Below are 72,089 nucleotides of genomic sequence, written 5' to 3' on the forward strand. Positions count from 1 at the left end.
GAGGGTTGTAAATAATTTATCATTATTGTTGTAGTGTCATGTATTTTTGAAATATATCGTGATATTGTGAGTTAAAATTGTAAATTGTATTGATTAAAAGAGTTTACAAAATGATTGTATTATTTAAAAGAACCATAACACTATTTTAAAATATCATTTAATTAACACTTCCTTTATAAATTTAAAACCTTAACATTAAAATACAAATAATTATAAAATTGATTTTCAAGAAAACACATAATACAACAAACAAATAAACACACAATAAGTAAACACATATGTAACACAAAAATAGAGATCTAAACTTATATCATCATAAAACATCTAATAAATTAACTTTGTAAATTTATATTTAGTTAATTTATTTAAGAATAAATTTTAAAATATTATTTTCAATTAAATATATTTCTTTGATTTAAAAAGGAATATTTGTGATGAGTTTTGAAAATGTAGAGTGTTTGATAAGGGTTCTAAAGAATTCATAATTATTGTCATGTATTTTTTAGATGTATTGGGATATTATGAGCCATTTAAATTTTTGAAAATTGTAAATTGTATTGAATGAAAGAGTTTATAAAATAATCATATTATTTAAAAGAATTATAACATTATCTTAAATATCAATTAATTAGCACATATATTATAAATTTAAAACCATATTGTTAAAATACAAGTAATTATAAAATTGATTTTCAAGACAAGATAAAAATATATAATAAATTTACAATTAAATTTTAAAATAATATAATTGAAATTTCAACCAAATTTTATCAACATATTTAAACAAGATATTATTATTGTTTTCCATTATTACTACAACCATTATAGAAATAAAAATTAAATAAAAATAATAAAAATCTAAACACACACACAAAACATTCCTCACCAATAAAGACATGCCTCACCAATAGCCATGGCCATGGTTTTGATGAGGGCTTTAGGGAAGGGGAAACCCCCTCCCTCAAAAATAAATACTAATTTTATTAAGGTAGATTTTTGAGTTTTTCCTCAACATAATTTACAAGTAAATAAGTAAAATTATATATCATGTGATTGCATATCCATCTATCTACTACTAATTTAATATCACATTCTTTCTCCTTGTATTATGATCTCGGGTCATCATTTATTTTCTTGCATAGAACACAAAAAATGAAAATCATATTAACAATAAGGAATTTTAATAAACATATTATCTAAATTGTTAAAATTTGAAAAATCACCTATCCATCTTTCTACTACTAATTTAATATCACATTCCATCTCCTTGTATTACCAGTAAGTCCAGATCATCCTTTATTCTCTTACATAAAACCCAAAAAAAAGGAAAACATATTAATAATAAGGAATTTTAATAAATTTATTATCTACATTTTTAGATGGTTGAAATTTGCAAAATCCCGAATTGAAAATAAAAAATAATAAACAAATAAAAACATATATAGATTTCACCATACCATTAAACACATTAATTTAAATTTTAGCAATTTAAACCAAAAATGCTAATGCCTATTCATATCTTTATTTTACTTAAATACAGATAATCTAAACTGACAGTAACACCGGTGGTAAATTGCTCAACAACACCCATCTAGCTACATTAGGTAAAACCTATTGAATTTTTTACCAAAGAGAGAAATTCAGCGTCCCGTGGATCAAACCGAAATGTCCAGAGAGATGAGCTTTCAAAACAGTTTTACATCCTTGACTTTCAAAACAGTTTTACAACCTTGACCTTCACATATGAACTGTCTATCTGCTATGTTAAGAAACTTATGGAAAATGACAGAATTTTAAATACCTCTAACCGAGGCTATCTGAGAAAAAAACATGAAAGAGCAATAATCTGAAACAGAAAGCTGATGGTCGACTTTTGTACACTCCAGAGCGTAAATCAAAATCCCGCTGAATCAACTGTAGAAGGTAAGACCTATTGATTTTATATGCAGTTTTTGTTTAAGACCTATTGATTTTATATGAGCTTTATTTAGCGAATTACTCTTTAAAAAAACTACTATATTATGAAATAAATTACTCTTTTAAAAAAAGATAATATGTTATGATTTCACTAGCAAATCTCTATTAAGAAGCCCTAAAAACTATAAAATACTATATCAGGATTTCATTCGAAAATCTCTTCATTTCATCTAAAGTGCAGGAATCGTGTTGAAGGCAACCAGATGAACACAACAAGCTGAAGAAAAAAAAAATTGGAACCAGATCTGTTGCCTCAGTGGGCAGCCGGACAAGAAGTTCATGCAATTAACCAACAAGAAAGAACAAGAAACTAGAACCAGAGCTTGTTGTATATTCTGTTGCTTCAGTGGTTTACCCTGCAGTAGGACAAGTATTTCACGCAATTCAAGTGACAACAAGTCAAAAAAACAGAAAGAATAAGAAACTGGAACCCTGCAGCAGGACAAGTAGTTCCAAAATCTAGTGGTGAAGATTATGAGCTCCTTGATCTTTGCCCTGCAGCGGGACAAGTAGTTGATGCAATTAATCCAAACAAAAACATACAGAGAGACGCAATCCCAAAAACTGGCGATGAAGATTAGGATTCAGATGTTTGTGACTGGGATAGAGATTGAGAAGAATATCATGTCCCATAACCAGTTCTTTATTTCTTGGATGCCCTTCGACCTGGCAGTAAGTAAGAACAAGGAAGTTCGATATTGATGCAACTTCTTGAGATTCGATATTGGTGATGCAACTTCTTATGGTTCGTATCTGTCTCATCCAAAGTCTAGGAATAGTGTTGAAGTGCAACCTCTCACCGGCCAAAGGTAATGACGGTTGTACAACAATAGCTCTCATCACAGAGATTCTCACAACCAATCATTTGTTTATGGTTATATAGATAAAAAACTACGAGGGAAACTGAGACGTACAAAAGTTTGTGGATGCTATGCATTGCTTCAGCAAAAGAATTTCTCCATGCGACACACTATGGATCTCGGTGATAAACCCTGACCCAATACACTTGCGAGCTCCGTGACCTTCTGATGATACAAAACCCGTTAAGGTAGCAATAGAGAAATTATGCTCAAATGCAATTGGGTAGCAATAGAGAAAGCAGAATAACCAGGGTTGGGAATATAATAATTTCCTAAATACTTAAGAAAAACTAAGAAAGTAAAAAATAAAGGTATACCCATGGATATACCTTTAAAATTGGTATACCCATGGATATTAATCTTTATCAGCACTCTATAAATGTAAACTTGAGATCAAATACTAACTTCCATCTAGTATACCGTGTTTACCTGCAACAGCGAAATTCTGTTTCCGCCGTTAAGATCAAGGCTAGGGTCACTCACAGAAAAATTTCCTCCGCCCCAAAAACCCCGCCTCCGTGTTTTTTCCTCTGGCCCAAAAACTCTGCCTCTGATTCTCCTCCAGCCCCGGAACTCTGCCCCTGGAATAAAATACCTTACACAATTTAAACATAGATCAGGCCCGAAACTCTGCGGCTGGAATAAAATATCGTACACAATTATTACTAATAAAAGAGTGAATACCTCATCTTTCAATCTGCTAATTTCATCATACTTCTTATCATAGCTTCATATCCTCCCGTCACATATCCAAACCCAAGAAAATATAAAATAACCCTGACTCTAAAAACCAAAAGAACCTTCATACTAGCCAACAAAATTAAGAATCAAATGAAAAATAACACACAACAGTGAAAAAAATCAGAACACAGCAATTAGAAACAAACAATTCAGAACAAAACAACAGCCATGGCCATGCCTAACACAACACACTAAAGGAAAACAAGTTCACCAAAAATATCTCCACTGCCCAATGCTGCTCCCTCGTCGTTTAACAAAGGCCGCTTCTCTAATATACATTTGAATTCAATGGCAGATATTATATGCAGTTTTCCTAAAACTTTTAAATCCGTCGGTGACAGGCTGACAGGCTGGCGTAAGAGCCGTTAACCAAAGGAGCCAGGGTGAGGGTGATGATTGTAGTTTTGAATTTTTTTGAAATGGATACTTATTCATTGTGTAACTAGTTAATTTTATAAAATAATAAAAAAAATTATTATGTAATTTTTAATATTTAAATTTTATCAAGTTTTTACATAATTTATTACTTTAAAATTAGTTTTAATAATTTATAAAATTAATTTTATAATTTTTTTCAACAAATATAATAAAAATAGATATATTTTATTTTATAATAAAGATCATCTATCTTATTCAAATTCAAAATAAGCATTATTAACATAATAAAATATATATAATTAAAATAAAACAAAATTGAAATGTAATAACATATATACTTTAAAATTGAAAATTTTCATATCAATATTAATATGAAAGTGACATTAACAAAATCTACATTCTTTTCTTAAAATACAAATATTATATAATAGAATAATACAAATACATATAAAATTTAACATAATAAAATATATATATAATTAAAATAAAACAAAATTGAAATGTAATAACATATATACATTAAAATTGAAAATTTTCACATTAATATCAATATGAAAATGACATTAACAAAACATACATTTTTTTCTTAAAATACAAATATCATATAATAAAATAATACAAATACATATAATTTTTTTTTTTTAGTAGGTAGGCACCCACGGGGGATGTGGTTAGTGTTTGGATGGTTTGGTGGCCTCGTCATTGCTCCATTCCTCTAAAGCTAGTACAAATAGTGATGGGTTTGCAACCACGATAATGTAGGTGGAGAGAGGCATGGCAAGAAATAATTGTTGGGAGATGGGAGAAAGGAATATTCTGCAATTTGGAATGATTACTCCCCTTGTATCTAGCTCTTAAGGCCAAACCAACTTGTTGTTTGCGTTGAGGGAATGTTTGAGGTGATTTATTTGATTGTTGCAAATTTAGGCTAAGAAATTGGCTTAGGAGGAAGTCTAGGATTAAGATAAGTAGCGTGGATTTTTGGATACAATTCTCTACTTCATTTCATCAAAGAGTTATTCATCTTTAATCAACATATCTCAAGGCATGGTGACAAACATTTCTTCAGGGGATTGGTTTCGATGTCTTCTTCTCCCTAGCTTTATTTATTTTAATTTTCTTCTTTGGAGCTCTAGCTCTAGTCCTTGTCTTGTTGTTCTATCTGTTTTTACAGTTATTATATTTGGGTCACCTCTAGGTGCATTGTTCTGCTTAAGTTTAGGTCCCTTACACTTCATTTAAAATGCAAGCCTTTCAATCTCGCTTCCTCTATTTTTCCTTGAGGTTGGTTGATGGTTTCCATTACTTATGTTTTCATCGAGGTGGTAAACTTAAAGACCCTTTAGGAAACTCCTTGGTGGTTCATTGTTTTCTTTGAGTATCCTAGTCCCGTTAGTCATGGTAGGTAGGTTTTGCTTGCCTTATTCACTTTTAACCCTTGTTCCCTCTTTCTTTATCCCTTGTCCTATCTTAGTATTCCTTGAGTTCACCATCCTTCCATATGCAAGGGGTTCATTCCTCCCCTTGCTCGAGAGTGCAATATGAAACCTATTAGAAACCACTCTCATTCGATCTGTGTTGCCAACGTCCCCTTGGAAATTCACGGGGAGATACACCAAGAAGAGTGAGAGTGTAGGATGGAGAGAATGTATATCTCATGATACAATGAAATTTAGGAACAACTATGAAATCAAATCCCCAACACTAGAAACACTTGTATAGGAGAGATTCATTACATGAAAACCATTGGCCTATACTCTCAAGTCAAGACCATCATGGTGAAATTACTCGTGGAAAGGTCAAAAAACATAGCAAGAAGTTCTCTTATGCATTGATGAAGTTCATTATAGGAAACTCTACAAACTTGAAGACAAGGTATCTATGTCAATAAACAAGGATGTGGATTTGGATTTTCCAATTTAGAGGATGACGTGGAAGCACCTACCACCATTTAGGTAGACACCATATAACAAGTTGTGTCCTCTCATCCTATTTTGAATCTTCGCACATCTATCATGGATATTGTCACACTCATCCCTCCACGATGTTTTTCGCATGCCGAACCTCTCGACATCATGAGGGAGTTTTCTGATCTCTTGTCCAAATTCACATATGATGGTGAAGGCGAAGTGGCCTAGACTGCATACTTACAAGACTTATTTACAATTATTGAGAATGTAGATGAATGCTCTGATGAAGAGACCAACATGTTGCTTGCATACACACTTCACAAATCCCCACAACGGTGGTGTTGGAGTCTGCCACCCGATAGCGTGCACTCACTTGAGTAGTTCTATGATCTCATTGAATCTACTTTCCATCATTTTGATCCAGAACCTCTTGATAAAAAATTGTCAAAATAATGGAAGACCCTGCAACAATTGCCTATGAATTTTTGAGACCGCTTCAGTGTGTTGCAGTTTCAAGATCCGAAAAGTTAGATGGACTTCTAGTATCTCATGGACAGATTTGAAAATTTCCTTACCAAATATATTAATCCTAAAAAGAATTTCAAGCTGAAGCCCCGCTCAACATACTTTGGTGATGGAGCTACGCAATCACAGACGGACACAGTCGTTGGCAAAAGTGATTGTCCATCGTCCCCTCATCAAACAGCTCTACCACTGCAGACTAATATGGGAGAACATGCACACACATCTATTCAATTGTCACATCCTTTCAACATCACTTCTCTCAATTTTCGCGCAGATTTGGTTTCCAAGCCCATCGATTGTCATATGCATGTCTTACCTCAACCTCTGTCTTCGTGTTCTACTGATCCTCCAAATTGCATTGTCTTGTGTTCTTCCATTCCGGACTCTACACTTGTTGTGAACGAGGATCAAGTTATTGACATAGTTGGTGTTGCACAACCAACCTGCACTGTGATTCATGGAGAGTATGACTGGGAGCCAGAGCATCAACCTGCGACGAAGGATGATTCCCTTTTGTCCATGTCTCCTGCATTTTTCCCTGACACCTTTGGTGATTCTACCATCCCTGATTTCGCATGTGTATCTCCATCTATGAATGCACCCATTGTTGATCATTCCCAGAACACACCGGATGCTAGTCCATCATCCGACAATGGAGAGGAAAAATCATTCTTTGAAAATCCACTAGATTTTTCATCTACCTTTTTCGGAAACATCGAGGGTGAATTTTTTCGCTTCTCATCTACCCCTCTGTTTGATTCATCAGAGCATGAGGATGCTAATGAAATAATTGATTTCTCTAATTGTATATTTCATGATCTATTTACCCCTGTATTCGATCACAACGATGGTTTTATTGTTATTGAATATTCAAAGCCACATGTTTATGATGATCTATCTGTCGATGAAGTTGAAACCCCTCAGGCTATCGAGGCACTTCAGCCTGAGCTGATGGTTATGTCAGGCCCTCGTTGTCGTGAGGTTGGTTTCACTTTCAATCAGGAAATTGTTGAAATGCCCAAGGCTCCTCATCACTCATATGTATGCATTGAAGATCAATCTCACACACATATCATGCTTCCTCCACTCGAACTACACGATCCCATCACTCATGCATTGGAGGAATCTTACATAGCAAAAACACATGCACGACGCAAGTTGTCTTTGTTTCTTTCATTTTCTTGCATATAGCAGTCAAGAGTATGTGTATGCTTAACAACTTCACACAATGTCGCACAACATCATGGTAAGTTGACGAACTACATGCCATGCACTTGCACTCACTTATGTTATGTGGACGAATTTAAACTCAGAGTGTGTCTATCTTCATTGTTATATCTTTCTTGTTTTCTGGTTCGCACAGCTGTGTTGTTCATGAACCATACCTTCACCAACATAGGTCGACCAATGCGTCAGTGGCTACATTGGAAGTATCACTACACGTGAGCATACCCATGCACTGCTAGCTTGGGAGTAGGAGTAGTGTTTGCTTTTGGTTTGTTTGCTTGCATGCATGTTTGCTTTTTACTTTATTTGTTTGCTTGCTTTCCTCCTTGTTGTCTTTCTTACTTTGCTTATGCATTTACTTCTGCTTTTTACTTTCTTCTTTTTTTGCTTGTTTACATCCGTAGGTTAGTTTCACGTGAAACCGTATGGACTCTTGAAACTATCTAGGTGAATTACAAGAGGACCTGTGCAGTTATCAATACTTGGTTATTTGTCATCTTGCCTTTGAATGAAGAACTTTTTATCTTCAATCCATGATATGTCAATGGAAAATATGTATTGTTCGAAGTGAACCTTGGTGAAAACACAACACTTGTGTGCTAACTAGTGTCACCTACTCTAGTCGGTTGTTTTTGGGTTAATCCTTGTCAGCTCAGTCAAGTAGAATAAGGTGAGGGGGAAACCCTTAACAAGCACGTCAGAGGTATACATAAACTACTTCTATGAAAGAACAACCTCTTCTACTCTCACTAAATCACGATCCCTCTTCCGCCTATGAAATGAGCAAGTGTTATTCACAGTTACTAAAATGAAAATGAAAAAAAATAAAATGTGAAAAACTTCAAAAAAATGGAAAATGAATCAGGCGAAAGAAGAGAAAGGCTTCCTGCGCAGAGAGGTGATGCAAGTAACTCCGCCAGGGTACTGACGAGACTCGTTGGTAGCGGAGCGATGTTTGTGTTCCTGCGTGACTCCGTCAGGGTATTGTACAGGCCTTCTAGCAGCAGAGCAACACCATAGATGAAATTAAAACTCTGACAATTGTTGGAAATACTGAGAGGGGGGGTGAATCAGTATTTCTTTTCAATTGTTACTTTTACCAGTTAGATCACTTATATTTAAAACACAAAATGAACAATAAGAATAAATTCTTTTGTTAATTTATTTTTCACAATAAATCAAGTACAATGTATATAGGGCTCCAACCCTAGATGAAGACACCAATCTTCAATCTCCCAGGCTCCAATCTGTTGCCAATGCCAACTTGGACTTTTGTGAGGCTCCGACCTCTAGGGCAACAACCCTATCTTCTCAAGGCACCAACCTTGCATATAGAGGCTCCAACCCCTAGGGCACCAACCCTTCAAGCTCCGGCCTAGTTTCTTGAGGACTCTAATCCTCTAGGACTCCAGCCCTATCTTATCCAAGGCACCAACCTTGGGTTTAGGAGCACCAACTCCAAGGAAACCAATCTTATATTTTCCAAGCACCAACCCCAAGGGCTTCAACCCTATAGCTTCACTTTGTCAAGGTATGTTTGGTTGTACTTCATGGCTCCCAAGGTCTTCTTCACTAAGCCCTGTCAATCTTCAGCTTCAATGTAGTCTTCAAGCTACATCACCAATGACAATATTTTCATATAAAATGTGTCACCACTTCTCTTCATCATACACAAGAAACTTCTCCAAGTCACCTCATGATGACTAATACATCATGGTATTCAACAATCTCCACAAATATTCAATGTGACATCAATGAGCAACCCTTGTTTTGCACGTGCTCTAAGCCTCTTCAAAGGGATTTTTCAAGATCTTCTCACAAGGGCCCAACAAGGTATTTCTTCACAATCTTCAAGGTACTCCAAGATGTCTTCAAGATTCTTTACTATGATGCACCAGGTCTACTCCAAAACCTATTCTTCAAGTGCTTCAATGTGCTCTAGGATGATACTCTAAGGTCTGCTCATGACTATCCCAATACAACTCCAAGATGTATATCAAATTTGTGTCTGCTCAAGACTATCTCAAGGAAACTCCAATATGTATATCAAATTTTCTCCAAGATACTTCAAAGAGCTGCTCCAATTCCCTGTCCAAGTTTAGTCTTCCAACAAGTCTCAAATTATGCTTCAAGGTGCTGCAATATGCTCATGGAGATCTTCATGTGATGCTCACCTACAACTCTTCATGTTTGTTATATTCTACTCCAAATATGTCACTGTAGGTCTGCAATGATGTCTTCTCAAGTCTGCAGTCTAAGTCGAGTTCTGCACTTAAATATGCCTACAAATTATGCATTGATTTAGCCTTCCAAGATCTTCAACTTTTAGCAACAAGGCCTACAAATTAGTCTTTAATTTTGTCATGCTTACTGCTCCACTTGTTCTTGGCAGTTGTGCACTTTTCTGAGTTTATTACATACTTGGTTAGGGCACACATCAGCCCTATTTTATTGATGCAAACCTCTGTATTTACCCTTCAAAACAGTCCCAGATACTTTGCTGCTCCTCCCTATGTATGCGGCCTAGACTGGGGTGCTTTCTAGGTTGTTTGACCTCCACAAAACAAAGATATGAACCCTGGAATCTCCACAGAGGATCTACAACCTGTAACAGAAGATAAACGTACCTCAGAACAACACCTAATCTACCTAGATTTCTTCCCTACAGCCTCGGCTTCAGTTCTCCTTCTTTCTTCTTCACTTTCCCTCTGAAAACTTCACCAAATTTCTTGCTAAAATGAGGTTTCCAAACTCATATTAATATTGGTTTGATGTTTAATATGAATGGACGTGTCTTATGGAGGGAGGCCAACATGACAGGCCTAGCACAGGTCGGCTCAAGGACTAGATTAATATTCCTAACTTAAAAAATTAATATCTCCCAAACTGTTTTGAGTTTTGGGCCATGTAATAGCTCATTGGAAAGAGAAAAATATGCTTTAAATGATGGTGAAGGTCTCATAGATAAATTATGCTTCTAAGGTAGTAAAAAATATTTCTTAATGTGACTGGTCATTTATTGGTGCAAAATTTAAGGTAGGGCCGTTAGGCTTCTTGTTAGGTTTCTTCATCATAGGCTTATAATGTCATCAAGATAGTGATATGCCATTAGTCATATGCAGCATTGACTTTTCCATGTCATCATAAAGTCTTCCATCATCAAGATTATCTGAGGTAAGAACATCTAAGGTTATGGCTTCATCATCAAAATCATCAAAGGTACATGATTGGCACTTCTTCATTAGTGTCTTGATATCTTCATGAGTTATAAAATCATTTGGTATCTCAAGAGTATTTGTCATCCCGGTCAATACCATATTGACATAAATGACAACCTAGATTAACAACGACCATAAGGCTTGTGCACCAATATACCCCTCATTCCCAATCGAAACAACTGTGCTGGCTTGGCTTGGAATGCGTGTTGACCGACCAAGAGCTGGGCAGGTGATACATCTTACAATCAAGAAAGTGTGGAAAACAAGACGAACAAAGAATTGAACAATACTTCTAGAGGTGTTAGACTTGATTTTCATGAACAAGGTACATTCGGAGAGTTGGAGTTGTACTAGTGTGTCGCCAAGTGTTGTAGCGACTACAACCACCCTCCAAAATTTTTCCTTAAGCTTCATTTTGGAGACTCCCTACCAACCATCCTAACAACTCCTTCTCTCGCTAACTCTATTTTGAATCTACTCTTACATGTTATGCACTGCATATGAATTTTACATCTTCATCTCTTCCAGATTTCACTTCACTCTCCATCCCTTGCCCCCTCATCTCACACCTTCCTGTTATCTCAACTACTCCTCCCTCCTTCCCTCCCTTAGATCATTCCTCTCCTGCTGCCCAATCGTCAATCCCTAAACCCCCACACCCTTACAACCTTCGTCCCCATTTCCCTCACCCTCCTGTGTGCTCTGTTTCCTCCGGGTTGGGCCTCACCTCCCCCTCCTATGCTCCCAAATCTACCAGAGGGCGTAAATCCCATATGTCAAATGCCATTCTATTGGTTGGGGTAGAAGTGGCTTCGGGAAAACAATCATCTCTTGATCAGGTACTTAGAGCACAAAATACATTTCCAACGTCTCCCCCATGAAGTGGCTCTCCTTTAACTGTCAGGGTCTGACTAGCTCTCCCAAAAATCTAGCCCTCAGACAACTCTTTGAATCTGAGCCTGTATACATTATCTTTCTACAAGAAACCCTAGGGTTGGCTTGTTGGGGTTATGATGTATGTGTTGTACTTGATGGCAACCCACTTGTAGCAGAACAACTCACTTGTATATGGTAACTAGATGAATCTACAAAAGAGATATCAGATGTGGCAGAATGTGATGAAATGTAGGGTAGCTTTAGATGTGATGAAATGCAGGGCAGCTTCAAGGAATCAGTTCAGAAGGCAACTCACTCAGATGAAAGATCACAGTATACCAGGAAAACACCAAAGAATGACAGATCAATCTTCATAGAATGAAGAAAGAGAGGTATACGCAAGGTCACCATTGACCAAGCCGCGTATACACACAGGTTAACAGAACAAAGGTGTGTATAATGTACACATGCACTTTAACAGAAAGGAAAGCGTGTATACATTGGAAAACTAAGTTTTGTTCCGAAGTATTTGGTCCATGGTATTTTGATCCATGGTATTGGTCCATGGTATTTGATCTCAGGTATTGGCCCTAGGTATTTGATCCAAGGTATTGGTCTTAAGTGGTTTTGGTCCATGGTATTGAGAAAGGCCTAAAACTATAAAAGGAGGAGAAGATCATTAGGCCAAGACACTCAAGTATTGAATATCTGATGAAGAGTGAGATCTAGTATGCAGGTTATTGGGTTATGGTGCATTGCTGGATTTGAACCAAGGAGGAACATTAGAAGTTGATGGAGGATAAGATCTAATGATGGATCAGGATTGTTGTGGGGAAAAGTATCCGATTCGGATGACCCTATCCCTACTCTAAGGGTGACAGTCCTTAGCAACAACTGAAAGTAAAGCTTTGATATTTTCCTTTATGAAAGTACAGAGAAGGAAGAAAAGATTGACCAACCGGTGTCTTTCGCTTTTGTCGATCCTATCCTCTCTCTTTGTCTCTTGTTCCCAGCTCCTTGCTCCCTTTGCCGGCCCAGCTACACAAAGATCCTGCACAAACAAGAGAAGGAAACTACAAGAAACATGTACTCATAACTGATGCATGGATTAGAGTGAATCAGATATACAAGTAAATACAATACATCAATGCAATACAAATATATAGGAGAACATTCAAAGCTTTATTGATAGAAGTAAAAGGGTTCTGAGAAGGTTACAACCATCAATGGCTCCAATCCAGCAGCACCTCCCCAGCAGCAAGAAATCTCCTCTTCACCTCTATAAAAGCAATCACCCAATAGCTCTAACTGTAAACCAACAGCACTTCCTTGCTTTGCACAAAATTCCAGCCTCCTTAGACCTCATAGAAGAGCTCTATATATAGGATAGAAGAAGAGAGGATGAGTCAGCTTGAGACTGACATAAAGTTGCCTTGTGTCCTCTCCCTCTTCAGTTAATCTTCAGTTCTTGAGTCCACTTGGAGATCCTTGCTTACACATGGAGATCAAGTACCTCTTACTCATCACAGGGCGAATATCTTGAACCAAGTGTCAGTTTGGAAGCTTCCTGGGCAATCGACACCTTGCAGAATGACTGTGCCACTTGGCCAATCTCGCCCAGCGCAGGTAGCCTTCATTAGATTTGACTTTCAGCGTAGGTACAAGGAGGATCAGTTGCATTCCAGCGCAGATGCTCAGTGGAGCAGCTGACATGATCCAAAAATAGCCCGTTTCTGAGTGTTTTCAGGTGGAGAACTGATGGGAAGTGTTGTGGTTTGCTGACCTTGTTCTTCTAGGGGTAAGAACAACATGTTTAGGGACTGAGGATCCCTGTAATTATTGACATTTCATGCTCCATGCTGCGAGGCACAAAAATGTCTATAACAGTTGCCCCCTAAAGTATGAGGCCGTTTATCGGGTGAAATGCTTTATCTAGAGGGTCCGAAGTTCATTCCAGTGCTGAGGAGGCGCCCTGTAATACAATACAATACAATACATTATTTTTCATTTTGTTTTCATGATCTAGCTGAGGCGGGCATTCCCATGCTCAGCTTTATAAATACATTTTGGTACATAGAACAGACGATCGTCTGATAGTAGACTGACAATTTTCTGCTGAAATTATCATCCTTTGAATAGGATGATCATCTGCTGCAATGATGTACATGACAAATGCTTTTATATTTCCTGAATATATATCGCAGCCCGGATGGATGAAACTAGATCCAGGGTCTTCAAACTCGTTCGATCTTCACTCTAAGTACAAGTCGATCCATGTGAGAATTGTGCTAAAGTCGAACATGGAAAGACATCGCTTGATTACCGGCCAATAATGAAAACCGTTAACAAGCGCGAGAGGAATCACCGATAATGATAATGACCCTCAAGGTACCGCAGTACAATTCACGTGGCGTGAATAAAGGACTTGGCGTCGAACGCCACGCAAAATCTTCTGGTCGAAGGTCATTGATGTATACCTGTCGCCGGAAGTGAGAAACTTGCCATTGAGGCATGCAAGCTTCAAAGTACTGATGGGGGTGTTCCTAGATCAACTTCTTGGATAATGAGCTGAAATCGACAAGAAGCGATCCGTCAAAGGAGGGCCTTAATGAATCCCACATCAATGACACGGAACGGAGCTAATGATTTTAGTGGAGGTGAAAACAAACTGTGACATATGATTCAGGGTGGCGATCATGAATGGATGAAGGATAATGTATGGCAGTGGATGGGACACGGTTGACACTTTCAGAATGACCTCTCTTGAACATATAACGACACTGATGCGATGGATCGGTAGCATTACCCCAAATGTGGATGGTTTGGCGAAGACCATGGTGATGAGACCGGTGAATGAAACAACCCAACCCGATGTGGAACGGAGGAAAAGTGTCATGTTCAAGAGTGACTTGCTACCATTAAACTTTGATGTTCTCCCAATTTTTCCCCAGTCATTTCTGACCAGTACCTCTTTATTTTTGTCAAGCTTGAGGAGGATAACATATGCTTGTTCTATAACCTGCCCTTCGGGCAAGCCCATCGCTATGATTTAACGAGCTTAGCGATAGGGAAACTCGTTCTTGTCTAAAGACAAGTTTGTCGCTATTTAATCATTTTAACGAGTCTAACGACAAGGAAAACTCGGTCCTTTTCATTTTTAGAGAGTCTGAAAAGGTACATAAAGTTAACTCCATAATTCCTTTTTCGTCATCTAATCCCTTAAGTCCGAAAAAGTATAAAACAATACAGAAGGGATGAGTTTTCGATTGCTTTAACGAGCCGAACAAAACAAGCGCTCGATCTTTTTGTGCAATAATCCCTCAGGTCCAAAAAGATTAAAATCTAGAGGAGGGATAGCGTTCCGGTCGTTTAACGAGCTGGAAGGCCAAAACTCGGCAAACTTTTCATATTTTACGAGTCAGTGAAAAGAGCTCAAAGAAGACTCGTCTTTTGAGGAACGAGTGATAAACAGGGATAGCAGCAGATTCCAGGTACAAATTGGAATTTTCCAATCACGGTAGTGTCACAAGGATGGCTAGATGAAATCACTCTTCGCAGATGCTCCTCAAAATGGGTAAACACACATATGGGGGTGAACGACCGGCCCAATGACAGTGGAGGTGATGGATGAAAACACGACCAAGGCTTTTAAGGCTGATAAATTTACGATCGCAATGGTTATTTACCGAGATAGGTTCATTTTTTAATGAGCTTGAACTCTGGTGGAAACTTTTGTTCACACTTTTCTATTTTTTAACGAGCATAAATTCCGTGGTAAAACTGCTCGATTCATGGTCATATTTGATTTTTTACTTTTACTAGCTTTTCTCTTTTCAAATGTAGTACTTCACCATCAATTGCTGCAACAGATTTTGTTAGAAATGGACAATATTTGCATGAAAATGAGATTATAACCCTAATATTTAACTTTAAACTGTGTAAAAAGTCATAAAAAGGTGTTTTTACCTCTCATTTACCATTTCATTTGCATTTTGCTTGTTGGAGCTCTGGAGGTGCCTCTTCTTCCTTGATTTTCACCAGCTGATTTCGGGAGATTCTGTGGACGATTTTCGGCGCCGTTTGGACCAGGTAGGAGCTAAACCTTAGCCCTTCACTTTCATGGTTTCCTTTTTCAGTTTCATGCACATTTTTCAGGGTTTCTGAGCCCCAGGGGTTTCATCAGGGCGCCCTGGCATCAGCGCAGGTTCTCCTTTCGAAACTTGCGCTGTATTTCAGGTAGTCTTAAGGCAGACTGCGCCTCAGCGCAAGGGGGAGACTCTCTGCCTGCGCTGGGCCTAGAAAAACTGATCCTGCATGTGTTTTTTGATGATTTTTCGCCAGTTTTTCATCAAAATTAGGAACTTACTCCTCTTGTTTGCTTGCAGGGAACTTTAAACAAAATGTCCCTTACATGGCGAGAACGAGAACATGAAGCAGAGGACATGGTTGCACTCCATGACCCGGTCACGGTGAACGTGCTTCGGAACTGTGGCCTACTGAAGTTCTTCCGTATCTCTAGCATGAGAGCACAGATTTCTTTACTGCAGTATATGCTTGATGCTTGGGATCCTGTTAACCAAGTATTCCAGATTAGGGGGAAAACCATCCCCTTGACCATAGAGGACATGTACTTCTTGACTGGGTTGTCAAGGCGGGGTGCCCCCATTTCTTTGTCAGGTACGGCTCGAGGGACTACTTCCACCAGAGACTATATCCGTCAGTATTGCCGGGAAGGTTCACAGCCGAGCAAAGACGGCAAGATCAATATTCATGACATCACTGACAGGTCTCTTAGGTCCATTCTGTTTACTATTGGTAGGATGGCCGGTAGCGCAGCTTTACATGTTGCCAACAGATCTTATATGCAGCACGCCTTGGAGTGTCTCCAACCGAAAGTGTTTAACTGGTGTGAAGCAGTACTTGTTCAGATGAAAAGTCAATTGACCAAGGTAAAGGACGGGAGGCTGAAGAACTTTGGATTTGATTCTATTTTGACTACCTTTGCCTTGGAGAAAATCCCATTGATGCAGCCTCAGTACATCATACTTGACTTGCCTTCTCCGACCGAGCCACGCATGCAGAGGTGGGTTGACCACATGTCCCGACATGCTGGTCAACCTCAGATTACTTTCACTGAGGCCTTCTTTAGATGGTTCGAGCGTCAGGAGATGGCGTTTTCTGAGTATCCATATGTGGGTATGGACTACCGAGGTGATCCGGACTTGGTGCTACCGGATGGCGAGCAATGGGGCGCTATTGGTAAAATCTCTGACCATGTTACTGTTTATTGTTTTTACTCATGATGTTACTGTGCAAAACTGATCAAACTCTTGGGTGCATGCAGATGTTGGTCCTGTTCGTCCAGCAGCTCGTCCACGATCGCCAGTTGCTGCCCCAGCAGCAGAGCCTGCTAGGCGAGTTGTTATTCGCGACCTTGGTGATACTGAGATACTTGCAGCTGTGCAGGAGCAGGTCGAGATCCTTACTCGTGGTCTTCCGGATGTACAGATTGACGAGTTACCTTTACAGTTGCAGCGGCACACTATTGGCGTGCCTAGACGATGGACTCGTCTCTTGCGCATGATTGCACAGACCGTGACGTACTATCATGAGCACCACTAGGCTAGGGTGCCCCCTAGCATCTTTTTGAGTTCTAGGTCATACGACCAATTTTGTTTTGATTATAGCACATTATGTACAAACTATAAACAACTTTATATATTTTGATTTTCGGGGTTTATTTTGGTTTATTGGTGATCCACTTGCATAGCACCGATGCATCTCTTTTTATATATGTTGCAAATGTCTATCTAATACATAGTTTGCTAATGAATCTGTTAATGTGTTCAAGTTTCTGGAAATATGCTGGTATTGAATTGAATCAAACTCTCTTTCCAAAATCTTAACCCTTAGAAACATTCGATAAATGGCTGGATTGCGGACTGAATATATACCAGTGAGTTGTAGTATCACAAGCTGTGAGTCTAGCCTAACAATTAGTCGGCGTATACCATGAGCGATGGTATCAGAGAGGAGTTCAATCAACGCGCTATACTCAGCGATGTTGTTCGTTGACTGTCCAATACACACACCTTTGAAACTCACTAACTCGCCGCTTGGATCAAAAATGGCCCATGCTGCGGAGGACAAATTTCGCGTACTACGACTTGCTCCGTCGGCATATCCCACATATGTCTCAGAATAATTCGACATCTGCAACAAACGAGAAGGGTGGATTACTAAACCGAAACAAACACTTTAGCGAAAACAAAATACAACAAAAGCACTCAGGTTACTATTCAGGCATAGTAACGCTTGAGGTACAACCCGTTGCGGGGTTGCGCCAGTGGTATCCCGTCATAATCCATTAACTCGTAGGCTCCTTTTGCTAACACCCTTTTAACAATATAGGGACCCATCCATAAGGACTTAAATTTTCCTGCTCCTAATTTGTCGGATTCTTGGTCGTAAAGCAAAACCAAGTCACCCTCAGAGAAGATACGAGGTTTGACATTCTTGTCGAACTGCGCTTTGACTCGTTTCTTATGGGCTTCGTTCGCCAAAGCGGCGTCACGACGGTTTTCATCCAACTGGATCAATTCCAAGAAACGAGCCTCTTCTTCTGAGGTTCCGGGGAGGAGGTCAATTGCGAGTTTAAGAGACGAAATTTCGCACTGGATCGGTAGGACTGCCTCCAGGCCATACACCAATTGGAATGGTGTGAACCCAGTGGCGTTCTTTACCGAGGTTCGGTAAGCCCACAATGCTGAGTACAGGAGTAGGTGCCATCTTCTTTTGTGAACCCCGATCATCCTTTGCAACATACGCTTCAGGACTTTGTTGATTGCCTCAACTTGTCCGTTGGCTTGTGGATAATATGGGGTAGAGCTGTCGTGCGATAGCCCTAGTTTGGCAGCTAACTCAACCATCATGTGATTGCGAAAATGCGATCCATGATCTATCACTATAGCCTGCGGAACGCCGAACCTGGCGACTACATGATTAAAAAAGAAAAGGGCAGCTGTTTCACCAGTGTTATCCAATGTAGGCATCGCCTCGGCCCATTTGGTAAAATAGTCAACAGCGACTATAATATACCCATGCCCCCCGGTCGAGGTGGGGTTACATTGCATGAAATCGATGCCCCACTTGGCGAAAGGCCCAACAGCAACTATAGGCTGCAAAGGTGCGGGCGGTCTCCTGGTTTTGCTATCAAAGATCTGACATGCATGGCAACTTCTGACAGCTATTATGCAATCTTTAAACATAGTTGGCCAGAAATATCCTGCTCGTAAGATTCTTTGTGCTGTTGCATATCCAGATTGATGCCCCCCGCACGCGCCTGAATGACAATCATTCAGGGCTTTCTCGGCCTCCTCATGGGTAAGGCACCTCCTCAGAACCGTATCGACACCACGACGGTAAAGCGTATCACTGACGATCATGTAGTCTTTAGATTGGTATCGTATACGTTTCCGTTCCGAGTGTGAGGTATTAGGCCTAAACTTTTGGGTTTGGAGATACACAATGATGTCTCCATACCACTCAACGCTTACTGATATCAGAAACAAATTTTCATCCACGATTGATTCTTCTGATGTTTCATTGTTGGACGACGATGGGAGATCGCATAATAATTCCGCGAAAACTAGAGCTTTCTTCGATTTGGATTTTACAAAATCCAAATCAAACTCTTGAAGGATCGCTATCCATTTTGAATATTTGCCCCCAAGCAACTGTCGCGACAGTATATACGTCATGGGGTTGCAATCTGACAGAACGGTAGTTTTCCTAAAGAGGACATAATGTCGAAACCTTTGAATTGCTTGAACAGCAGCAAGCGCTAGTTTTTCAACATAGGAATATTTACTTTCTGTGTCATTTAAGTTTTTACTTAAATAATAAATAGGATGTTCGATTCCATCGACTTCTTGCACTAAGACCATCGCAATGGTCGTATCTGCCGCAGCTAGATACAGGTTAAAATCTCTTTGATAGTCCGGGGCGTACATTAATGATGCTCTTACTAGAGAATTTTTCAGAGCGTCAAAGGAAGCTTGCGCAACCTGGTCCCAGACGAAAGGTACATCCTTTTTCAAAAGACGAGTATAACCTTTGGCAAGTTCTGCGTAATTTGGAATGAACCTCCTCAGAAAGTTTGCTTTCCCTTGGAGTTTCTGAATCTGGAGCAAATTTGAAGGTGGAGGCAAATTAATGATTGCCTGAACCTTACAGGGGTCGAGACGAATCCCATCCTTAGAGACTACAAAGCCAAGTAAACGACCAGAACCGACGCAAAACACACACTTGTGCGGATTGAGTCTTATCTTGTAGTGTCGGCAACGTAGAAATATTGCTCTCAAATGCCGCGGATGATCAGTCCGCTTCCGCGAATGAGCCGGAAGATCATCGAGGTAAGGTTGAACGATGTTCTTGATGTCATGGAAGGCATAATTCATTGCCCTCTGAAACTTCGCCCCTGCGTTCTTTAAACCAAAGGGTAATTTTCGATAAGCGAATGTGCCCCACGGACAAATAAATGCAGTCTTAGACTGGTCCTGTGGGCGGATATTTATTTGATTATACCCGGAAAATCCATCCATAAAGGAAAAGATTTCACATCCGGCGCATTCATCAATTATCTGGTCGATGAAGGGTGTAGGGTAGTTGTCCTTTGGACAAGCTTTGTTTACATCCCTATAGTCGACGCACACTCTTATCGTCCCTTGTTTTTTCATAACAGGGACAATATTCGATACCCAATCGGTTAGAGGAACCGGGTAGATGAATCCAGCATGGAGAAGTTTTTCAACTTCTGCCTTAATGGCAGCGGCCTTCTTGGGGTGCACCTGCCGAAGCCGTTGTCTTACTGGTTTGACATCAGGATACATTTTAATCTCATGTTCAACTATGCTCGAGTCAATGCCTGGCATTTCATCATATGACCATGCAAAGACATCTCTAAATTCGCGAAAGAGAGCACCATATATTTCCAGTTCTGAAGGGGAACAACTTTTGCCGACATGAATATTCTCTACAACATCAGATTTTGTCGAGATGTTTATGGCTACGGTCTCTTCAATATTGGATAGGTTTCGCTCTGAATCCACCGTATTTACAGTATTTGTTAGGAATTCAAACACTGAAGGGTGATATAGGTCGTGTTGAGTTTCTTCTTCACACTCTGGAAGAAGGGAACGATGGTGGTGATCATTCCATGGTGCCCCCTCAATCATCATTGATTGTAAGATTCCTTCGTCAGTCCCATGAACTTTTGACCATGGATCTAATGGGGTACCATATTCTCCAGACCTATCTACCCAAACGCTTGACGAGCGTTGATTTGGGCTCGCCTCCCATGCCTGAAACATTGATTGCTACAATATTTCTATAGGGCTAGGTGGCAAAACCACTTGATAATCCATGACGACTTTGTCTCCTGCGACCTTCGAAGAAGATACCATGTTGCATGTTGCTACAAACGGGATATCCCCTACATGGAAAGGAGGTGGCAACGCGAAAGTTCCCATCATTGTGGGATCTTTTAGCAAACCTACTCCGATATCTTGCACTGAATGGTCGCTCCCATGGATCAGGGGAATGCTTCCAGTAACTTGTGAACCATTAGGGAGGAAATTCTGCTGGTCGACGACCGTAATCCCTCCTTCAAACGGGAATGCGATCTTCCTAAAATATGTCGACACTACAGCTGCCATGGCATATATCCATGGTCTTCCCAGTAGGATGTTATCGTCAAGATTGCCATCAATGACTTCAACATCAATTTCCACTGTCTTTCCTCCTAGTTCAACCTTAAAGTTATTTAGGATACCGTACGGAGTGTACGTCCTACCGTCAAATGCTTTCAATGTCGTCGAAGATCGCGACAAGGTTGGAGATCCAAGAGTTTTCCAGCAACTCATCGACATGATACATGTCGATGCTCCCTCATCAATAATCGTTCTATGAACAGTTTTGTTGAGTGCTTTCACTTGAATAAGGAAAGCTAGTTGCGCTGGTAATTGAGGATCATATCCTTTGTGATCAAAGGATACAAGATTGGAATCTTTAGGATCCACTCCACCAATTGCTGATAACAATGCCTGCCTTTGGGATGGACAATTTTGCAGTACCTCAAGAGTCGACATAGCAGATGGCGATTGGGCCAAATCTTCTACTATGTTATAATGCTGCGCCGCTCTGGCACGAGGATTAAATGTCGACTTGTGTACTACTCCCTTAGGTGGCTTTATTGTTAATTCATGCGTGAGGGGGGGTACAACTTCTGCCGAAGTTGTTGTCGAACTACTGGGTTGATCTTTCCCTTTGTCGTTCGACACCGGCGGATTCCCATAATCTTTATTCCTGGTCGAGATCAAAGCATCATTTTGCTTAGAAACCGACAACATAAGCACTTGAGACGGGGAAGCATTTCCACTATCAACCATATTTTGACGTGGGGTGGGGAATGGATCAGTCAACACAGCTGAAGTTTGGGAACTTTTAAAGAACCTCTTTAACTCAGCTTTGAACGGACAGTTCTTTGTCGAATGATTTTCATCGCATATCTGACATGGATAAAATTGTTTCCCTTGCCCAGGAGGGTTTGAAGAAGTTTTTTGAGGGGATGACTCACCCTGCTTCTTCTTCTTCCCTTTGTTTTGTTTCTTCTTGCTTCCTGGTTGACTGGAGTTTTTGCCTTTATCCGTAGATACAACATTTACCTCTGAAGCAAGAACCTCTTGATTTGCTTTTTGATTCGAAGTCTTACGGGCTTTCTTATTTGAATCCCTTGTCGACTTAGCGTTTGCAGTTCCAATCACGCCATCGCCGGCATGAGAGTCACCATTCGATCCGGGAGGAGGAGGGATTGAAAATTCCGGTCTGGGGGCGTCAGGTATCTTATCATAGAGCGTGCCCGACTGAGTATATACTAAGTCTAAATATTGAGCACGAGCAATAACCTGCTCCTCTGTTACGACGCCTCCCTTGGCCACATCTTCTGTTATAGCAGGAAGAAGCGACTTTATAAACCACTCAGCTAATAGCTGATCTGGAACATAGGTCTTTACCATTCTGCGACGACGACGCCACTCATGTATATGATCTGATATATGTGTGGCTGTTGTCTGCTTGAAATTGGTCAAGATCTCTGTTCCAGTTTCGTACCTTATAGGTAACTGAAAGTGTGTTAAGAAAGTCGTGGCTAGGGAACTAAAATTGTCGAAAGAGGCTCTAGGTAATTCAATATACCATTTAGCCGCCGGACCAGTCAATGTCCTCTGGAAAAGGCGAAGCCTTATCGAATCATAATTCAAGGTATTCGACGAACACCACAGATGGAATGTCATCACATGATTCGACGGGTCTTCGCCAGGATTTCCATTGAATTTAGGAATGTCCGAAGGAAGTTTGTGAGGAATCGCTGGCCACCAATGGGCATAGGCGATTGGATCGTTCGTCAATCGATGTAAATCTGGTAATTCTAGGGTCGCCACGAATGGCAACTGCTGATTCAGGTTTGGCGAGGCGTACCCAGGATACGATGGAATCGCCTGAGCAGTAGGCCTTTGCATACCAGCATAGTGCAACTGATGTTGATATGACTGATACGGCTGGTGGGCTTGGCCACTGTAAAGTGGTTGATTTAACCCGTTCTGAATATAGGGTTGCCCACTATTCGCAAAGATCTGTTGCTCAGATCCCTGGTACACCTGTTGAAACTGAGGTTGTTGGTATTGCACCATCCATGGTTGTGAAGCCATGTTTTGCTGTGCGACACTAACCGACGGACCAAGATGCGGGGTTATGGTTCCCGTTTGTATCTGTGTCGTCCCGGCAGTTGGCGATTGTGGTTGTGTTGCAGGGTCAATGGGCTGTTGCATTACAACTTGGGGTTGACATACAACAGGCATCGATTGAACCTGCGACACGGTTACAATTGCTGGCGTCGTCGGGATACTAGACATAGGTACACATTGTTGCATGGAATATACAACTCTTGGTTGTTGGGGTAACATAGGTACCCAACCACTCGTCGTTACTTCAGTCAAACCTGAATGTTGTTGAAAACTGCCGTATGGGTATCCCCCAGGAAGGGGAAGTGAAAGGGCATATTGCCCCCCATACGGTAACAATCCGGAGCTCAAGGGTATAGATTGCCTTTGAGGACTGGATGGTCCAAACTGATTCCCAAAGGGATCAATTTGTCTGGTTTCAACATAAGAATTACCGGGTATTATACCGGAAGAACAAACTGGAACAGACCAAGTTGTCGTAATAGTCCCTGGGTGGACTCCTTCTAGCTGATGAGAGCTAATCGGGACAGCTGGTATGCCGGCAAACATCATTGGATTGACAGCAGGAGCTTCTGCTGTCGCTGTGTCATTTGGCACAGTCCTAGATGTCGACGGTTGCTCAGACATTTTAAGTCTATCCAATAAACTACCTAACGATTCTACAGGAACTTCCAGTGGCGATGGACAAACTTCTGATGCAGAAGGAAAAAGAGTGGCGCCTACTCCAAAATGAATTGGAGTATTTGCTTGCTGGTCCTCTACGATTTCCTCTATTGCAATCAGACCAGGAGGGAGAGGAAGACCGTCAGGTCCGTAAAAGATTTCTGGTGCCGAAGAAGGGGTTGCTTCGACAGCGACAGTTGTTTGAACAACAAGACTCTGTGGACCGGTTTCAAATGGAACTGGTTCAGTTATGCAAGTACTTGTCTTCAGACTAGGATCAGTACAACTGTCCCTCTATTGCTGTTGAACTTCTTCAATAGAGGCAGGGATTCCAGAAATATCAGGAGTGACCAGAATCTCAGATGTCGTCGGAACTGTTGTTCTAACTTTAATGGGAGATTTTGACCCGGTCAAGCGAGTTCGCTTTGTCCGTACTACTCTCGATTCCGGAGACAAAGACGGTTGACTCGCGAGTCTCCTCGAACGACGGAGTTTTAATTGACTTTCCTCCACGGTTGCGGATTACTTGATCAACTAAAATACAAAAAGGGGAATTATGTTTCCGTATTGAATGAATTTTATTAGACGCTTTTAGACACAACTTTGCTTTTTCATGTTTTAAGAGTCGAGAAAAAGCTAAAGATGACTCTAGTCACCTTCGATGTATTAACGAGCCCGAAGTGACAAATGCTCGGTTGGACCTTTTCAGTTATAGAGTTTGAAAAGGGCCAAAAGAAACTGCTCTGGAGATCTAGGCAGAGGGTGTGCCAAACCTTTCGCGAAACCACAGAATACGTTTTACGGTACGGGTGGTCGATCTTCGTGAATGCTGTGTTCACTGCATCGCGATCAGTAGGGCGGCTGACACGGCTTCCTAAGGATAAAGGATAAATGCCTATAGGGGTCTCCCAATATACGCGACGGTACGCGGGAGCACAAGTCCGTATTAGTGTTATCGTCCCTCAGGAGGAATCACCCGCCTTCGTAGAGATCGACAATCACTACGTTTAACGACGCCGGAACACGTCTCTACCTAGACCTCTATTGTGAGCGTTATGTTACAATGCGTTTTTAGATTCATTCAATATATTTTAAGTTGATCTTGTTTAGCAGTTTGTCTTTCAGGATCACCACGAGATGTATTGGTACAAATTCCTAAATGCAGCTAAAATGATAAGCAAGCATTACAATCTTTTTAGCTTTGAAAATCCTAACTACTGAGGGGAGAGAAAAACATTATCTTTCCACACAGAGCACAAAGCACAAACTAATGCACTTTCTCCTAGATCAATCACGCAAACTTATCAAAATATGCAAATGCAAGATGGATGTATTTCTTTTCTTTTCCTTTAATGTTGATGTAGACAAAAGGAAATTGTCGTGTAATTTTCGAATTCAATTTGAAGCGTAAACAAACAAGTTTTGTCTAAAACGAAAAGACGCCTTACAAGCACTTGTTTCGACACTAAAAATATATGAATTCAAACCATAAGATGAAAAACAAACAAACTCAAACAGCCATGAACAGTAATAAAACTAGCTCTTAAGATCACAAAGACACTTTTACAGTTCAGGATCTAAGAGGCCACAGCTATACTGGTTTGATTTTCACAATGGGAAACTGTAACTGAAACAAGAAATATGGAAAGAACAATCACAGTTTCATCACACAAATGAGGCGGAATAATGTTAAGGAAAGTTGGTTTACAGCAAGTACAATGACAAGCAATCAGCAGCAAAATAACAGTGAAAACAGGGCTCAGACACAGTGGGAAACCTCAGGAAGACATAGCCTAACTGGATCAGCGCAGGCTCTGGTCTGTCAAATTGACTCTCAGCGCAGTTCCCGAAGGGAGTACCTGCGCTGGAATGCAGACTGCCTGTGGACAGCCTGCACTGAGACACGAGAGTTGCGTTTACAAGGATTTCCGGGTCATAAAAAACTCAAAAATTCACTGTTTTTGCTGAAATAAAAAGCTATAGGTCAAGTACAAGCTAAGGGATGATCAAAAGGATGAAAAGCTATCACAAAGAGTACAAGAGTCTTTTGTAGATCAGCTCTTCAAATCGTGAATCTGCTCAAAAAAATGAGCAAGAGTAGCAGCCCTTCTACTTCGCTTTTGATATAGTCAAAAGCTTTTCGATTCGGTACTCTTTGGTTCAGGAAATGAATAGCAAAGATACTACAAACACAAATCAAACGGATACGCTCCCCAGCGGAGTCGCCAGTTTGTTGTGGGGAAAAGTATCCGATTCGGATGACCCTATCCCTACTCTAAGGGTGACAGTCCTTAGCAACAACTGAAAGTAAAGCTTTGATATTTTCCTTTATGAAAGTACAGAGAAGGAAGAAAAGATTGACCAACCGGTGTCTTTCGCTTTTGTCGATCCTATCCTCTCTCTTTGTCTCTTGTTCCCAACTCCTTGCTCCCTTTGCCGGCCCAGCTACACAAAGATCCTGCACAAACAAGAGAAGGAAACTACAAGAAACATGTACTCATAACTGATGCATGGATTAGAGTGAATCAGATATACAAGTAAATACAATACATCAATGCAATACAAATATATAGGAGAACATTCAAAGCTTTATTGATAGAAGTAAAAGGGTTCTGAGAAGGTTACAACCATCAATGGCTCCAATCCAGCAGCACCTCCCCAGCAGCAAGAAATCTCCTCTTCACCTCTATAAAATCAATCACCCAATAGCTCTAACTGTAAACCAACAGCACTTCCTTGCTTTGCACAAAATTCCAGCCTCCTTAGACCTCATAGAAGAGCTCTATATATAGGATAGAAGAAGAGAGGATGAGTCAGCTTGAGACTGACATAAAGCTGCCTTGTGTCCTCTCCCTCTTCAGTTAATCTTCAGTTCTTGAGTCCACTTGGAGATCCTTGCTTACGCATGGAGATCAAGTACCTCTTACTCATCACAGGGCGAATCTCTTGAACCAAGTGTCAGTTTGGAAGCTTCCTGGGCAATTGACACCTTGCAGAATGACTGTGCCACTTGGCCAATCTCGCCCAGCGCAGGTAGCCTTCATTAGATTTGACTTTCAGCGCAGGTACAAGGAGGAGCAGTTGCATTCCAGCGCAGATGCTCAGTGGAGCAGCTGACATGATCCAAAAATAACCCGTTTCTGAGTGTTTTCAGGTGGAGAACTGATGGGAAGTGCTGTGGTTTGCTGACCTTGTTCTTCTAGGGGTAAGAACAACATGTTTAGGGACTGAGGATCCCTGTAATTATTGACATTTCATGCTCCATGCTGCGAGGCACAAAAATGTCTATAACAAGGATCTTAAGGCATAAAGTGAACTATTGTTATGTGTTTTTGCTCATGAATATTCTAGATATGAATACTTATGCATATATTATTCTGTAAATGATATGATCTGGGTATAACTGAAGTCTGGTATAACTGCAGAATTATGAATTAATATTTGCATATGTATACGCTTGTTGGATTTAAGGAAAGTGAGTATACACGTGGGTTCGACACAAGAAAGTAGTGTATACCTTATAATCTATGTTTTAATTACTGCTATTTGTTGTTGCAGTATTCTGGGTTCTCGCTTGGGTTCTGGTTACTGTATTCTGGTGAAAGCATTCTGAAAGATCATATTGATGTGTTGTCAAAGTAATTGATTGACTTGGTTGTGGTTGGTTCAATAGGAGATTGGTTTATACCGATATATTTGATGATTGAATGATGTTGTTGATGGATCCAGTCTGAAAATTTATGAAACATGGTCCCTAGAAGAAAGGAGAAGGTTGTAGCCTTCTGTAGGCCGGTACCTACGTACTAGTAAACATATTAGCTAGTACAAGAGCTAGGGGGTTGTAGCTCCCTTCTAGTAGAAGCTAGAGAACGAGAGAAGGTTGTATCCTTCTGCAGGTAGAAGTCTGTGTACTAGTGTAAGGCTACACCAGTACAAAAATTGTAAACAAAATTTTTCTTATTATTAAAAGAAGACAGAGACGATTTCAGCAGGTGGTTTTCACCCACATTGGGTTTCAACCTTATATCTTGGTGTTTATGTGTGTTGCTTATGTGTGATGCTTTATTCTGCTCTTACTGCACTGTCTAATGAATTTGCTGATATACTGATTAAAGTTCACTACATGATAATTTGGGTAAATCAAAAGATCTCTGCATATACGTTGTTTTCATTAAGTATAGTTGCGTATACACACTAGTTCACTGAGCTGAAGTAGCGTATACAAATCAGTTTTCAAAATTAAATTATTGATCTGATAATACTGATTCACCCCCCTTCTCAGTATTATTTCCAACAATTGGTATCAAAGTAGGTCCTTCAAAAGAAGCTTGATCGCTTGAAGGCAGATCCATCATCATGAGTAATCAAGAAAGCGGGGATCCATCAGACCGCCAATCTTTGATTGGACATTAAGAACCACAACCTATCTTCAATCTCTTGGAATAGATGTCTAGGAAATTGTGGAAGGAGGATATACATTTCCATCAGCAATTCCTACCGATACGGTAGGTAAAAAGCAATATGAAACCAATGCCTAGGCTGTCAATACATTACTAGGAAGTCTGTCACAATCAGATTTTGTCAAATTTATGCAGCTCAAATAAGCCAAAGAAATATGGGACAAAATCATTCTAAGCTACGAAGGAGACTCTCAGGTAAAACATGTTAAACTACAAGCTCTCAAAATTTAATATGAAACTCTCAAGATGTACAATGATGAAAGTATAGCTAGTTACTTCTTGCGTATAGATGAGGTTGTTAATTGCATAAAGAATCTGGGTGAAGAGATAAAGGAATTTACCTTAGTTTAAAAAGTCTTAAGATCCTTGTCTACTAAATTTGAATCAAAAGTATCTGCCATAGAAGAAAATCAGGATCTACAGACTATTACTATGACACAGCTTCACGGAATCTTAACTGCCTTTGAGATGAGAAAAGGAGGTCCATCAGATATGAGAGAAGCTGCATTTAAAGCTTTAGCAAAAGGAAAAGAAGAACTCAATGACTATGGACATATATCAGAAGGAGAAGAACAAGCAAACTTTGTCAAGAACCTTCAACGGGGTTTCAGAAGATTCAGAGGTAAATTACCTTTCAAATTTTTTGTTTGTGGTAGAGTTGGTCATTATGCCGCCAAATGTCCTCATAAAGATAAATATGATAAAGAGAAGGAATCTGCAAAATGGAATAGAAAAAAATGTGTAAGTAAAAAGAGCTACTATACTCATGAATATAGCGATGGTTTATCAAATAGTGATGAAGATGAAAATAGTAATGACTATAGACTTCTGATGGCTTATGAAGATGATGATTTTTTGGATGCTTTAGATGAAGATGACCTTTATGAAGAAATATCTAAACTTAAAACATGTTTAGAAGAAAAGAATATGATTATAGATACCTTGACATACCAACTTGTTGAAAGAGAAAAACACAATGAAAAACTAGAATGTGAAATTGTGGGTCTAAGAAAGGATCTTGAGAAAACAAAAGCTCTCAATCTCAGATTTGCTAAGGGATAAGAAATCTTAAATGAAATTATCAAAGTGCAGCGTTCTCCTTTGATAAAGATAGGTCTTGGATATACTGAAGAAGCATCTCAATCACATAAGTCATCAACCTCCACTAAAAGCTATCTTGATGCAGCAAGGAGCAGTGAATAGTTTGACAATCATCAGAAAAGGCATAAAGAAGATCACTAGGTAAACCAGGCTCAATTTACTTCAAGGATGAATAGAAGCCACAACCAACCTCAGGTAAATCGTACTCAATTTGCTTGAAAGATGAATATCAATAGAAACTACAATCACCAGGCCAGTAGATTCGATAATCGCAGGAACTTCTTTAATGGTCAATGTTTTTCATGTCATAATTTTGGACACAAAGTTGCTCAATGTGTTGCTTACAAAACCATAATGAATAGAGAAGCATGAAATCAAAGGAATGTGACAGGGATCAAGAAAAGTTCCTATAATAACTTTTCTCTGCTTGAAAATGAAATAGAATGCTCAATCTCTAACAACTTTGGCCATGAAGAATCTGAATGCAGGAGCAAATTTCAGCAAATATCTCAAAAGGAGCAAACTCCATTGAATCCCAAAATATGGAGAAAGAAAGAACCACAAACAGAAAGATGTGGTATAGCCTTATATACAGAAGGATAAGAAAACCAGTGGTACATCGACAGTCGATGCTCAAAACACATGACAAGTGACAGAGAAAAACTACACTCATATAATGCCTTAGAAAAGGAAAAGAGTCTCTCATTTGGAAATGACACTCCTCCTGTCATAAAAGGTAAAGGCTCTGTTTTCTTGAAAGAAAAAGTTAAAGCTCTAAATGTTATGTATGTTGATGGCTTAAAACATAACCTGTTGAGTGTGAGTCAAATGTGTGATCAAGGAAATGAAGTAGTGTTTCCATCAAATGGATGTGTTGTTCGTTAGCTTGATACAGGAGAAACAATGATTAAAGGTACAAGAACTCCAAACAACCTATACATACTCAAGGGAGGAAAACAACATTGTTATCTAAGAAAAAATGATGAAAACTAGCTATGGCACAGAAGATTGGGACATCTAAGATTTTCTCAAATAAGAAAAGCATGCAGATTCCAGGCTATTCGAGATCTTCCAGATATCAACAATCCTGAAAATACTATATGCAAATCATGTCAATTCGGTAAGCAAACCAGATCTCAATTCATCGAACAGGAAGGATCAGCTAGTAAGCCGCTTGAACTTGTTCATACTGATTTATGTGGACCATCAAGGAAAAAGTCACCTCGTGGAGAAGAATACTTTATATTGTTCATTGATGATTTTTCCAGAATATGTTGGATAGGTCTTCTAAAGCATAAAGATGAAGCATTTGAAAAGTTCAAAGCCTTCAAATCTTTGGTTGAAAATGAATCAAATCGCAAAATAAAATGCCTTAGATCTGATCGAGGAGGGGAATTTACCTCGGATGAATTCTTTGACTTTTGTGAACAACATGGAATAAAAAGGTAGCTCTCCACCACAAGGACTCCTCAACAAAATGGAGTGGTAGAAAGGATGAACAGAACTATTCAACAAATGGCTCGTGCTATGCTAGATGAATCTGGAACTCCTGCAACTTTCTGGGGTGAAGGTGCATTCACCGCCGTCACTATTCTCAACCAAGAAAATGTTCGGGTAAAGAGCACTCAAACTCTGCATGAACTTTGGTATGGTAAAACTCCTATGGTAAAGTACTTCAAAGTTTTTGGAAGCAAGTGTTACATCAAAAGGACTGATGAAAAACTTGGTAAGTTTGAACCTAGAGCAGATGAAGGCATTCTTCTTAGCTACTCTTCCTGAAGTAAAGGATATAAATGTTATAACAAAAGACTTGGGAAACTTATTGAAAGTATTGATGTTGTAGTTGATGAAACATGCAAAAATCCAAAACATATAAAAACCAAAGATCATGACAATGAAGAAGATGAGGATCATTTTCCCACATCAAATCACATTGATTATGAAGAAGAAACCAATGAAGCACTAGAAGAAGAGATAACGATAGAAGAAAAGACTCCGTCCAAGTATGTTCAGAAAAATCATCCAAAAACTCAAAGTTTGGGGGAAAAAGGGGCAGGTGTGTAGACAAGAAGAACTATTGCCGAAACCTCAGGCTATCTAGCATTACTATCCTCCACTGAACCTAAAAATGTGAATGAAGCATGCAAAGATGAATGTTGGGTCAAGGCCATGAATGAAGAACTTGAGCAAATTGAAAAGAATAATACTTTGGAATTAGTTCCCAGACCTCATGATAAGAATATCATAGGAACTAAATGGATATTCAAAAACAAGCTGAATGAAAATGGAGAAGTTATTAGAAACAAGGCCAGACTTGTATGCAAAGGATATGCTCAACAAGAAGGTATAGATTTTGAAGAAACTTTTGCACTTGTTGCTAGATTTGAAGCCATAAGAATGTTTCTTGCTCTTTCTAGTTTTCAAAAATTCAAAGTATACCAAATGAATGTAAAATTTGCCTTTCTTAATGGAGACTTAGAAGAAGAATTCTATATTGAAAAACTAGAAGGATTCATTCTTGGAAATGACGAAAAACTTGTATGCAAACTCAAAAAATCTCTCTATGGTCTAAAACTGGCTCCAAGAGCATGGTATTACTGTCTTGACAAATATCTCCACAACAAGGTTTTTCAAAGGGGTCAGCAGATAGCAGTCTATATACAAAGATGGACACTGATAAATTGCTAATAATTGTTGTGTATGGTGATGATATCATTTTTGGTAGCAATGAAGAATCCATGAGTCAAAATTTTGCCTTAGTAATGCAGCAAGAATTTGAAATGTCCTTGCTTGGTGAGCTCACCTACTTTCTTGGTCTACAAGTTCAGCAGAATAAAGATGGTATTTTCCTCTCACAAACCAAATATCTCAAACAGATCCTGAAAGAGTACGGCATGGAAGACTCTAAACCAGTATGTACCCCAATGGTAACATGATGCATTCTTAGCTCAAATGATGAATCAGCAGCAGCACATCAACCAACTTACAAATCCATGATTGGCAGTCTGCTTTATCTAATAGGTACCCGACCGGACATCATGCATGCAGTGGGAATAGTTGGAAGATTCCAAGCAAATCCTAAGGAAACACACCTTCAGGCAATCAAAAGGATTTTCAAATATCTTCAGCGAACACAGAACTTTGGTTTATGGTATCCTAGAGATACAGATCTTACACTTCATGCATATACAGATGCAGATTGGGCAGGAAGTGTTGATGAAAGAAAAAGAACTAGTGGTGGTGCATTCTATATGGGTTCCAGGTTAGTGTCTTGGTTCAGCAAGAAACAAAGTTCAATTGCATTATCTACAGTTGAAGCAGAATACATGGTTGTTGCATCTTGTTGCACACAACTACTTTGGATGATGTAAAACTTGCAAGACATTCAAATCACATGTACTCCACCCATATCCATTCTATGTGATAATACAAGTGCCATCAATATTTCAAAGAATCTAGTCATGCACTCCAAGACCAAGCACATACCCATCAAATATCATTTTCTACGTGAGAAAAGTGCTTGAACAAAAGGTCAAATTGGAGTATGTTCCCTCCAAAGAACAGGTTGCTGATATATTCACTAAACCACTGCCCAGAGAGACATTTGAATATCTCAGACAAAAGTTGGGAGTAGTTGTTGCATCATCATGTTGTTAAATCCTATCTTCTTTAGAGAAAAGTGGTTATACGCAAGTTTCATGAAGCGTAGTCGCGTATATACGTTGGTTTCTGTGGGTACAGACACATATATGCTGGTTTGAAGAAAAGCAGTGGGCCAGACTCAGGAGAAAGGGGTATAATATGGTTCAATGAATTATCTTCTTTGCCTAATGTTAGTTACACTCTATTGATGACATGTGGAAATATGTTGGCTCTCATAAGTTGTTGATAACTTGATATATATATGATTGATGATGATGCCTTGATAATTCTTCTAATATATGAAATAATCATATCTGACAGTGAACATCTGACATAGGTTCAAGGGGAGCATATGCTTCTAATAATGCATTGTTGGCATTATCTTAGAAGATCTCGGTGCAGATTTTGTTTTAGGTGGAACATGTTCAGGGGGAGAACATGGTTGTTGATCTGGATGATGATTGATAGATGTTGTTGATAATAGTTGTTGATGACTATCATGGTCTTGTTTAAGATATTTGGTCTCTGTTATATATGTCATGTATATATTTTAATGTAACAGCCATGAAAAAGACCTAATTTGTAACCCCACTATGCATGGGATGGATGATGTAATGTTTCTTATTTTTGTCATGTATAAACAATTGATATATTCCCACATTGTTATGCTCTTGACCTGCAAGAAGATACCAGAATACCAAATATGCGAAGAAATATACCCAGAACACAGAACAATAAGAAATAACAGCAAGTATTTTATTATTTAGAAAGGAAAGCAATGTTCACTTGCCTCTTCGAGGGGGCAACCTCCAATAGAGCTGGGCTCAACTACAAAATAAGACATGATGCTCCTCGAGGGGAGTCTCTATCCTTTATATAGGATTCATACATGCAATACCATGGGTCAATACCATGGTTGTTATTAATACCATCTATCTAATACCATGGCCCATTTGCAACTAACTGTGGTCCATTCTTTAAATGCGGTCAACCACTTACAATTTTTAATATGGGCTTTATTGACTCTTTAATTAACTATAACTATGAATCAATCCTATTACATAAAATAAGGGGGTTAGGGTTGGACCCTAACATGCCCTCCCCCATAAGAATAGCCTTGTCCTCAAGGCTCAAGCTACGGAAACTGCTGAAGGACAGTGGCTAGTTCCCAGGTCGCATCTTTCGGAGAGGTTTCTTTCCACTTGACAAGGAATTCCTTGATCATGTGGCCACGCAGGTGCCATTCTTGTGTGTCAATAACCTGTTCAAGTTGGAGCCAGATTGACCCTTCTTCATCCAATTTAGGTAGACTAGTTTGAATTTGGCAATGGTTCCCAATCACTTTCTTGAGGCATGAGACATGGAAGACTGGATGGATTTTTGCAGTGGGTGGCAAGCTAGCTTGTAGGCGACTTCTCCAATGCACTGAAGTACTTGATACGGTCCGTAGAATTTTGGAGATAATTTCTGAAAACCCTTATCTTTGAGTGATGTTTACTTATATGGTTGCAGCCTCAAAAATACCTGATCCCCTTCTTGAAATTGGCGTTCTGAATGATGTTGATCTGCCTGTTGCTTCATGCGGTTTTGAGTTTGATGGAGATTCTCTCTGAGGTGGGCCAAAATGGTTGTGTGGTTCTGTAGGAGTTGATCCACTGCTTGTACCTTCGAGCATCCCTTGATATAAGAAGTAGGTGAAGGAGGGAGTTGACCATAAACTGCTTCATATGGAGTCATTTTGGTGGTGGCATGATAGTTGGTGTTATACCCCCATTCGACTTGAGGTAACCACTATACCCATAGATGTTGCTTTTCTGAAGTGAAACACCTAAGGTAGGTCTCCAAACATTTGTTGACTACTTCAGTTTGACCATCAGTTCGGGGATGATAGGAATTACTGAGTTGTAGTTAGGTACCTTGTAGCCTCAAGAGTTCATGCCAAAAGTTACTGGTGAAGATCTGGTCATGATCAGACATAATGGAAGTGGGCATTCCATGCAATTTGAAGATCTGGTCCATGAAAGATTGAGCTACCAAAGTCGGTGTAAAATGGTGGGGTAGGGTGAAAAAATGAGCATACTTAGAAAGTCTGTCCACAACCACCATGATGACTAACTTGTTGCCTGACTTCGGAAGACTCGTAATGATTCCATAGAAACCTCCGTCCACATTGAGGCCATGATGGGAAATGGTTGTAATGTGCCTGTGGATTTGTCTGTTTCTCCTTTGTGGCGCTGACATACGTCGCACTCAACTACAAAAGTAAGAATGTCCTTTTTCATGCTTGTCCAAAAGAATGAACATTGAGTGCGAGCATAAGTCTTCTGAAAGCCCAAATGACCTGAAGTGGGAGATGAGTGTAACTCCGCCAAAATGCGACTTTTGAGAGTGGATGTTGGTGATATCACGACTCTGTCCTTGTAGCGAAGAATCTCATCCTGCCAATAGTAGCCCGCTGTGGAATTTGGATTGGCCTGCAATTTATTAATGAGTTGGGAGAGCAAAGGATGTGAAAACCATTCCTTGCGAGCCTCTTCAATCCATTCTGGAATGGGAAGGGAGATTGCGAGCAGGGTTCTTTCCTCCTCAAATTGGCGTGATAACGCATCTGCTATGACATTTTTGCGCCATTTCTTATAAATTATCTCATAATCATATCCCAGCGTTTTGGCGAGCCATTTATTTTGTTGTGGCGAGGATAGGTGTTGCTCCAAAAACTATTTAAGGCTTTGATGGTCTGAGCGGATTTGGAAATGCCGCCCCAATAAGTATGGTCGCCTGGTATCTATTGCATGTAAGATGGCCATCATCTCCTTCTCATAGGTAGATTGTCCTAGATTTTTCCCACTTAGTTGTTGGCTAGTGAAGGCCAAGGGTTGACCTTCCTACATTAAGACCGCCCCAATACCCGTACCTAAAGCATCACATTCAATCACAAAAGATTTGGTGAAGTCGGGTGGTGCTAATACAGGAGTGGAACACATGGCATGTTTGAGAGCTATAAATGCCTGTTGCGCTTCATCATTCTAGAGAAATGATTTTTTCTTGAGGAGGTGAGTGAGGGGTCTAGCAATGCGACCATAATTGCGGACAAATTTGTGATAGTAGCCCGTGAGACCCAAAAATCCTCTCAAGCTCTTCAAGGTCTTTGGTTGAGGCCCATCCTGCATTGCTTGGATCTTTTTGGGGTCCACCCTGACACCTTCACGCCCCACAATGTAGCCCAAATACTCAAGTTATTCCATTCCAAAAGAGAACTTGGACATCTTGATAAATAATTTATGCTTCCGGAGTAGTTGCAAGAGCAGATCTACATGCTGAAGATGTGTGACCTAGGTGTGGTTGTAGATGAGGATGTCATCAAAGAAAACAAGGACAAATTTTCTGAGATATGGTTTGAGCAGGTGGTTCATGAGGATTTGAAAAGTGGATGGGGCGTTACAAAGACCAAATGGTATGACCAGGAACACATAATGGCCTTCATGAGTTCGAAAATCAATCTTTGGAATGTCTACTTCTTTCATGCGAATTTGGTGATATCCCGAGCGAAGGTCGAGCTTAGTAAAGAATTGAGCCCCATTTAGTTTGTCCAGCAAATCATCGACAACCGGGATGGGAAATTTATCTTTGACCATCAACTTGTTGAGGGCGCTGAAGTCTGGACACATACACCATTCCTCATCTTTCTTGAGCACCATGACCACAGGTGATGAATAAGGACTAACGTTAGGAAGAATGATGCCTACTTCCAAGAGTTCCTTGATGAATTTTTAAATTTAATTCTTTTGGGTGAACAGATATCTATATGGGCACACATTTGGTGGTTGGGACCCTAGGACCAAAGTAATGCTATGATCATGTTCCCCTCTCAAGGGTGGAAGCTCATGAGGCTTGTCAAAAACTCGCAGATGGTTGTTTAAGATCTATTGCATCTCAGGATGAATATGAAGAGAAGTGGGTTTGAAGGCCTGGATGGCATTAAATTGGGTTATAACTCCATGGTGGCCCTTTTTTAACAATTTTTCCATCCTATGTGAGCTGATGATAGAGGGATCACCCGCCTGGAGTCCGCGGAGGGTATGTGTGTGGTTGTTCTGCTTAAATCTCATATATAACTCCTGGAAATCCATTGTGATTGGGCTGAGTGTGTGGAGCCATTCAGCACCCAAGATAATGTCACACCCTCCCATGTGTATGGCAAACATGTGGGTCTTTAACTGATAATCCCCCATTTGAAGTTTGACATTTTCACAACGACCTTCACATTTCATTGTCCCCCATCAACAATTTGGACTTGGAAGTTAGAGATTGCTCTGACAAAACAATGCACTACTTCCGCGACTATTTGATAGATAAAGTTATGCGTACTGCCACTATCAATCAAGACTACTATAGGGCGATGCTTAATAAAACCTCTAATTTTTAGAGTTTGGCGAGAAGAAATCCCTGCCAAAGCATGAAGCAAGATAACTGGTTCTTCAGGTACATTGTCCAGCTGGTTGTCCTCGTCTTCCTCCTTTGGTTCCTCAAGTGGTGGGGCTTCCTCTAATGAACTGTGATCAATAACATCAATTTGAAAGAATTTGGACTCCTTGCATTTATGCCCAGGGGAGTATTTCTCATCACAGTAGTAACAAAATCCTTGCTTTTTTCTTTCTGCCATTTCTATTGGGGACACCTTTTGAACCGTGAGTGTTTGGGTAGTGCTTTGAGCCTAGGTGTGGCGACCCTTGGCTATGAAATTTGGGGGATTGCTTTAAACCGTAGAGGGATTTCTTTAATCTACAAACATATGTTTCCCTATAATGTTCCTAAAATCATTGTCATTGTTCCACGTACACCTCTTCCTTAGGTATGCCATGAATAAAGTTTGTCTTCACATCCACTGATGAAGACTCCAACCTTGATTAGCAGTAAGAGAAATGATGGACCAGATTGTAGTGTATTGGGCAACAGGTGCAAATATCTCATCATAATCTTCTCCCTCTTTTTGGGAGAATCCTTGGGCCATGAATCTCTCTTTGAACTTCTCAATGCTACCATCAACTACATGTTTAATTTTATATATCCACTGGGAAGTCACAACATATATCCCCTCAGGCCTCAAAACAACCTCCAATACATCATTTTTCATGATAGACTCATATTTTTCAGCCATGGCATCTCTGCAAACCTATTCCTTCATTGTTTCTTCAAAGCTACAAGGTTCATATTGTATTATGTTGCTAATCAAAGCAACATATCCCTAATTTTTGTGAGGTTGCTTTCCCTCTTTTTTGAAGGTGCCTCTTGGGGTAGAATTTTTCTCTGCATCTTGTAAAGTATTGCAAAGCCACAAGGGCCTCTTCCTTATGGGAGGATCACAAGGAGGAGGATCCAAAGGATCCATAAGTTCCATAGGCTCATTTACAAGATCATTCTTGGGCATGGATGGCTCTGCATCTACATCCATTAATCATTTCTTCCCTCAATCTTGGCAAGGATAGGAGATTCCCTTGTTTTTCCAAGGATAGAATCCCTATCAAAAATCACATCCCTACTAAACTCAATGTTCCTTTGAGTTGGCACATATATCATGTAAGCTTTATAATTTTCATAGTAACCAACAAACATACCTTAAATATTTCCAGAAGCCTCTATATTTGACCTATTCTCCTTCGAAACATGAAATTAGACAGGACAACCAATGATTCTCTAGTGTCCAACTTTTGTTTCACACTTGTTGTAGAGTCTCTACTTTACACCTTATCATCCATCATTACCTACTGTTTTCATCACTTTCCTCTCTCTTTTGCCTCGTTTTCCACCCAGATCATTACATTAGTTGTCATTAAACATGATCAAGTGAGCTTTGCTAATGGGTAATTATTTTGTTTAGTTTTTGACATATTTGCAGGCATTCCACAGCCTTCTGCTGATTCCGCGGCCATCTGATGATCCCGCAGCCATTTTGTTGATTTCAAGGTTCCACGTGCTATTTTACAGAACGAGCCACATGGGCATGTTGGAATATACATGCTCGAGGTTCCTGTGCCATCAGTTCAGCCGGCCACGTCATCAGTACCTCCGGTCAAAGGGGGTAAAGTTACGGTCAAATAAAGGCAGCTTAATGTGGATACATAAGCTGTTTGATCACGTCGGTGGAAAAGGTGACTTGTCCGTGTTTTGAAAACCGTGGGGGACATGATCTAATGCTGGATTCATTGCCCATATCGACCAGGACCTCCAGCTCGACCATAAAGCCTATGACGTGTTAACTGCACCTTTAATACGCATGACAGTCAGTTTATTTTCTGTTTTATGTTTACGTATTAGGCCATCTTGCAGATGCCTATATATACTTGCGTCTGCGTACGCTTATGTTAACTTTTAGATGCTGTAGTTTATGAACTTGTGAGAATTTTGGCACGTTTTTAAACTCTGTTTTTATAAGAGCTGTTCCAGCACTTTTTGACTATGTATTTCTGCATATAAAGTAATGGAAACAGTGTTGTTTTGAAGTTTTAAGAGCATCTGAGTTTTCTGTGGATAATATGAATGGAGGGCCCCTGTTCGTATTAGCCTTGTAAAGTATTTCATGTTTATACTTCTGCAATTTCTTTATTTCACATACAGAATTTCCTTTCTTGAAGTTATGTACAGCTTGATTTCTTTTCATTGCTGCAGCCTTTATTTTCAGTGATCAGATTTACTTCTTTGCAGGTTTTTACCCGGGATTGAGTGTGTTGTGTTTGCTTTAATATCTAATGGTAGTTGCAGTTGTCTTGTTCATAATGCTGCCCCTTTTTACCCTGTTTTCTAGATTAGTTTTAGCTTAGTTTTACAAGTTGGATGCTAACTAATTTATGCTCTCTTTATCATGAATGGCTTATCTTTCAAGAGAACAGAACACTAATTAATTGCAGCTTGTCTTTGAGTAGTCTTGGCTTGTGACACTAATACTTGTTCCACTTGTTACACATAATCACATATGTAGGAAGCAGTATGATGGAAAAAGCTTAGTAGTGTTACAATTTGTCAATTAGAGTTTTTATCAATTCTTGGATTTGTCTTCAGCTACCTCCTAATCGTGTTTTACGCAGTACTATGTGGTAGAAGCAGGGAGTTAGGAGGAGATAACCATTATCATCAATCCTTGAAGTGATTTTCTTGTTTCTTTTATTTGCAGCGATATGGATAGAGACTAATGCCATTAGAACGTGGTCATTTACTTTCAAGTCATTTCAATTTATTCATTTCTTTCAAGTTCTTTTCCTTTACAAATTCAGCAAGTAATTAGAAATCACCAATCACACACTTTCACTCACCTAGAACTCACTTTTCACACACTTGCACTCATCTATCTATAATCATCACTCCATCTTAGGAAGATAAGTTAACCATAAACAACACCCCAAACGACAAAAGCTCTAAGAAAGTTGCTTAAGTACATATAGTACACCCTCACTTCATCAGCTTACGAGCCCCGGGTTGACAATTAATGACATCAATTTAGGAACACTAAATTGACTAAACATTTTGGCGCCGTTGCCGGGGAAGTGAAATTAAGTAGCCATACTTAGAGAAAAAAAATATAAAAATTTCAAGGAAAGAAGTTAATAACCTATCCAAGTATGCTCTCCTCTTGCACTTTAAAGTGATCTGGAGTGTTAGCGCTTGGAATTCACATAGGCTGAGATAGACAAACTCTCAAGGCTACATCAAACCATTTCACCTCGTAGCTAGCCCTATGAGGTATGAGAAGGCTCTCTCGGGTCAGATTCGGTAGATCTTTCAATATGATAAGCTGACCAATTAGGAATAAAGATTTTAGGCTAGTAAATTGATAAGGGAGGTTGATTTAAAGATTTCTTGGGTTTTTAATGACGGGGTCTTTCTGGGCTGCATGGGCAAAATCACAGCTTCAAACAGAGAAATATAATGAACAACACAGGTTGACGACTGAGGCAAGGTAGGCAAGGAATTTAGCATCAAATCTAGATTTTTAAATGGGATGGCAAGACTGGTGAGGAGCTAAGGAGGGCAAATAATACTTTGAATCCTCCTTAAACAGAAGAAAACATTGAACGTGAGCAAATTTATAGGAGGAGCATACAATACTATGAATTCCTACCTAAACACTTCCTTTGCTCAACTAGAAACGATCATGAGGTGAATGAAACATAACAGTTTTACATATGAGACAAAGAGAAAACTTATGCTAAATTAACATACCACATGAATCTCAGCAATCAGAGCTGTGGTTTTCTCATTAAAAATCTCTGTTACAAAACTGCACAATGAAGCTCAGTTTCCTCCAGCTCTCAGCACTCAGAAAAAACTCTCCTCTCCCTCTCTGACTCTCTAAAAAAAATTATTATTTTTTATACATTAAATCAACTAAAAACCAAAAACAACAGATCGACCCCCAAAACAGGGGCGCTGTTTCAACTAAACCCATGAAAATAGAGGAGAATCCTCCATCTTCTCCTAAAGATAGAAAAACCTTCCATTATTCCAGCGTGAAGATTTCGAATGGCCCATGAAAACTAGCTGATGATAGAAATAGGTAATCGCACTTTTGAATGCCACTTTGCAACGATTGCCACGTTACTGATATCTTTAATTCATATGCAGAAGGTTCTATAAAACAACGACTTATGTATAAACAACTCAATGTGGTTTAAAATCCTCTGATGGCCACTTAAAGATATCAACTGGGGCGTAGATCCACCTGGCGATTTCACTGAAGCTATTAATAGAAGATCGAATCTTATTTCTCTATTACGCAGGCTCCCATTGATGACACAATCCTCCCATGTTGACAACTGGCCAGCCACGCGGTCTTCACATCGCATACCACTCTGGAAGATGGCTTCTGCCAAAATGGAATGATGACCACTGAAAATATGTTTGCCACTTTATGGAAATTTCCATATAGGGAACAATAAGATTGAATTTTATTATGCTATAAAAAGCTTCTATTAGCTGCTGCGTTTTGAATTTTTTCTATAACCTCATTGATGGTCATGGTCCCGGTTTTATCACTGCAAAGAATTTTCAGGGCAGCCATTTCCTCTATAGCAGTCATTCTCTTTGTAATAGCCCCTTGCAAAGAGAGCTTGTGAGAGCCAATGACCATAGTTACAGACAATACAGTGGGCATCGCAATAGGAATTCCACTAATCAAAAGCACCAAGAGGTTGTTAATTCCATCTCTGTACTGTCGATATTGATTAGGGTACATGACAACGATTTCTATGGCAATTCCAATTGCAATCGAACATATACAATAGTTACCAATTGTATTAAGAACCTTTTGGAAATGACCCATTTGGTTTGTGCTATCCACCAAATGAGCTGCCTTTCCGAAGAAGGTGTGAACTTCAGTAGCAATAACCACGGCTTCAATTCTTCCTTGTTTACAAGTAGAATCTGAGTAAACTTCATCTCCGGGATTCTTAGTCACTGGGAGAGACCCTCCGGTTAGAGCTGACTGGTCGATCTTTAAAGGATCTCCTTCAAGCAAGCGAGCATCCGCAGGAACGATATCTCCCAATTTAATACTGACTACATCACCAGGAACAAGAAAACTAGCGTCCATTTAGGAGAATATTATACATCGACAGCCCTGGTTTTGTAAAAGTATTTTCTCCAAGCCGCGTTGGCAAATTTAAAGCCTCATCAAGATAGCCACCTTTACAAAGGGCACACAGAATATATAGATAACCACTTTGGCCAATGTTTAGCTTCTTTTCCTCCATAAATCTCAACAGCTCCATAACAAACTATGGGTCTGGAGCTTTCGAGCAGTACTCAAGTAAGGACATCAAATCACCAATTGCCAGACAATCCTCCAGAGACCCAAGATATTTCAGGAGATTGACTGCCATTTTCTTATCTCCCGAGTGCAGTGCATAAAGAATTTGCACTTTTAAAGACTGCTTTAATAGAACTGCTCCATCACCACCCATTTGACTACCTGTTCTCTATTGCCGAGAAGTGAAGGCATTAGTAATCAAGCCTTGAGAAGCACTAGGTGAACTTGATGACTGAAATTGTATTGCAGGACAACCCAGCCCCTGAAGGAGATGGCATCACAAAGATCTGTAAATTCTAGCTTATTTATCTTGAAATCATGACTGTAGAGCTGCTTTGAAATCCTCAGCTGCCAAACGTAACTTCCCTTTCAGTGCCAAAGGAGAACTTACACATAGTAAAAATAACTTGATGAATTTGAGAGTAACACAAAACAGACCCGAATTCAACTGTCATAGCCATGTGCCGCATGCTCCTTGGAAAGATCTATCATTCCACGGATTTTGATATGCGCCTGTATGTCTGGAAATCATAGGCTTTTTGCTATTTATGATCAATTGCTGGGTGTAATTTAATGGCTCAAACATTCATAGCTAACGAAGGTGACTCTGGACAACCAATGCCAGAAACACACAATACAACCATATTGTGCACTACGTTCAGAGGAATCACTGAAGCTTCGCACTATAATCTGAAAAAATGGCACGGGACCATTTTTCTACCAAAATAGGGATTTCCTCCTCAAGTAAACATTCCAACATTGCCATGATATATTGATATTTTTCTTTTGATATCAAATCTGTATGATGCAAAACTATTATATCTGCCCGTCTCAATGCAATCAAATGTTCCCTCAATGGCCTACGTGGTATGAACCTTCTATTGCCCCAAAGGGTTATACAATTTACCATTATAATCTCCATGTCCCTGAACAAGCTCCAATGGTAATAAAGAGACTAGCAGTCATCATGTTGTGCTATTCAGCCAGCTTATTCATTGTTGGGAAATTCCAGTGAATGGACTGTCACCAGGAAGTTTATGTCTGTACAACCTTGTCCCACACATGAAAACAGAGAGTGCTATTGCCATTGCCATGGTTGGGATACAAAACCCCAAACCCCATTCAACATTTTCTAGACTGTACATGAGGACAGATATAGACACAACCAAGCCATTGGACATTCCAAAGTACCACCAATTGAAGAATGAACTCTTGTGCTTCCTCTGGGTCTCGGTTATCAAACTAGTCTGCCCAAATGCTTGCAGACAAGGTTTGTGCTTTTGCAGAGATAGGAGCTGAGGTCGCTGCTGCCTTTTGAAGAGCTGAAGAGTAAATTACATAATCTAGAACAACATATTAATGATTTCTTCTTCAAAACCCTGTTTTGAAGAAGAATCAATCTCTGACATGAGACGGAGTCTAACATCGGCTCCATTTGGGATGGCAGCTGCAGCTTCCTGGAGGTGCCAAGAACCGCAGAACTTTGGGAGAGCAGACAGTGCCTCCACCATTGCGCAATGGAGTCCATTTTACATAAATCAACACAACTGAAGACTTATTTTCACATTGAAACTGAACTCAAACTAACTAAAAGCCAACTGAAACAAGATGCTGCCCTTATGAGCTTATTTATTTACAAAACCTACTCTAATCTGTTGTACATATAATAGATTAGGTAATGCTAAAATGCCATATTAACCATTCAAGTAAACCTGATAATGAAGCCACTTGAGAATGCTGCCACGAAGTCACAGATGCAATTACTGGCAGCCCTTCATGCTCATAATGACCCTGGTCATGGAAAAGACAGCCTGATCTGTCAATCAACCTGAAAAATGTGTCCATGTATGCCACAATAGGATCACGGACACCGGACTCTGTTGGCTGCCCCGACTCTGCAACACATGCTTCCAGCTGTACATTGTCAATGTATACCTCTATAGGCAAGTCTGTTATTGCTTGTTGTGAAGGAAGGGGGATTTCCAAGAACTTTTTAGGGTCTTGGAAATCATAAGACTGGATCTGCTCATCTAAATCTTGAATCTCTTTCTTGATTCTTTCAACAAGTAACTCACAGACGCTAGGATGATAATTCGGAGATTTCAAACATTGAAGGAAAAAACTTAAAACTTCTTCATTAATTTCAATATCCACTAAGCATTCTCTAAATTCGTTTAGAGGTTCACACAGTGCAGGGTTTGCCACATACCCTACCATTGCATGAACATATCAACAGGCACTGGAATGTCTGGATCGAGTTGGAGTCGCCAAGTGAATGATTCAGCCTGCAAATGTATCTGACTGCTGTCCACCATCAGCATCAGATCTGAAATTTGATTGCATGTACCGGGACAAAACAATCAACAAGTTGAATGTTCTCCCCAGTATGGTCGCCACTATGTTAGCGCTTGGAATTCACCTAGGCTGAGATAGACAAACTCTCAAGGCTACATCAAACCATTTCACCTCGTAGCTAGCCCTACGAGGTATGAGAAGGCTCTCTCGGGTCAGATTCCGTAGATCTTTCAATATGATAAGCTGACCAATTAGGAATAAAGATTTTAGGCTAGTAAATTGATAAGGGAGGTTGATTTAAAGATTTCTGGGGTTTTTAATGACGGGGTTTTTCTGGGCTGCATGGGCAAAATCACAGCTTCAAACAGAGAAATATAATGAACAACACAGGTTGACGACTGAGGCAAGGTAGGCAAGGAATTTAGCATCAAATCTAGATTTTTAAATGGGATGGCAAGACTGGTGAGGAGCTAAGGAGGGCAAATAATACTTTGAATCCTCCTTAAACAGAAGAAAACATTGAACGTGAGCAAATTTATAGGAGGAGCATACAATACTATGAATTCCTACCTAAACACTTCCTTTGCTCAACTAGAAACGATCATGAGGTGAATGAAACATAACAGTTTTACATATGAGACAAAGAGAAAACTTATGCTAAATTAACATACCACATGAATCTCAGCAATCAGAGCTGTGGTTTTCTCATTAAAAATATCTGTTACAAAACTGCACAATGAAGCTCAGTTTCCTCCAGCTCTCAGCACTCAGAAAAAACTCTCCTCTCACTCTCTGACTCTCTAAAAAAAATTTTTTTTTTTTATACATTAAATCAACTAAAAACCAAAAAACAACAGATCGACCCCCAAAACAGGGGCGCTGTTTCAACTAAACCCATGAAAATAGAGGAGAATCCTCCATCTGCTCCTAAAGATAGAAAAGCCTTCCATTATTCCAGCGTGAAGATTTCGAATGGCCCATGAAAACTAGCTGATGATAGAAATAGGTAATCGCACTTTTGAATGCCACTTTGCAACGATTGCCACGTTACTGATATCTTTAATTCATATGCAGAAGGTTCTATAAAACAACGACTTATGTATAAACAACTCAATGCGGTTTAAAATCCTCTGATGGCCACTTAAAGATATCAACTGGGGCGTAGATCCACCTGGAGATTTAACTGAAGCTATTAATAGAAGATCGAATCTTATTTCTCTATTACGCAGGCTCCCATTGATGACACAATCCTCCCATGTTGACAACTGGCCAGCCACGCGGTCTTCACATCGCATACCACTCTGGAAGATGGCTTCTGCCAAAATGGAATGATGACAACTGAAAAGATGTTTGCCACTTTATGGAAATTTCCATATAGGGAACAATAAGATTGAATTTTATTATGCTATAAAAAGCTTCTATTAGCTGCTGCGTTTTGAATTTTTTCTATAACCTCATTGATGGTCATGGTCCCGGTTTTATCACTGCAAAGAATTTTCAGGGCAGCCATTTCCTCTATAGCAGTCATTCTCTTTGTAATAGCCCCTTGCAAAGAGAGCTTGTGAGAGCCAATGACCATAGTTACAGACAATACAGTGGGCATTGCAATAGGAATTCCACTAATCAAAAGCACCAAGAGGTTGTTAATTCCATCTCTATACTGTAGATGTTGATTAGGGTACATGACAACGATTTCTATGGCAATTCCAATTGCAATCGAACATATACAATAGTTACCAATTGTATTAAGAACCTTTTGGAAATGACCCATTTGGTTTGTGCTATCCACCAAATGAGCTGCCTTTCCGAAGAACGTGTGAACTTCAGTAGCAATAACCACGGCTTCAATTCTTCCTTGTTTACAAGTAGAATCTGAGTAAACTTCATCTCCGGGATTCTTAGTCACTGGGAGAGACCCTCCGGTTAGAGCTGACTGGTCGATCTTTAAAGGATCTCCTTCAAGCAAGCGAGCATCCGCAGGAACGATATCTCCCAATTTAATACTGACTACATCACCAGGAACAAGAAAACTAGCGTCCATTTAGGAAAATATTATACATCGACAGCCCTAGTTTTGTAAAAGTATTTTCTCCAAGCCGCGTTGGCAAATTTAAAGCCTCATCAAGATAGCCACCTTTACAAAGGGCACACAGAATATATAGATAACCACTTTGGCCAATGTTTAGCTTCTTTTCCTCCATAAATCTCAACAGCTCCATAGCAAACTGTGGGTCTGGAGCTTTCGAGCAGTACTCAAGTAAGGACATCAAATCACCAATTGCCAGACAATCCTCCAGAGACCCAAGATATTTCAGGAGATTGACTGCCATTTTCTTATCTCCTGAGTGCAGTGCATAAAGAATTTGCACTTTTAAAGACTGCTTTAATAGAACTGCTCCATCACCACCCATTTGACTACCTGTTCTCTATTGCCGAGAAGTGAAGGCATCAGTAATCAAGCCTTGAGAAGCACTAGGTGAACTCGATGACTGAAATTGTATTGCAGGACAACCCAGCCCCTGAAGGAGATGGCATCACAAAGATCTGTAAATTCTAGCTTATTTATCTTGAAATCATGACTCTAGAGCTGCTTTGAAATCCTCAGCTGCCAAACGTAACTTCTCTTTCAGTGCCAAAGGAGAACTTACACATAGTAAAAATAACTTGATGAATTTGAGAGTAACACAAAACAGACCCGAATTCAACTGTCATAGCCATGTGCCGCATGCTTCTTGGAAAGATCTATCATTCCACGGATTTTGATATGCGCCTGTATGTCTGGAAATCATAGGCTTTTTGCTATTTATGATCAATTGTTGGGTGTAATTCAATGGCTCAAACATTCATAGCTAACGAAAGTGACTCTGGACAACCAATGCCAGAAACACACAATACAACCATATTGTGCACTACGTTCAGAGGAATCACTGAAGCTTCGCACTATAATCTGAAAAAATGGCACGGGACCATTTTGCTACCAAAATAGGGATTTCCTCCTCAAGTAAACATTCCAACATTGCCATGATATATTGATATTTTTCTTTTGATATCAAATCTGTATGATGCAAAACTATTATATCTTCCCGTCTCAATGCAATCAAATGTTCCCTCAATGGCCTACGTGGTATCAACCTTCTATTGCCCCAAAGGGTTATACAATTTACCATTATAATCTCCATGTCCCTGAACAAGCTCCAATGGTAATAAAGAGACTAGCAGTCATCATGTTGTGCTATTCAGCCAGCTTATTCATTGTTGGGCAATTCCAGTGAATGGACTGTCACCAGGCAGTTTATGTCTGTACAACCTTGTCCCACACATGAAAACAGAGAGTGCTATTGCCATTGCCATGGTTGGGATACAAAACCCCAAACCCCATTCAACATTTTCTAGACTGTACATGAGGACAGATATAGACACAACCAAGCCACTGGACATTCCAAAGTACCACCAATTGAAGAATGAACTCTTGTGCTTCCTCTGGGTCTCGGTTATCAAACTGGTCTGCCCAAATGCTTGCAGACAAGGTTTGTGCTTTTGCAGAGATAGGAGCTGAGGTCGCTGCTACCTTTTGAAGAGCTGAAGAGTAAATTACATAATCTAGAACAACATATTAATGATTTCTTCTTCAAAACCCTGTTTTGAAGAAGAATCAATCTCTGACATGAGACGGAGTCTAACATCGGCTCCATTTGGGATGGCAGCTGCAGCTTCCTGGAGGTGCCAAGAACCGCAGAACTTTGGGAGAGCAGACAGTGCCTCCACCATTGGGCAATGGAGTCCATTTTACATAAATCAACACAACTGAAGACTTATTTTCACACTGAAACTGAACTCAAACAAACTAAAAGCCAACTTAAACAAGATGCTGCCCTTATGAGCTTATTTATTTACATAACCTACTCTAATCTGCTGTACATATAATAGATCAGGTAATGCTAAAATGCCATATTAACCATTCAAGTAAACCTGATAATGAAGCCGCTTGAGAATGCTGCCACGAAGTCACAGATGCAATTACTGGCAGCCCTTCATGCTCATAATGACCCTGGTCACGGAAAAGACAGCCTGATCTATCAATCAACCTGAAAAATGTGTCCATGTATGCCGCAATAGGATCACGGACACCGGACTCTGTTGGCTGCCCCAACTCTGCAACACATGCTTCCAGCTGTACATTGTCAATGTATACCTCTATAGGCAAGTCTGTTATTGCTTGTTGTGAAGGAAGGGGGATTTCCAAGAACTTTTTAGGGTCTTGGAAATCATAAGACTGGATCTGCTCATCTAAATCTTGAATCTCTTTCTCGATTCTTTCAACAAGTAACTCACAAACGCTAGGACGATAATTTGGAGATTTCAAACATTGAAGGAAAAAACTTAAAACTTCTTCATTAATTTCAATATCCACTAAGCATTCTCTAAATTCGTTTAGAGGTTCACACAGTGCAGGGTTTGCCACATACCCTACCATTGCATGAACATATCAACAGGCACTGGAATGTCTGGATCGAGTTGGAGTCGCCAGGTGAATGATTCAGCCTGCAAATGTATCTGACTACTGTCCACCATCAGCATCAGATCTGAAATTTGATTGCATGTACCGGGACAAAACAATCAACAAGTTGAATGTTCTCCCCAGTATGGTCGCCACTATGTTAGCGCTTGGAATTCACCTAGGCTGAGATAGACAAACTCTCAAGGCTACATCCAACCATTTCACCTCGTAGCTAGCCCTACGAGGTATGAGAAGGCTCTCTCGGGTCAGATTCGGTAGATCTTTCAATATGATAAGCTGACCAATTAGGAATAAAGATTTTAGGCTAGTAAATTGATAAGCGAGGTTGATTTAAAGATTTTTGGGGTTTTTAATGACGGGGTTTTTCTGGGCTGCATGGGCAAAATCACAGCTTCAAACAGAGAAATATAATGAACAACACAGGTTGACGACTGAGGCAAGGTAGGCAAGGAATTTAGCATCAAATCTAGATTTTTAAATGGGATGGCAAGACTGGTGAGGAGCTAAGGAGGGCAAATAATACTTTGAATCCTCCTTAAACAGAAGAAAACATTGAACGTGAGCAAATTTATAGGAGGAGCATACAATACTATGAATTCCTACCTAAACACTTCCTTTGCTCAACTAGAAACGATCACGAGGTGAATGAAACATAACAGTTTTACATATGAGACAAAGAGAAAACTTATGCTAAATTAACATACCACATGAATCTCAGCAATCAGAGCTGTGGTTTTCTCATTAAAAATCTCTGTTACAAAACTGCACAATGAAGCTCAGTTTCCTCCAGCTCTCAGCACTCAGAAAAAACTCTCCTCTCACTCTCTGACTCTCTAAAAAAAATTTTTTTTTTTTATACATTAAATCAACTAAAAACCAAAAAACAACAGATCGACCCCCAAAACAGGGGCGCTGTTTCAACTAAACCCATGAAAATAGAGGAGAATCCTCCATCTGCTCCTAAAGATAGAAAAGCCTTCCATTATTCCAGCGTGAAGATTTCGAATGGCCCATGAAAACTAGCTGATGATAGAAATAGGTAATCGCACTTTTGAATGCCACTTTGCAACGATTGCCACGTTACTAATATCTTTAATTCATATGCAGAAGGTTCTATAAAACAACGACTTATGTATAAACAACTCAATGCGGTTTAAAATCCTCTGATGGCCACTTAAAGATATCAACTGGGGCGTAGATCCACCTAGAGATTTCACTGAAGCTATTAATAGAAGATCGAATCTTATTTCTCTATTACGCAGTTTCCCATTGATGACACAATCCTCCCATGTTGACAACTGGCCAGCCACGCGGTCTTCACATCGCATACCACTCTGGAAGATGGCTTCTGCCAAAATGGAATGATGACCACTGAAAAGATGTTTGCCACTTTATGGAAATTGCCATATAGGGAACAATAAGATTGAATTTTATTATGCTATAAAAAGCTTCTATTAGCTGCTGCGTTTTGAATTTTTTCTATAACCTCATTGATGGTCATGGTCCCGGTTTTATCACTGCAAAGAATTTTCAGGGCAGCCATTTCCTCTATAGCAGTCATTCTCTTTGTAATAGCCCCTTGCAAAGAGAGCTTGTGAGAGCCAATGACCATAGTTACAGACAATACAGTGGGCATCGCAATAGGAATTCCACTAATCAAAAGCACCAAGAGGTTGTTAATTCCATCTCTGTACTGTCGATGTTGATTAGGGTACATGACAACGATTTCTATGGCAATTCCAATTGAAATCGAACATATACAATAGTTACCAATTGTATTAAGAACCTTTTGGAAATGACCCATTTGGTTTGTGCTATCCACCAAATGAGTTGCCTTTCCGAAGAAGGTGTGAACTTCAGTAGCAATAACCACGACTTCAATTCTTCCTTGTTTACAGGTAGAATCTGAGTAAACTTCATCTCCGGGATTCTTAGTCACTGGGAGAGACCCTCCGGTTAGAGCTGATTGGTCGATCTTTAAAGGATCTCCTTCAAGCAAGCGAGCATCCGCAGGAACGATATCTCCCAATTTAATACTGACTACATCACCAGGAACAAGAAAACTAGCGTCCATTTAGAAAAATATTATACATCGACAGCCCTGGTTTTGTAAAAGTATTTTCTCCAAGCCGCGTTGGCAAATTTAAAGCCTCATCAAGATAGCCACCTTTACAAAGGGCACACAGAATATATAGATAACCACTTTGGCCAATGTTTAGCTTCTTTTCCTCAATAAATCTCAACAGCTCCATAGCAAACTGTGGGTCTGGAGCTTTCGAGCAGTACTCAAGTAAGGACATCAAATCACCAATTGCCAGACAATCCTCCAGAGACCCAAGATATTTCAGGAGATTGACTGCCATTTTCTTATCTCCCGAGTGCAGTGCATAAAGAATTTGCACTTTTAAAGACTGCTTTAATAGAACTGCTCCATCACCACCCATTTGACTACCTGTTCTCTATTGCCGAGAAGTGAAGGCATCAGTAATCAAGCCTTGAGAAGCACTAGGTGAACTTTTGACTGAAATTGTATTGCAGGACAACCCAGCCCCTGAAGGAGATGGCATCACAAAGATCTGTAAATTCTAGCTTATTTATCTTGAAATCATGACTGTAGAGCTGCTTTGAAATCCTCAGCTGCCAAACGTAACTTCCCTTTCAGTGCCAAAGGAGAACTTACACATAGTAAAAATAACTTGATGAATTTGAGAGTAACACAAAACAGACCTGAATTCAACTGTCATAGCCATGTGCCGCATGCTCCTTGGAAAGATCTATCATTCCACGGATTTTGATATGCGCCTGTATGTCTGGAAATCATAGGCTTTTTGCTATTTATGATCAATTGCTGGGTGTAATTTAATGGCTCAAACATTCATAGCTAACGAAAGTGACTCTGGACAACCAATGCCAGAAACACACAATACAACCATATTGTGCACTACGTTCAGAGGAATCACTGAAGCTTCGCACTATAATCTGAAAAAATGGCACGGGACCATTTTGCTACCAAAATAGGGATTTCCTCCTCAAGTAAACATTCCAACATTGCCATGATATATTGATATTTTTCTTTTGATATCAAATCTGTATGATGCAAAACTATTATATCTGCCCGTCTCAATGCAATCAAATGTTCCCTCAATGGCCTACGTGGTATCAACCTTCTATTGCCCCAAAGGGTTATACAATTTACCATTATAATCTCCATGTCCCTGAACAAGCTCCAATGGTAATAAAGAGACTAGCAGTCATCATGTTGTGCTATTCAGCCAGCTTATTCATTGTTGGGCAATTCCAGTGAATGGACTGTCACCAGGCAGTTTATGTCTGTACAACCTTGTCCCACACATGAAAACAGAGAGTGTTATTGCCATTGCCATGGTTGGGATACAAAACCCCAAACCCCATTCAACATTTTCTAGACTGTACATGAGGACAGATATAGACACAACCAAGCCACTGGACATTCCAAAGTACCACCAATTGAAGAATGAACTCTTGTGCTTCCTCTGGGTCTCGGTTATCAAACTGGTCTGCCCAAATGCTTGCAGACAAGGTTTGTGCTTTTGCAGAGATAGGAGTTAAGGTCGTTGCTGCCTTTTGAAGAGCTGAAGAGTAAATTACATAATCTAGAACAACATATTAATGATTTCTTCTTCAAAACCCTGTTTTGAAGAAGAATCAATCTCTGACATGAGACGGAGTCTAACATGGAGGATCAGAAAGGAGAAAGTTATTGATTTAGTGGTTTCTTGAGTATGCTCTCTTCTTGCACCTAGAGTGAACTGGAAGATCAAAAAAATAACTATTAACTTGACTTGAAGAAAAATAAAAAATGACATGCATAGAGCTAGAGATTCTAGAGGACGGTTTTTAGCTAGAGCTCGAAGTTCAATTTTTACGAGTCCATCTGCTTCAAGGGATAGACAAGAGACACCCCCCTTATCTCCAACCGAAACTCCTAGTCCTAGAATTCCTGGAATTCAAGAGCCAAGAGTTGACTCTCCTACACCTTCTATTGAGTTTGAACCAGGAAGAGACTCTTCTCTTTCTCCTACAGGAAGACCAATTGTAATTGAGGAATTGGAATCATCTGAAGAAGAAGGAGAAATCCTTTCTCATTCACCTTTTGTAGAGGAAACAGAAGATTTTGAAATCCCTAGGAGAATCATCATGGCAGAGGAAGAAGGAGGAGGTGGAGGTAGAGGTAGAGGTAGAGGAGGAGGAAATAACAATAACAATAATGGAGGTAGAGGTCCCATTGGAGGAGGAAATAGAAATGGTGATAATTCATTTGGGTTTCCCATTGTTGATGAGGATTCCCGAGCCACTATGAAAAACGTATCACCATTTGTCCTCCCTAACGTCCATGGGTTAAGGTCTGAGGACCCTGAAACATTCTTATTTGAGTTTGAAGTGGTGTGTCAAACTTATGACTACCTGGATGACTCTCAGAAACTCAAGTTGTTCCCTTCAACACTGAAGGATCAAGCCTTGAAATGGTTCATGGGGTTACTCACTCAATCCATTAGGACTTGGGATGAGATGAAACAGACATTTCTGGATAGGTATTTAGACTATTGCATGCCTACTAATCACAAGGACGAGGTTTTTAAAATGGTACAAAAAGAAGATGAGAGTCTAGAAGATTTACTTGAAAGATTTCAATATAACTTGAAAAGAGCAAAAATGAATACCTTGGATGAAGAGACCTTAAAAGCCCTCTTATTAAAGGCCATCAGGGATGAATGGATAGACATCTTAAACATGATGGGGAAAGGGGATATTTCTCAACTTTCTCTCAATGACATAGCAGAACTTTGTATCCATCTCTCAAGGGGCAAATCAAAAACTCAAAAAGGGCCTAGAGATCCTTCTCTCCTTAGGGCGAATAAATCTGCAACAGGATCAGTGAGTAGGGCTGAAATCGGCAGTATGCTTGATGAATTTAAAACTGACATCTTAGGGAGTCTTAGTGAACAACTTGATACCCTTAAGATTCATAATAAACAAAAAGCAGAAGCTGAGGCTTTGGCTATCTTTTGCCCGAAATGTAGAAAGAAACATGCTTTAAGGGAATGTCCCTTAGATGCACACGTTGTAGAAACATGTGTAATTTGCTCAGAAACTCATGAGACCAAGGATTGTCCTTCAATCCCTGGCCTCAAAGCAGTCTTTCAAGAGGATCCAGATACACTTGAATCTCTCTGTTTTATTGCAAGGAGACCTTGGCAAGGACAAAAGAATCAAGGGTTTAACAACTCTATGAATTCTCAATCCCAACCAAGTTGGAATCCTTGGCAACAACCTTGGCCTCAACCTCAAAATGCTTTCCAAGCATGGATGCAAAGCATGCAAAATCCTTATGGGAGATTTGCACAATTCTATCAATATCCTCCATCATTTCAGAATCAGCAAGCTCCCCAACTTCCAAACCAAGGTCAACAACTATCATTTCCATACCCTCAACAACAACAACCTCCTCCACAAAATCAAAATTCTCAATTAGCACTTCAATCCCAGCAGAAATCTAATCAACTTCCCTCTCAGCCATTACCAAATCCAAATAATAGGAACCCTCAAAATGCTTACATGATGGAAGGTCAACCATTCCCTACCTATATGGTTGTTCCTCTTAATGAAGTACAACTTAGATCAGGTAGAATCCTAGATCAACCTTCCACAAGTGTTCAACAACCAAGCATTTCTGAGGAGGAATCTCTCAAAGTCAATAAAGGTTCTGAAGTATCACTTCAAAACCAAAATATCCAAAAAGAAAAAGAAAAAGAATCAATCTCTACAACTCCCCTAGTTGAGCAACCTACACCTACAGCTACACCTCCCTTTCCTGAAAGATTGCAAATTGATAAAGGGGTGGAAAAGCAGATATGGGTGCCTGACTATAACTTCCTAGATGAATTGAAGAATGTATGTATCAAGATCCCCTTGTTACAAGCCATTAAGGAAATTCCCATTCTATCGAAGACAATAAAGGATTTGATTTTGAAGAAAACAGTAAAAAGAACCAGAGATACAAAAAGGATACATCTAGTTGGAAAAATTGCAGACATATGGATGGGTAAGATTACCATGCAAAAGTATGTAGATCCCGGTAGTCCTATTGTCAAAACTCATATTAATGGGGTTGAAATCCCAAATACTCTGATTGACTTAGGGGCCGCGATCAACATCATGAGTAGACAGACCATGGATCAGTTAAAGCTTCCTAACCTTCTCTTTACACCCACTCTGCTGCAGCTTGCAGATAGATCAATCATTAAACCAGATGGTATATTGGAAGACATTCCAGTCTCTCTAGATTCTTGGGAATATCCAGTTGATTTTATGATTTTAACTCCCAAGAACAATCTAGGAGGACATCCTCTTATTTTAGGAAGACCTTGGCTGGCCACAGCTGATGCTTTCATAAGCTGTAGGTCTGGAGACATGTATATATCATATGGTAATTCCACCAAGAAATTCAACTTGTATCCCCCAGCAAAAGCTATAACAGAAATAGGAGAAGATGAATGGGTAGAGGATGAAGATACTATACAACCAGTTCTAACCATCTCTAAGATCAGTGAGGATAGTCAAATTCTAAATACATTAGAAAATTTTGAAGTATCTTTAGAATATGACTCTGAACATTTTCAGATAGATGCAGACATTGAATATCTCTCCTCTAGACAAATGTCTCTCTTTTCAATGGAAGAGTTTGGTAGTTCTACAGTTGAAATCCTCCCAGGAAAAACATTGAACATTAACAAAAACTTGGGAAGACCGCAACAAGAAGAATTAACTAAACTGTTGCAAAAACATTCCACTTCCTTTGCATGGGAATACACTGACATGAAAGGAATCAATCCTAAGACTTGTATTCATCACATCTACATTGAAGAGAATAGCAGGCCTATTAGGCAACCACAAAGAAGGATGAATCCAAACCTTAGGGAAATCGTGAAAGAAGAACTCCAGAAATTGCTCAAGGTAAACTTCATTTACCCCATCTCAGACAGCCAATGGGTTTCTCCCTTGGTTATAGTGCCCAAAAAGAATGGTAAATGGAGAGTTTGCATTGATTATCGAGAATTGAACAAGGCAACATTAAAGGATCATTTTCCTTTACCTTTTATTGATCAGGTACTAGACACTTTAGCAGGTAAAAAGTATTTCTCATTCTTGGATGGTTTTAGTGGGTACAATCAAATTCAGGTAGCACCTGAAGATCAAGACAAAACCACATTTACTTGTCCTTGGGGAACTTTTGCCTACCGAGTACTCCCTTTTGGATTGTGCAATGTACCTGCTACATTTCAAAGGGCTGTATTAGGAATCTTTTCAGATCTGATTCATGATTGTGTAGAGGTATACATGGACGATTTCAGAGTTTATGGTAATACATTTGAAGAAGCTTTGGAAAATTTGGAAAAAGTACTGGTAAGATGTAAGGAAACAAATCTTTCTTTAAGTCATGAAAAGTGTTTTATGATGTTTACTGAAGGGATTGTTTTAGGACATCATATTTCAGGAGATGGGATCAAGGTTGATAAATCCAAAGTTGAAGTCATCTCTAAGTTACCTGTTCCAAATTGCCAAAAGGATGTTAGAAGTTTTCTTAGGTTTACTGGGTATTACAGAAGATTTATTGAAAACTTCACTAGGATAGCATCTCCTCTTTTCAAATTGCTTACCAAAGACTGTGAGTTTAAATGGGATCCTGAGTGTCAATCTGCCTTTGAAGCTTTAAAGTCTAGAATATCTGAAGCACCCCTCTTAAGGGGACCAAATTGGAAACTCCCTTTCCACATCTCTACTGATGCTTCAGATACAGCTCTAGGAGCTGTTTTGGGACAAAAGGATTTGATCCCTTATGCCATTTATTACACAAGTAAGAATTTGACTCCTACTGAGTTAAATTATACTGTTACAGAAAAAGAGTTCTTAGTTGTGGTACATGCAATCAACAAGTTTAGACACTACATAACCGGCTATGAAACCTTTGTCCATACTGATCACTCTGCCATAAGATACTTAATGAACAAACCTGTCACTAATGGTAGAGTTACAAGATGGCTTTTACTCTTGCAAGAATTCAACATTACTGTGTTAGATAGACCTGGAAAGCAAAACACAGTAGCTGATTTCTTGTCTAGAATCCAAAACACTAATGAGGATTCTCCAGTAGAAGATAAGTTTCCAGATGAATACTTGTTTTCAGTGACTACCAAGACTCCTTGGTATGCAGATATGGCTAATTATCTTGTTACAGGGAAACTTCCTCTACACTTATTTCCTAATGAGAAAAGGAAAATCATTCGGGAGAGTTCACATTATTCTTGGATTTCTAACAGGGCCAGATTGTATAATCAGAAGGTGTGTTCGGGAAGATGAAATGCCTGACATCCTTAAGGCATGTCATGATGAACCATGCGGCGGGCACTTTGCGGACAAGAGGACAGCCTATAAAATCCTTTCTCTAGGATATTATTGGCCTTCTCTCTTTAAAGATGCAAAGCAGTATGTTAAAAGGTGTGACAGCTGCCAAAGAGTTGGGAAACCAACTCCTTCAAATGAAATGCCTCTACAGCCTTAGGTATGCATCGAACCCTTTGAGAAATGGGCTCTAGATTTTGTTGGACCAATTAATCCACCATCAAAGCAAAAGAAATATATACTGGTTTGCACTGATTATGTTACTAAGTGGGTAGAATCAAAAGCATTGCCTTCTGCCACTGAAAATTCAGTTGTTCAATTTCTTTTTGAGGATATCTTCACTCGTTTTGGTGTCCCAAGGGAAATTGTGACAGATCAGGGCAGCCAGTTTACATCTAATTTGATGGAGAAGCTGATGGAGGAATATAAGATCAAGCACAGAACATCTACTCCCTACCATCCGCAATCCAATGGTCAAGTGGAATCTACCAATAAAGTTCTTGAAGGCATTATCACCAAGACTGTTCATCTTCATAGAAGAGATTGGGCAGAAAGGCTCCCTGAAGCCTTATGGGCCTATAGGACTACATGGAAGAACACCACAGGACATTCCCCCTATGAACTTGTTTATGGGAAGGAAGTCCTGCTTCCTATTGAGTTCCAGATCAAGACCTTCAAGATGGCAGTCCAGTTGGGAATGAGCCTCTCAGAAGCTCAAAGACACAGAATGGACCAGCTAAATGAGCTAGATGAAATAAGACTAGATGCAATTCTAAGGACCGATCTAGTTCAGCACCAAAGATCTAAATGGCATGATCGTCATATCAAAGAAAGAAAGTTTCAGAAAGGAGATTGGGCTCTATTGTTTGATTCAAAATTCAAAGACTTCAAAGGAAAGTTTCAAACTCATTGGCTTGGGCCATATGAGATTGATGAAGTCTTTAGCAATGGAGCAGTTCGAGTAAAAACTATCGATGAATTTCATACTCCTCTCATTGTGAATGGCCACCGCTTGAAAATCTACCAGAAGCCATTCTCAAAAGAAGAGTTTGTCAAATTGTTCAAGGAAGATTCTGCAATCAGGCTGGTGGAGAAGGATTCTTCTCCTCCATCAGCCTAAAGCTTTGGTTTTAAAAAAAAAAAAAAACAGAGAAAAAAAAAAGAAAAAAAAAAAGAAAAGAAAAGAAAAGAAATAAAATAAATGTATGAGCCTGAAAACCAATCTCTGATTGGCAGTCTCATACAGAAAACCTAAGATGAAAATCAGGGTCACCTGACACCTCATGTTTTCTAAAAAAAAAAAAATCTCTTTCTTCCCTTATTTCATTTCATTTCATCATCACCACCATTTCACCCACCATTTCATTCATTTCCACTCCACCTCATTTTTTCATTCATCCATCCACTCACTACACTCCATTCCATCAATAAAGTCATTTTTTTAGACAACTAAAGTTGTTTTTGTGCAGTCGGAGGCTACTACTGCAGATTCCGCAGCCATCTGAAGATTCTGCAGCCATCTAACGATTCCGCAGCTCTCTGTACCTGCATAAAAAAAAACACAGTCTGTTTGAAATTTCTTTACAGCTCAGTAGTCATCAATAATAAATGGAAAATAGTCATGCAAAAAAATCAGTGAAGGGTTAGTGGCAAGTCATCAAAGGCAAATCTAAGCGGGAATCTGAGGTATGGTTCAAATCCTAAGCTTACAGTTATTTCGTTATGCAAAGTTTTCTAGGTTATGTTTCTTGCCACTAAGTGTAATGATTACCAGTCATGCGACCATATACCCACGTATCATCCATGACTATCAGTCCTTGATTACCACGATTTTGAATTTCACTTGTGGCTGCTTCTTCCATTAAGATCCCGTACCTAGGTGACGTAATCTAACGTACTACGTCTCTAGATGACATAACTCACGCAGCCAAGTGTAACTCAGAGACCGAAACCTACGGACATAGCCGTTTCCATTCATTATTCCATAACCCTTCTACCCTCTTACGCTCATATCATTTCACTCCCATTTCCACTCACATGTTTCATTCCATCTACGCTGCTACCATTCACCACACTCTGTTATGTTGTGCTCACTACGTTGCTGCCATTCACCATACTCTGTTTTTTTTCCTCTCTGCTAATTCTAAACACCAGTGGAGGTCTGTTACGGCCGTATCCAGAGCTAAAGCCATAATCCACTGTGTTGAGGCCGTAAATCCACCAAGTCAAGGCCACTTTAAAGCCGAGTTTCAAAACAGAGCCGTGAATTCACTGTGTAAGACCCTTGTTGAAGCCGTGTTCCAAAACAGAGCCGTGAATTTACTGTGTAAAACCCTTGTTGAAGCCGTGTTCTGGAACAAAGCCGTGAATTGACTGTGTAAAGCCGTTTTTAAGTCGTGTTTTAAATAGAACAGAGCCGTAAAGAGCCAATGGGGAAGCTTTTGAGGGCAGAACCGGAAGGTTCAAAGTTTTTGGAGGGTTATCCTCAGGTCAAAGAGGCATTACAAAAGGCAAACTGGTTACAATGTATAAAGAAGTTTAGAGGCTACCATAAGGAGGTTACCAAGGCCTTTGCAAGGTCCTTCAGAGAAAAAGATAGTCACGTGGAGATAGGGGACTTACAATTCACAGTCAATGAAAGCAGCATAGCACAAGCTACCTCACTTCCACAGACCGGAGAAAGGTGGTTTAAGAACCGGTCAGTTCAAGATCAGCAGTGGAAACGAATCCTAAAAAACCCAGGTATGGACACCAGTATCTTTACCAAAGGGATTCCTGTTTCTTATGTTAAGGAGGAGTGGACCACTTTACTCTTGTTAGTGCAAAAATTTTTCACTTGTGAAGGAAGATTTGGGGTCTTATATGTTTATCATGCAAAGGTTATGATGCATTTTCTAGGAGATGACATTAACCTCCCATACTTTCTATTTTCAAGTCTTAAGAAAGTGTGTGCAATGGTCCAAAAGAACCCCAGGAATATTGAAGCACATTTATGTCATTACGGTCTTGTGAAATTGTTGGTTGAGGAACAATTAAAATCAAAAAGAGACACATGGGAGTGGTTTCTCATAAGAAATCATTTTCAAGAATTAGGAGAAACTTCTGGAGGGTCCCCTCAAGTACCAAAAAGAAGTAGAAGAAAAAGAGGAGAGGGGGTTAACCAAGAAACTACTGCCCAAACAGAAACTATTGTTCCTGATACTACTATGCCTGAAACAACTGCCCAAGAGGAAACTATTCAAGACCAGTTTGATGAGGAAACTAATATACAGCATCCTGAATAGGAAATTGATCCTGGATTTACTGAAGATGATAACCAAGTAGCCCAAGGAATTATCTCTGAAACTCTTTCAGAACTTGCTCAAGAAATTGCTCAGAAAAGAAAAGAAGGGAAGAAGAAACGAAAGCAAGATAGAGGTAAATATGTAGTCCAAGAAACTCACCTCACTCCTGAAGATACTAGTGAGGAAGACACTCAGCCCTTAGCTCAAAGAATGGCCAAACTTCATAAAACTGCCCTCTCTAAAAAGGTGGAAAAACAGAAGCAAAAAGTACCAAAAGAAAAACAGCAGAAAGTACCAAAAGAAAAACAGAGTACCACCTCTGTAAGAAGGAGCAGCAGATTACAAAATAGAAAAGTAGGGGCCACAAAGGGTAAACAGTCATTCTTCATTGACTTAAGCTCACCCCAAAAAGGTGCTACAAGTCCTGACTTAGAGAAAAGTCCTTCACACGCTGAGCATATTGAGACTAGTCCTCCACGTGAGGAAAGTCCGTTTGAACATGAACTTGAGCATGAACATGGATCTGAATTTGATTATGAACCAAGTCCCAAAAAGTCACCTGAAGTGGACCCGGAGCAGCAAAAAGTGTATAATTATCTGGAAACATTGGAGCAAGCAGCCGCTGGCCCAAGTAATGTTCAGCCTTTAGAACAACAAGTCCACTCCTTGAAACAGGAAATTTTTGAGATTGAGGTTCTAAATCGACATATCATGCAAGAAAATGAAAAGTTGAAAGAGCAAGCTAAATTGGATAAGATGATTCATGATAACACCATGTTACATTTGGGCCTGTGGCAAAGAAATAACAAAAAGTTAAGGAAGAAATGCAAAAAGCTAAACAAAGCCTTGATCAACCTAAAGTTCAGATGCTTAGTAAAGAAGCCAAGGGTCAATGTGTCTACACAGAGAAAGAAGAGGAGATTGGATGTCTTGGCAGAGGCATCACAACAGGTTGATTGATCAGTGTTTTTGCATGAGGACATGCAATGCCCTCGTAGTGGGGGTATGTAGAGTCTCTACTTTACACCTTATCATCCATCATTACCTACTGTTTTCATCACTTTCCTCTCTCTTTTGCCTCATTTTCCACCCAGATCATTACATTAGTTGTCATTAAACATGATCAAGTGAGCTTTGCTAATGGGTAATTGTTTTGTTTAGTTTTTGACATATTTGCAGGCATTCCACAGCCTTCTGCTGATTCCGTAGCCATCTGATGATCCCGCAGCCATTTTGTTGATTTCAAGGTTCCACGTGCTATTTTGCAGAACGAGCCACATGGGCATGTTGGAATATACGTGCTCGAGGTTCCTGTGCCATCAGTTCAGCCAGCCACGTCATCTGTACCTCCGGTCAAAGGGAGTCAAGTTACGGTCAAATAAAGGCAGCTTAACGAGGATACGTAAACTGTTTGATCACGTCGGTGGAAAAGGTGACTTGTCCGTGTTTTGAAAACTGTGGGGGACATGATCTAATGCTGGATTCATTGCCCATATCGACCAGGACCTCCAGCTCGATCATAAAGCCTATGACGTGTTAACTGCACCTTTAATACGCATGACAGTCAATTTATTTTCTGTTTTATGTTTACATATTAGGCCATCTTGCAGATGCCTATATATACTTGCGTCTGCGTACGCTTATGTTAACTTTTAGATGCTGTAGTTTATGAACTTGTGAGAATTTTGGCACGTTTTTAAACTCTGTTTTTATAAGAGCTGTTCCAGCACTTTTTGACTATGTATTTCTGCATATAAAGTAATGGAAACAGTGTTGTTTTGAAGTTTTAAGAGCATCTGAGTTTTCTGTGGATAATATGAATGGAGGGCCCCTGTTCGTATTAGCCTTGTAAAGTATTTCATGTTTATACTTCTGCAATTTCTTTATTTCACATACAGAATTTCCTTTCTTGAAGTTATGTACAGCTTGATTTCTTTTCATTGCTGCAGCCTTTATTTTCACTGATCAGATTTACTTCTTTGCAGGTTTTTACCTGGAATTGAGTGTGTTGTGTTTGCTTTAATATCTAATGGTAGTTGCAGTTGTCTTGTTCATAATGCTGCCCCTTTTTACCCTGTTTTCTAGATTAGTTTTAGCTTAGTTTTACAAGTTGGATGCTAACTAATTTATGCTCTCTTTATCATGAATGGCTTATCTTTCAAGAGAACATAACACTAATTAATTGCAGCTTGTCTTTGAGTAGTCTTGGCTTGTGACACTAATACTTGTTCCACTTGTTACACATAATCACATATGTAGGAAGTAGTATGATGGAAAAAGCTTAGTAGTGTTACAATTTGTCAATTAGAGTTTTTATCAATTCTTGGATTTGTCTTCAGCTACCTCCTAATCGTGTTTTACGCAGTACTATGTGGTAGAAGCAGGGAGTTAGGAGGAGATAACCATTATCATCAATCCTTGAAGTGATTTTCTTGTTTCTTTTATTTGCAGCAATATGGATAGAGACTAATGCCATTAGAACGTGGTCATTTACTTTCAAGTCATTTCAATTTATTCATTTCTTTCAAGTTCTTTTCCTTTACAAATTCAGCAAGTAATTAGAAATCACCAATCACACACTTTCACTCACCTAGAACTCACTTTTCACACACTTGCACTCATCTGTCTATAATCATCACTCCATCTTAGGAAGATAAGTTAACCATAAACAACACCCCAAACGACAAAAGCTCTAAGAAAGTTTCTTAAGTGCATATAGTACACCCTCACTTCATCATCTTACGAGCCCCGGGTTGACAATTAATGACATCAATTTAGGAACACTAAATTGACTAAACACTTGTAAATACTTCTTTAGGAGTCGTGCCCCCAAGACTTGATGAGGACACCTATATTGGACATACACTACAGTATTAGTAGCTTCTCCCCGTAGAAACATCAGAAGTTTTGATCGCAAATCATGGTTGTGGATACTTCCAAGATAGACCTATTCTTTCTCTCAATAACTCCATTTTGTTGAGGGTTGTACGAAATAGTCACCTCCCTCTTAATATCGACATCTCTAAAAAATTATTTGAAATCATTTGAATTGTATTCACCTACATTATCAATCCTCGAGATCTTGATCTTCTTTCATGTTTTATTTTTCAAAAGATCCTTGAATTCCCTAAACATGTTGAAAGCCTCATCCTTGGTATTTAAGTAGAAGATCCAAGTTTTATGGGAGAAGTCATTGACAAAGATAATATAATATAAGTATCCTCCAAGAGATGTCACTGGCATGGTCCCACAAAGGTCCAAATGAATGAGTTGAATAATCTCCTTAGATTTGTTGTTACTAGAAGGGAATGGTTAAGCACTTTTACAATTTATCTTGTTAACATAATCTTCTTCTCTTCTTATTAATGCATGTGTGTTTACTTCATTAAGCTACTACCAAAACACATGAAACAAGAACACAATATGTTGGCTCTCTACCAGGGAAAAACCTCTCTCTCTTAGAGAGGAAATCCCTTTCGAAATTTCTCTTCTTGAAGCTTCTATTGATCAATGACAAACCCTAGACCCTTGACAAGAATATCCTCCAAGAACAAGTCAAGTCCTTCCTCCTTCCTGCACTTTGTTTCCCTGTCACTTCGTCCTCCTTCTTCTGACACTTCGTTCCCCATCACTTATTCCTTCTTTCAATTGTTTATAGCCCTTGGTATACTAGCTCTAGAAGAGACTCCAAAATTTGATCCTTGGTGAGATCCTTTACCAATGAAGGCACTTTCCTTATCTTGACAAACTGAGCCTTTTCTTGATGTGAGGTTGCAGACTTGATGTGACGATATTGCAGCCCTAGTTTCTCGCACGTGTGAGAGGTTTCCTTATGTACTTGATCCTTTTCTTCTTCACTTGAGAGAGAGTCTTCTTCACTTAAGTATGAGGCATTGTAGGCCTAATTTTCTAGCCCAAACTGTGAGAGATGAGAAACTATGATGTGGTTGTTGTATCGACCGATAACAACCCTCCTTTCTTCACTTGTGTGACTGCGATTCACCCTAAAAATAGTCCCTTCAACTTTGGTTATGTCTCCTCCTTCTTCGCTAAACTAGAGGCTCCTTATCTCGCTTTTCCGTCACTCTTTTCTCGACTCTTTTTCTCGCTAATTTAAGAGATGTGATGGCTTATAGTTGGAGGAGTGGACAACCTCTATATATAGAGGATTATCGCTCCCTTATGCCGACTTGAGTTTTCTTCGTTGTTTTGGCTCCTTTTGGTGATGTCGTTGCATGGAGAGGACTTGAATATTCTTGGAGGAATATATTTTGACTCTTATACAAATATATACATGGTGTAACATGCCCTTAAGGGTCTTCAACATTTTCTTTTGACTCTTTGACTTAGCGACAATACTTTGAAATGTGTTAGACCTACTTCAATGAGAAAGAAACTCATTGATAAATATAACAAAAATAATATTTCTTTTCTTGAATAAATAAAAATATCAAAAGTACATTTATGAAGACCAAACCTAGTTACACTTTCTTCAACACTCCCTCTTAACTAGGGAGGTATTCATAGATCATTATAAGGTGTTTGGCTATTTTTAAATCTTAAAGAATTCACATAAGAAAAACCAGATTGGCAATCCATCTGTCATAGCATCATAGTAACAAACATTTTTCATAGCAAGGCCTTGACTAACAGCTCTATCTCTCATAAGATCAGAGCAAAATGTTGGCGAAACCAATGACTTATAGACACCTTATTCCTTGTCTCTCAAGGTACATACCCACCCGAGTGTTCACTGAGTATGACCTTCTAGGACTATTCTTGTCTTGGGTTCCTAGCCCTCTAAGAATATTGGTCCTCTTGCCTACTCTTGTCTTGGATGTCCTACACCTCCTCAAAGAGCATCGGATGCTAGATGAGTACCCAATCATCCTATTATTTCTTCCCAAGAGAAGGCAAGAATGTTGTGTCTATCTCTTCCTCTTAATTGAGGAAGACATGCCCAAGTTTCCTCTGACAAGGAACTTGCCCAAGCTCCTTTGTAGTTGGAAACTTGTTAGAACTCCCTCTTAGTTAGGGACTTATTCATTCATCAACAACTTCTTCTTCATGGGTCCTTCAATTTCTTGATATCCTTCTTTCCTTCGATGTCATGAAGACTTTGTTTTAACTTCTTCTTGGTAGGGCACTGACCATCAATCACTTTCCTTCCTGATTTGTCATGTCATTTCTCCCTTCGTGGAATGTGGCCTTCTTGATATATATCAGGTCCTCTTGTCATCTGGCTACTCCTTTGTCATATTTTCTATGTTTCAGAATACTTTTCACATGGATGCTTAGTTGTACTTTACTGTTCCCATACTTTGATTTAGTAGCCCTTCATGACTTCCTCCTGATATTGCTTCAACATCAAATGGTGCTTTTGCTAGATGGCTTCTTCATCATGACATCTTTGTAGAGTTGAATCAGTTATTTGCACCTTACTATCTCCAAGGCCTTTATAGGTGTCAAGGGTCCTTTGATCTTTTTCTTCCTTTGTCAGTGTTTTCATGCCTTCTTTCGAGAGATGTCTTTAATGGATCTTGTCAGATAGGGATTCTTTCTGACCATGGTGTTCTTCGTATGCATGATCTATTTCTTAATTATCTTCTTCTCATATAATTATTCAACCACCTTATACTCCTTATGGGAGAAATTCTTTATGTTGACCTTCGTTGCATTATAGTACATGCCTTCGAGCATGTCATTGGCGAAAGAGATACTTTTACACTTGATCATTTCATAGAACTATTCCCATGACCCAATAATATATATATATATATATATATATATATATATATATGTATATATATGTATATATATATGTATATATATGTATATATATATGTATGTATATATATATATATATATATATATATATATATATATATATATATATATATATATATATATATATATATATATATATATATATATATATATATATATATATATATATATATATATATGATGACATGACTTAATATTTTATGCATACATACCTCATCTTGATTTTCCTTTGATCATATCGACTTCATTTGATGGCTCTCCTTGATTGGTGTAGCCTTTCTTGCTTCATCTTTTCTTGCCTGCATATCATCCTTTATTGAATCACATGAATGGGACTCTCAATGAGACATCTACTCTTATTTATGAACCTTCTTTTGAAGATTCTATTAGAGGATCTTGAAGACCCTTATCCTGCAAATGTCTCTTCCTTTTGATGATAGAGGCCTTCTAAGATTTTTAATCACGATCAATTATTATTTCATTGTGGATGAGGTCCTATAATATGTATGCTCCTTATACATGAATATCTTGAGCTATATCTACACCATGCTCCTATATTCTAGAAGATATCTTTAACCATGCATTCTATTCTATTTCTACATGCTCCTATACTACTCAAAATTTTGAAAGAAAACTTAAAGTAAAGAGGTTGGCTTAGTCATAGTAGAGATCTGGAGGATCTTCCTTATTCTGCTTCTTGTCTTCTTCTTTCACTTATTGAGTTACATGAGCTTCTTCCCGTTTTCTCTTGGTGTTGTTGTCCTTCTGAAGTTTAGGACAATACATTTTGTAGTGTCCATATTCTTGGCATCCAAATCATTAGACTTTGGACATATCTCTATTGCTTGATCTTAGCGGACCAAATCTTCCCTTTCTCTTGGTCATGGTAGCAAATGCTTGCTCCTTTTATCCTACATCATCTTTTTCTTTGAGTCTACTTTATTCTATCTTGCATAGAGACCATAGTTCACTTAGTGGGGTGACTTCCTTCCTAGCTCTTGAAGTTGATCCCTCAGGTCAAAGATCTTCATGAAGTAGGGATCTATTCCTTCCTTTGATATCTTCTTCTTGTACAAATCATTCTGTACATATATTACTTCTCCAGTTGTGCTTACCAAGAATAGCTCTATTAGCTTGTCATATGTTTCTTTTGATGTTTCAAATTTGGATACATAAGGAATGAGAGAGTCCTTGATATATTCTATTAGAAACCTTTGAAACATCATCAACTATCTCAATCACTTCAAAATTAGCTAGAGCACTTGCACCTTCAATATCTACCATTACCGCATATAGACGCCTCATAGGAATAATCTTTTGTTGGTTCGCCATTCATAGCTAGATCGGAGGCCACTACAGTGCGAGTCGTCCCATTCTCTCCCAAGTTTGATTCAGCATAACGTTCACATCACACCCCAAATCAAGAATTACCTGATCCATCTTGTATTCTCCAATTTATGCAGTCAGTCTCATCTCGCAACTGGTTCGCTTCTTGCTTTTTCCCACCTTGCATACTGCACGCTGTTTAGGCAGGGGTTTATTTTTGCCAGTACAGTTATCTATCAGTTTCTGTAGCCCCTCTACCGCCTTTCTATCCCTTAGAAGCTTCATGCAAGTATTTAAAAATGATGCTAATAATGAAGGTTCTATGTCCTGTGCAGTATTGCTTCCTCTATAATTTTCTTGGCTTCCCGATGTAGAAGCTTCTGTGAAGATATTTTTAGCCCCCATAGAGGTTTCCTTTGCTTTACTTAAATCAAACCCAACTTCCTTATTAGAAACCTTACATACACATCCATCTGCTTCTGGTTGCTTCCCCTTATCTTCGTTGGTAGCTATACCACTTCACATAACGATATTGACACTAGGCTCATCTTCGCGAGGCTCTGACCTCATCATTTGGATGTTCTACATAGGTGGATGGGTCTGAGTCTTATTTTCTTGCATATTCACTATAAGTATTGGGAAATCTTCTATGACATGGTCAAACTGCCTACAATACTGAGATGAGGGGTGTGTTGGATTCTAACAATCACATACAAAATGACATGCTTCCCCACAGTTGTAACAGATGATCTATCCACGACCCCTTCCAACACCCCCTCCTTGCCCTCTTCCTCGACCTTAGAATCATTTGCACGCTGCAGTTGTGCCTTGATCTTGAGGTTGATTCTCTACCTGCATTCTATACGTAGGAATCCTTTCAATCATCAGTTCATAACTTTGATAGTTGCGCTCGTCATGACCTACAAATTTGTAGAAAGTGAAAAACAACTATTGTGGGGTCTGTACAAACCTCTGCACAAGATGACAATTATATGTCTCATGCTTTCTAGAAATTTGACAAATAGCACACCATAGTGCTACTCTTGCGCTTGGCCTAATGGTATTTTCTGGCTTCAGGGGGACAGGACCTCCCCCAATAAGATAATTCTAATAAAGCGGGCAATGGTCCTTATCGTGACCATGACCTTAGCATTTCAAGCACCAAAATTTTGTGCGAACCTAGGTCTAGACTTCCTTTCCCTTTTTAGGATTTGTAACTCCATGTGCAAGCTGGCCAACTGTGATTGAATCTGTTTCACTCCCAAATTTGTATCCTGAATGGGTGAAGCTTCGATCTTATAGCAATCTCTAAAGCTTTAGCTTGCATCCCTATTTTTTGTTGTGACAATGGAAATCTCATATGAAGCAATAGCAAAGAAATGTACCAATCTTTGTGTTGATCAACCTTGATCCACATATTAGCCTGTTGGATCAGAGACTTCAACCTCTAATCAAATTCCCATGCAGAATCATTTACCTTCTGTTGGATCTCTTTAAACTCTGTCACTAACTAGGCTTACAATTTAGGCTTCTTAAACTCATTGTTCAACGCTTCTTGTGCTTCCTACATAGTCGCATTTGGTTTAGTCGAACAAAACTTGATATACTAACTCAATGCTTTGTCCTGTAGCATTATAACCAGCTATGCTTTCTTCATTTCATCATCTATAATCTGTTGTGCCTTCCATACAACATCTGCTACAAACCAAAATTGTTCAGGGTCTTTAGTCCTTAGGCTCTTAAACACAGGAATCCTCATTGTGTTTTCCATGTTGAATAGTGGAGGTGGGGGTGGAGGCGGAGGTGTGGGTGTGTGAGGCGGAGGTGGAGTAAATGGATGTGGTATTCCTGTGATACCCTGGCATACGGTCTACAGCGCACCTCATGGTGTCTTCAGAATACTACCTTTGTCATCACTATAAAACGATCCCAACAGAGGACTATATTCAACACCCAAATCTAGGTTCCTTCTGAATACTCTTCCACTTCGCGTAGTCCCAAACATCAATTCAAGGGCATAATCCAAGTCTTCAAGGATTTCCAATACTTACCTATAGGTCCTTTAAAAAACCTACGCTTAGCGTCGTTATAGTTAGTGGATGTATCGATCACAAACTCAGTAATGAATCCTCCAATAATACTACCGATCCAGTAATCGACATCCCGCACAATCTTGTTTTCTGAAGCCTCCAGGCGCTTCACCAGTTCTTGGGTCCACACAATAAATTTGTCTAGCTTCTACATACCTTGACTATCTGCCAATTTAGACAACCACTCATGTAATTCACACAGAAAATAACAGAAGAATATCTCATGCTAATCTATGAATAGGTATCTATGCATCCATTCTTCCTTTGTTAGGCGTGGATTCCTATTTTCTTGGGTTGCAAACTCATGCAGTTTCCAATCTATTCACTTTTCGATCTCCTTCTTAGTTGGAAACCACTTATTCGATATCACACATCCCTCAAATATATCCCAGTCCTGGCAATAGAACCATTTGTTGGCTTGAGGGGTCATGACCTAGGTTCAGAGTTAGCGGCGCCAACCAACAAAACACTAAACAACTCACCCTTTTGGCAACAACCCGTGTAGCGCAGGCTGCAGTCTCACTCGAAGTAGTATTGGGGGATGAAAGAACCATGTTTCTACATCCAGAGGTCAGTGTGATGGGTTTTTGTGATTTCTAGGTTTATTCCCGACCTTCACGGACCCTAACCCTTAAAATACAGATAATTGTAATAACTTACAGAAAAAAGAATCTAACCCTTTGCAAGGTTCTTTAAACATTCCTAATATCAAGTCAATGAACAGATCTAATACTTTTGCGCATCAATTAAACATTTCTTTATATAGATTTAGATAAAAAAGTGAATATATATAAATTGCATAAGTAAATACAAACACACAGATACAAAATTCTGGCTCCAAAACAATTTTTATTAGATGTAATTCCTTCTATTACACACTCTTCCTTGTGGACACAGCTGTAGGGGCCCGTGAACTTAGCCTGCAGACTTACCAAGGTCTCTACGCACTCAGTAGTAGGAGCCTTCCGCTTCACCTAAGTACAGGAAACAAACTTTACTATCTTATACTACTTGCCCATACAATGATCTTCAATTATCAAGTTACTTCCTAGACTCTTTATGACTCCTTTATATATAGATTTCTCTTTTACAATACCATTATTCGCGAACCAGGGACAGGCCACAAAACATCGTATCTTCTAACAAACTAAGGGATTAAAGCCCCTTTTGACTC

General features: G+C 39.4%; 3 pseudogenes; all 3 read right to left on the reverse strand.

Moving 5' to 3' along the window:
• Nucleotides 1-42,323: 42,323 nt before the first annotated feature.
• LOC149196633 (ATPase 1, plasma membrane-type pseudogene) lies at nt 42,324-42,959 on the reverse strand (annotated as a pseudogene).
• A 3,916-nt stretch (nt 42,960-46,875) lies between these two features.
• Nucleotides 46,876-47,511, reverse strand: LOC149196634 (ATPase 1, plasma membrane-type pseudogene; annotated as a pseudogene).
• Nucleotides 47,512-51,427: 3,916 nt separating this feature from the next.
• Nucleotides 51,428-52,063, reverse strand: LOC149196635 (ATPase 1, plasma membrane-type pseudogene; annotated as a pseudogene).
• Between the last annotated feature and the right edge of the window lie 20,026 nt (nt 52,064-72,089).

Source organism: Pinus tabuliformis, chromosome 2_2 (genome assembly GCF_031772625.1).
Source record: "Pinus tabuliformis cultivar Carrire ecotype Pingquan chromosome 2_2, CPIR1, whole genome shotgun sequence".
Taxonomy (NCBI): domain Eukaryota; kingdom Viridiplantae; phylum Streptophyta; class Pinopsida; order Pinales; family Pinaceae; genus Pinus; species Pinus tabuliformis.